Raw genomic sequence first — 72,089 nt, forward strand, 5'->3', positions numbered from 1 at the left:
ATATTCCCTCTACGAAATCTAAATAAACTTTTGCTTTTGTATTCAGGAAGTACATTCGTAGAATTTCAACTTCTGATATTGTTCAATAACCTTATTTTCGTTATTCTACTGAACGTAATGCAATTTCTCAGTATCCCATGGAAACCAATTATCTTCCATAATTCCCTTCCAGCGTTCAATTTGTATGGATATTGAACGCAAAAAGTGTAATCCAATATTATGCAGTCTTTGATATTCATTCTATCTCAGTGACTCTGGGAGTACTTTTCTTTCCGTGGTGAAAACAACGAGATGTTTTCCGGAAAAGAATTGCATGTCTTCAGGTGATAAAGAAATTCGCCCAGTAGCTTGCTTCATGATCTGCTAATGTTATTTTTGGCGTGATTATTACCCAAGGCAGAGAAAGAATTATATAACTTTTTCAGACCTTGTTCTACATGTATATTTAAAATAAGATTTCCTACAGAATAAGAGTTTTGCACGTTTTATGTTTAATTAGGGACTTAACACAAAAAACGAGTTATAAATCACGTTACTATCTTCCACACACTCATGTAGTACACCCTGGACTGTTTATTGCAGACTATTTAAGCTCTGGCGTTTTTACTCATTGAAAGTATAATGCTCTGTGGGGTTCGTGTTGTGTTGTTGCACATGTATATATTTGTGATTGTCCGTATTCGATATCATCTTATCACCACTCATCCTCATCTTCGGAATTAGTCAAATTAATTTCAAGTTAAATCGCAGACGTCTCCGTTGCCAAGAACGTCAGCGATCGACCGATCTCACCATGTAAGTTCCAAAGTTCGGTATGGCTGTTGTGTGTATATGTTGTTGCATCATTTTCATCTTCTCACCACTCATCCTCACTGTCGCGATTAGCCATAAGTGACAGAAAATGGTGTACAATATCGAAAATAAAACTGAAGTTCTAAAATACATTAAAGTACATTAAATCACACAGGTATTTGGACGGATTTTAATGAATGTTCAAGAATAGGTTTGGTTTGCGCCAATGTTTTTCAACATTTCGATTTCTACTGCCTTTTGGGACTAAAATCTAGACTTTCTTTTCTTAGAAAAGGACACTTTTTCCAAAGGACTATAATTCGAAGATTAAGCTAGATAGAGAGTAGCAAGGAATCTAATTCCTTGTTCGAAAATGTATTATTAACATTCTATGCAATTGTTCAATTTTCAAATTCTAACATTCTATTCAATTGTTCAATTTTCAAATTCTAACATTCTATTCAATTGTTCAATTTTCAAATTCTGAAAGCGGGCGAGTCCTACCTTCACACACCCACATGTCCCTTCACAACATGTTGCTCCACGGTTCGATATCCGGTGGAGACACAATGAGTATATATTTTTCTTGCAGCCCGGTGGTTAATAACTCAGCTGGTTTCTTATGTTTGCTTGAAGAAGCCATAATCTTATACGAAAAATAGAAAAGTATGTATTTAATCTGAGCTTATGGTAGATATAAACATCGTCGTCAACCTATCCCAAGTATAAATGGTTGTTCATTTTTGCAAAAGTAAACTTTTCAAATTACATGATAACTGTAGCACGTACATAAAAACCGATTTCAGATTAGATATTAGAGTTGAAAAATATTCAGAAACATTTAAAAAATCTAATGTAACAGAATACGAGAAAACAATTGTCTACAACATAATTCAAATGGAATACATTACTATGTAACGTAATATTTTTGTACACCAAGGTAAATAACGTACAGTAACGTCATATCTGATTTAAAACTAAATGCATACAATATTAAACCTTACGTTTTGGTTTATTTGAGCTGGATTATGTTTGTTATAGGCTTTATTTATTTTAAAATTATTGAATTAATTTCCACGTAAATGATCGTTTATTCCATACAATTACTGCTACCGTACCGTTCGTTTCTCGCCAACTTTGTAGATGTGTATACCTCATAAATTCATTAAGAATTATCCTTGAACACAACGCAGAGTGGCAGACTGCCCTTTACCTGACATGTATTGATTTTGATAATAGATTCGACTCATTGAAGAGAAAGTTTATGCGGAAATCACTAGAACAATATTGTATCCCAAGGAAGATTCTGACACTTAGCTTATCAAAGACACATATGATGGATTCAAATGTCGGGTTATACGTATATAAAAGCAAACTTACAGAGCATATAGACGTGTTGTATTCTCTCACCATCCATATTTTTATTGGTTTGGATAGAGTGATGAGAAGAGTGACAGAAGGAAGAAAAATAGGTATGCAATGGGGTATACCTGATAAGTTAGAGGACTTGGAATTTGCTGACGATGTGTTTGCCTCCTAGCACAAAAATTCAAAGACATGGATGCAAAACTAAAGCAACTTGAAGAGGAAGCAACAAGACCTGGATTACATTTCCATGCAAATGAAACAAAATACATGAAGGTAAATAACAAAAATTAGGAAAGGCTAGAACTCTAGAACATTGAGATAGAACAGGTCGATTAATTTGTATATCTGGCAAGTGTAGTCACTCTAAATGGTGGAGTAGATAAAGATGTGCAAAGTAGAATTAAAAAAAGCAAACGGAGCGTTTTTGCAACTATACCCAATATGGAAAAATAAGAATATCTCCAGAAATACAAGCAGTTGTTAAGTCGGTCCTGCTTTATTGTTGAGAGAAATGGAGAGTGAATCAGCAGATTATACATAGGCTGCAAACTTTTGTTAATAGCTGCCTACAGCGTATAATAAATATAAAATGGCATGGCATAATAACGATTGAAGATCTATGGGAAGTCACCAACTAACAACCAATTTATATCCAAATAAAAAAGGAAGTACAAATGGATTGGACACACTCTTCGGAAACCTGCTGAATCCATACAGAAATCTGCATTAAATTGGAATTCTTACGTAAACTGAAGACGTGGCCGACCTAGGAAGACGTGGAAAATATCAACTGAAGAAGAAGCCTTGGAAATGGGACAATCAATGAATAAAATTGAGAAGTAGTATGTCCACAAGACCAGATAGAGAAGTTTCACTGATGCCCTATGCTCCAAAAGGAGCAACAGGAATTATGTCAAGTAATAAATCATGTAGCTGAGCGTTCCGACGTCAGTAGGAAGGAGCATCAACTTGTTTCTGAAAAAATATATATTGTTCTGGTTCGCATCAGCCACTCTGTACTTGTTCTTCCTCGTTGATTAGAAGGCAACACTTGTTTTAGACTTCAATATTTAGATCTATAAAACCTTAGAAGCCCTACACTTTGTTTATTTTTAATTATACAGGCCATTAGTGTGCGAATGTATTTTGCCTACATCAAGTTCCTCATGCAAGCATCAGAATAGTTGTAACTCGGATTCCTTTCTGTTTCCACCCTCTCTATTTAGAGAGAGGGGGAGGGGGTGAGAGGTAAGGGAGAAATAAAAATAAATATGTTCAGAGAGAGTGAGAGCAGACGCGAGAATACATAGAGGGTGTGTGTGTGTGAGAGAGAGAGAGATAGAGAGAAAGAGAGAGAAGAAGAGCGAAGAGTGAGGGAGATAAAGGGAGAAAACAGTAAGAGAGAAGGACACTAGATGGAACAGGCAGGGAGAGAGGAAGAAGGGAAGAGAAATTGAGAGAATTATCAAAAGAGGGAAAATGAAGAGAGAGAGAGAGAGAGGGAAAATTTAAAGAGAGAGAGAGAGAGAAAGAAAAGGGAAAAATACTTTCTCCCCCCCCCTCTCTCTCTCTCTCTCTCTCTCTCTCTCTGTTCCCTTTTCTCGTGTGCTTGGTTTCTCTGTTAAATTTAATTTCTAGTCTGCCTAATATTTTTACAAACGTTCAAATTCATTAATGCAATACTAGGCTCGGTACACCATATGTACGGCAAGATTTCCTTCAGCAGGAAAATATGATTCCATTCTTAATAATTAAATGACATGCTCTACTTCCTGTTTCCTTGAGGTAACGATAGATTTTGGCGTGTTTGTCAAACTAACGTGGTGTCACCAGCTGTTGACATCTCCTCCCCCTCTCGTTACTAAAACATTACCTTAGAAACACATTAAATTTCAAAGCGACAGAGGTTTATTGCGCACACTCTGTATTTATGTATGTATTTTTGTATTACAAATCATAACATGACATGGACGGAAGAGGCACTGGACACGTTGATTTTCTTTCAAACTGTTGATTAGCAACCTACATTTCTCTGTGCTAAAAATGCAGGATACTTAATGTATTTTCAGCAAACAGGGGAAGTTTGTTTTGTGGCCTGCGACGGAAAGAGCACACCTCAGGGACGTGGCAACAATCTTTGGGATTATACGTCCCAAACCGAGAAGAGAAAAGGTTCCTTTCGGTGGCCTCTCATTTGGATTCATAACACGCAGCCGAGATATAGCCTCTGACCAGGAAAAAAGTTTACACTGTTGCAGAAAACCCATCCGCTCTGTGATATCCGGCAGCACCATATTGGGCTACAACAGGAGTGAAAATCACTAACAAGAACATTCCACTTGGCTTGGAACATTTTGGCTAGTTTACACTTGAAACCTCATTTCAAGAAATTGTAGTTTACTTTCTCTAGAAGTTGATTACGTCAGACAACTAATTCTTATATTTGTTGACTGAAATTATTTTCATAAATGTAATTTATACAGAAATCGTTCCACAGTGATGTTATTCTGATTTATATGCTGTGATATTTCCTAGTTGGACAAAATATAGTAGTTCTTGTTATTTTTCAAACTTTTTAAGCATATGGTTGGTAGTTTTTTCGAAACATTTTAGCCTATTTCTGATGATGTCAGATAATGCTAAAATACCTAAGTCTGCGTGCTTCAAAATGGATTGAACGATAAGAAACCGTTCTAGGAGGGATAAAACTTAATCAACAATTAAAGTTCTATGTAAATACTTTCAACCATATCCTCGAGTTTTGTTTGCAACGGTCGCAGTAGTTTCAAATTTCTCCACTAGGTGGCAGGGTGATAAGTTCCAAGATGGCTGCCTGTGGTGAAGAGAAAGCTTTTTGCGTCCTACAGTTTCACGTTTGTCGGTCTGTTGTCAGTGATCAGCGTGAGTTTCGTATGAAATTTCGTAAAGAACCACCATTCAAGAACTCTATACGTAACTGGTATGATAAATTCAAGACAACTGATGCATTTGCAAAGGAAAATCGTCTGGTAGATGGTCCACGTCTGAGGCAGATGTCGAGAGAGTTCGAGCTAGTTTTCAATACAGCCCCCAAAAAGTCTACAAGGAAAGTGAGTCAAGAGCTAACAATGCCTCGAGCAACTGTTTGGCGCGTAGTGCGTAGGCGTTTAAAGACGTACCCCTATCGAGTGCAGTTGTTACTACATTTAACACCTAATGATCACACGTCCCGCAAAAAAATTTGTGAGTCATTTCTAGAGTTATGCAGTAGTGATGATGATTTTATTGACAAACTTTGTTTCAGTTATGAGGCTACGTTCCATGTGACAGGAAGAGTGAACAAGCAAAATGTTCGCATCTGGGGGACTAAGAATCCTCGTCAAATCGTTGAAGTTGTGCGTGATTCACCGAAGACTCATGTGTTTTGCGTCATTTCATATACCAACGTGTACGGTCCTGTGACTGGACAAACATTCCAACACATGCTTACTACATGGCTTATGCCGCAGCTTGAACGTGACAGTGAAAACTTCATCTATCAACTGGATGGAACCCCATGCCGCTTTCATCGCCATGTTCGAAATTACCTTAATAACATACTGCCAGACCGCTGGATTAGGCGATCTACTAAAAATGATCAACAGTTACTACGTTGGCCACCAAGATCCTCGGATTTAACCCACTGTGATTTTTTTTTTAGTGGGAACATCTAAAAGACATTGTGTACAAACATCCTCTACCCGCAGATGTCAATGAACTGAAAGAGCGCATTACTGCTGCAGTACAAACTATTGATGCAGACATGTTGAAACGGGTCTGGGTGGAATTGGATTACCTAATTGGTGTATGCAGGGGAACAAAGTGGGCTCACATAGAACATTTGTTAGATACTGTGTTCAAAATTTTATAAAAAAAAACGTGGATTCTTTTAGGAATTAAATGTAAAATTTAAAGCAATTTGGACGAAAAATAAAAAAATTTAAAGATTTGAAATCGTTCACATCATTTTGGAGCAGCCTATACATCATGGGACTCAGGTTTCTTGATTACGATAGGTTATTGTTTTTAGTTGAAAGTATAAAATGATAACAAGTATGAAGTATGCCAGAACGTTGTAAAAGTTTGAGAACTTGAATTGTGAAACGTTATACTTTACCACAAAAATACTTGTTTCAAGTCTTAAATATTTTGATTGGTTTGATTTAGGAAAGAACTGAGAAAGATTTTCCTTACTTTTAATTACATCAAGTGCATGCTATCGAGTATCATGTTCATATTATCTTGCTTTTATAAAATTAGAGTTCATCTGTCTTTTGAAAAAAGAGAGCAAACGTATGTGTCTCCTGTAGACTCTTTTTCACCGTGACATTTCTTAAACTAATCATACAAAACACTTGTATTAATGCAATTAAATTCGAGACTATCTTACGTTTCCACAAAGATAATTGCAAATATCCTTTCATTAAGAGATGTAAGGGGTGACTTGTTCCTAAGCATCCAAGTTTGAACCTCACTTATACCTCCTTGCTTCCATGTATTACACCCTGGACTGCATTTAACAGACTAGCGAGTTTATGGCGTGTGCATAATCTTCTTTGGTGCTCCTGTTTTGTTTGTCAATATTGCTTCATCCATATCATCATCATTCATCCTCATTGTCGCGATTAGCCGAAAGTTGAAGAAGAGTGATATAAAATAGAAACTAAATCAATCCATAAATTGAATCACCTCCCTCTCAACTTCAATGCATATTCACGCATTGAATATTTATGATCTGGAGCTTGTGACGAACAAAGACGTGTAAACTAAAAAAATGGAATATCAGCTTAAAAGAAGTTCCAGCAAGAAAATAACCTTAAAAGTACAAAAAGTACTAAGATTTCAAGACCAAAATGAAACCTACATTCTTTTCGAACAAATAAATTCTGGATATGCTCTACAAGTAGGAATATTCATTACGCTGAAAGAAGGCAATCGGAGATTATCCACCAGTCCTAGACACACTATTGATCGATGAATGTGTCTGAATATTATGTCACAACTTTATTCATATCGAACAAATACGAAATTGCCTCATAATTCACAAATTGGAATAAGATAAAATTCACGAGTAAATTCGACAGAAGGAGCTGAGAGACCGTGTAGGCAATTGTTTGATCACAATATCTCTATGGAATCCTTTCCTACTGTATTCAAGTTAGATCATTGAAGCTGATGGAAGAGAAAAGCCGTATTTCTATATTCTGGATGCTCTAAATTCAGATCATTATTTTCCAGTTTCTGTGTAGAACATAGTCTGTCACAAGAGCCTGTGGAGCAATCTAACGAAAACAGGTCATCTGAACAAGAAGTAGGTACTACAAGAGGGCTCGACTAATGAACGTGTGAGAGGGGAGAAGTGCATGAAGGGCCAAACGTAGCTGCAGCTTCTAGTCATTTGCAGCAATGTATACTGCGTTGTTCCGCCCATTCTCTTTCTCCCCTTCTCTGCCGTTATTCGCAGCTTTGTTCCACGGACTACTAGAACAGACTATACTTATCTACTTTAGAATATTTAGAAGAGAAACTGACAGATACTTTACATGTCACTCAAAGTACGCTTAAATATTTTAACATTTGTAATGTGAATATTTTTGAATGTGCTAGCTATTGATTTGGGAACAAGTTGTATTGTGACCATTGTAACTAAGTTAATGCACATATTTTTAGGTGAAAAGTATCCTAGCAGCCACATGCATTAGATGACTGCATTTGAACGAAGTCCGTCGATCACTTTCAAGATGATGGGTAAAACATCGAACCTCTCCTATGCTGAGGCGCTGTATATACTGACACTCTGAAAGCCACGTAATGAATATACATTGACTTAGTACGTGAGAGATTATTAATTGAGGAGGAGGATAGAATTTTAAATTCCGTGGTAAAGGTTTGATTTATATTGATAATGAGGAAAATGTCAACAAACATTTGAAGTAACCGAACTAGGTTAAAAGTGGTATTAAAAGTGGGTTATTGACTTTCAGCTTCCCCTCAGGGAAGTAGCCCAGGCAGAGACCAAGAACTCCATGCCGTGGCACTCAGCTGATTTGCTTCTGAGATTTCGGGGAAAAAATCTGCTTCTTCCGAAACCCTCCACCCTCAAGGGCACTCATTAATTTATTACTTCCTTCCCTCTCAATGAACATAAGTAGGTGTCTGTAATTTCGTAATTCATTTTCATAGAACGGAATGTAATTGGAAGGGTTCGATGTCGAAAGAAAATCCTGAAATGAGGTTATCCTATTTGATATGAGTATCTTTCTTAGAGTCTCAAAGAAATGCATTCACTTCAAATGTTAATTCAGACTGAGTAGTTGTTCAATTCTAATTAATCTGCATTGTCTCAAGTCATAATTGATATGTTTGATATTTGTAACAATAGATGTCAGGGGAATTCAGTTTTGTTTTATGTTTACTCTCGAACAGAGAGAGAGAGAGTGACGCACAGTCGGTTCGCGAGACAATATGGCCGAGTGTGCGTGGTAATTTCATTCCGTCCATCGCGTTGCATTGCAGCAAGTTTGTATATACATGTAATCTTTGGTTTTAGTTAATATATCTTCGTTATTATCAGTGAGTGTCATTTGCAATCATCCGAGTCGAATCACCTTATGGATTTCAATATGGTCCTCCACTCCAGAGGTATGGGTTTGTGATAGCGACACGCAGTAAGTACTATCATTTTCTTTGGCGTGCATCGTACAAATTAGACAGACCCATCTCGGCCCAACAGGCAAGCACATTTTGGTTCATCAGTGGTCACACACAAAACATTCATTTTGGTCCAGTGACCGGACTCAATCATTTTGGTCCTCCGGGCCGGATGTTTCAGCTACGTGACATTCTGTTCAAGTTCAAGGTCAAGTGCTAGTGCAGTGCGGAAACAACAGTTTCTTACAGCAGCCATATTGCCAACAATGCAGCTCTATTGTCGTTCGCAGCAAAGGATTGTAAACAGCTCGACGATACTTTTCATGTATCATTTTCTTCACGACAACGGCGCAGGAGGTCGGTAAGTATATTTTACTTTGTCTGACTCATTTCCTTGCATTTAATCCCTTTAACCTTTCGTGTTCTTCATAAAAATGAGTGAGAGCGAAGTGCAGCAGCGTCTCGTTAGACAACGAGGGACATTAAAAGGAAAAATCACTCGAATGGAAACTTTCGTCAATCAATTCAGTGAAAGTGAAGGAAACATTCAAGAAGTGCGTACTCGTTTCAATGCATTGTCTCGCATTTGGGTGGACATTGAGCAAGTGCAAGATCAGTTAGAAGCTGAAACTGGTTCATCGCAGGATGACGTCAGAGACGAATTGGAAACGGCGTACTACAAGTTGAGTGCCCGGATGCAAGCTTTATTATCGCAGCATGATAAGGTTCAAGCGGAGCATGATGCTGTCAACACATCGCATGTCACAGCAACCCGGCTCAAACCTCCTACAATAGAATTGCCAACGTTTGAGGGTGATTATCGGCACTGGTTGTCCTATGAAGACACTTTCACGTCCTTAATACACAATAACAAAGACATCGCTTCCATTCAGAAGTTTCAGTATCTACGTTCGTCGCTCAAGGGCGAGGCGTACAAGCTCATTCAAAACTTACCCATCACGGAGGCAAACTACGCAGTTGCCTGGAAGTTGTTAGTGAGTAGATATTCAAACAAGATGCTAATCGCATCGTCGTGCATTCATGAAATATTGCACATCAAGGCAGTTAGCAAGGAAAGTGCTCAGGAATTGCGTTCCTTTGTGGGATGTGCGACAAGCAACTTGAATGCAGTAAATGCGTTTTACACAGATGTACCTTTGGCGGACATGTTACTCACTCAGCATTTTGTGTCTAAGCTAGATTCAGGAACTAGGAAAGCGTAGAACTGCAAAATAGCGAAACAGATTTTGTCAGCATGGAGGATTTCTTTTCGTTTTTGGAAAGACGATGTCAAGCGCTGGAAAGCATTCAGCCCGCACCAAGTGAAGTAAATAAGCAATCAATCAAACCTCAACATTACAATGTAAGATCAAACAAGGGTTTTTCGAAATCTTTCATTAGTACCACTAGTGCGAACTCTTGTTTCTTTTGTAAAGAGCAGCATGCTCTCTTTAGGTGTGCATCATTCATCGCCGCGACTAACAAACAGAAGTATGATTGTGTTAGAAGGAATAAACTCTGCACGAACTGCTTATCCAAATCATATACTGCGTCTATGCAAGGCAGGTTCGTGTAAAAAATGTTCAAGCAAACATAACACATTGTTGCATAATGATGGTATATCAAGAACGTCATTTTCCAGCACAGAATCTACGGAAGAAGGCAAGAATGAAAATTCTCAAGCAACGCAAAATGAGAATCAATATCAAACTCCACAAGCTTCTTATTGTGCACTCAAAGGGCATCATACATCACGCGTGTTACTTTCCACGGCAGTAGTAAAGGTCAAGAATCATGCAGGTCAATGGATATACTGTACAGCCTTGCTAGACAGTGGATCCCAGAGCCACTTTGCGTCTGGAGAGTTGGTTCAGCGTCTCAAACTGAAGAAACATCCTCAGCATTTACCGATTCAAAGCATAAACAATGCTGAGTCGCAAGCAAATTTCAAGGTTGATATTCAGTTGCAATCTAGAATAAGCACATGGCATTCCAACATTGAATGCTCAATATTGCCGCGGCTCACAAGCAACATACCTTCACATCGAGTCGACCGAGCATCAATCAAAATACCAAGACATGTAACATTGGCAGATCCGACATTTGATGTGCCAGCAAAGATAGATCTTTTAATAGGCACCCAGATCTTCTTCGAAATTCTCAAGCCTGATCGCATAACACGTTCAGTTGATTTGCCGATTCTACAAAACACTGTATTCGGATGGATAGTCGCAGGACGCATTTCACGACAATGCAGTGGAAACAATTCATCGATATCATGCTTCCTTCGAACGGAAGAAAGTCTCCACCTACAGCTTCAGCGATTTTGGGACCTTGAGGAGATATATACCAGGCATAGAACAAAGGAAGAAATCAGCTGTGAGCGTCACTATTGTGAAAACACGGTGATGGACGAAACAGGCAAATTCATCGTTCGACTTCCACTCAAAGAAAGCCGAGAAGCATTGGGCGATTCACTTCAACATGCCACCAAGAGATTTCTCCAATTAGAGAAAAGACTTGAGCATCAACCGGAACTAAGGATTCCTTACACAGAATTCATGAATGAATATGAAGAGCTAGGTCACACGGTACCTGTAGGACAATTACCGATGTCTCATGACCACAGGGTAGCCTACTATTTGCCACATCACGCAGTAATCAAACCAGAGAGTTCCACAACCAAGGTTCGTGTTGTTTTCGACGGATCGGCCAAAACCACAAGTGGCAAGAGCCTCAATGACATATTGATGGTCGGGCCCACCGTACAACAAGATTTATTCTCCATCATGACAAGATTTCGCACACATCCTATAGCATTCACAGGAGATGTAGAGAAAATGTATAGAATGATTAAGGTGCAAAAAGATGACAATCCATTACAGCGAATATTGTGGAGAAGCTCCAACAAGCATCCAATTGAAGTTTTTGAGCTACGAACGCTTACATATGGCACAGCTTCGGCATCATTCCTAGCTACTAGATGCTTACAGCAACTGGCAGACAGCGAAATCAGCAGGCATCCTCGCATTAGTAGTATCATCAAGGAAGACATGTTAGTTGATGACGTAGTGAGCGGAGCACAAGACGTAGCTGAAGCATTGCAGATTGAGGCAGAATTAATTAACATTAGGCAGCGTGGAGGATTTACTTTGCGTAAATGGTTTTCGAACAGCACGACAGTGCTAGAAGCAGTTCCACCAGCCATGCGTGAAATGAAGCTTCCAGTCGAATTTCACGATTCAGAAGTGAAGACTTTAGGCTTATCTTGGGATCCTATTGCAGATAAATTACTGATCAACAGCAAAGCTTCTGAAGTAGCGAATAACGTCGAAATATCAAGCACTAAACGACAGGTAGCATCAGTCGTTGCGTCAATATTTGACCCTTTAGGTCTCATCACTCCAATTGTTATTACATACAAATCATTTCTTCAACAATTGTGGACATGCATTGTTCAGTGGGATGAAGAACTTCCACAAGACTTGAATCAGAAATGGCAACAGTTGCGGAGACAACTCCCTGCAATTAAACACATCGAAGTCAATCGTTTTGTTCTAATTAATGGAAGAGTTAGAAATATCCAAATACATGGATTTGCGGATGCATCTCAATATGCTTACGGTGCATGTTTGTATGTGCATTCAACTAACCACAAAGGTGAAACAGCAGTAAATCTACTTTGTGCTAAATCACGAGTAGCGCCAGTCAAGAAGGTGACATTACCTCGACTTGAATTATGTGCAGAATTACTCCTAGCAAGATTAGTCCACAAGGTATCACCAGTTTTACGTCTGAAGGTAGACGAGATACATCTCTGGTCGGACTCACAAATTGTACTGGCATGGTTAGCAGCACCATCCAACAGATGGAAAACCTTTATAGCCAACCGGGTAGCAGAGATTCAAGACATTACGCAAATTAGCGATTGGAAACATGTTCCTTCAGCAGATAACCCGGCCGACATAATTTCAAGAGGTATTGAACCCACTTCAATACAACATAGCCATTTATGGTGGCATGGGCCACATTGGTTAACAGGTACAGAAGAGCATTGGCCACTTAAGCAGCAGCCAAGGAAAGTAGAAATTCCGGAGGGAACAAGCATAACGGCAGTATCAATTTGCCAGAATTCGCTTGAGCAAACAATCGAACGATTCTCCAAATTATCGAAATTAACTCGAGTGATAGCTTTCTGTCAGCGATTCATACATAACTGCAGTAAAAGGAAGTCTTTCAACAAATGAAATGCAATCAGCATTGCATTCATGCATCAAGACTGTTCAGCTATCAAGCTACAAGTCTGAAATTCAAGATCTTCAACGGCACCAACAAGTTTCAGCCAACAGCACATTGAAGAGCCTGCACCCATTTTTGGACAGCAACAACCTTCTTCGCGTTGGAGGAAGACTCAAGAATAGCAATTTGACTTATGAAACAAAACATCAAATTATTCTACTTTCGAAAGGTCACCTGACACAGCTTATCATAGAAGCGGAACATTTGAGACAGCTTCATGCAGGATCACAGTTATTGTTGTCATCCCTCAGGCAACAATACTGGATTGTACGAGCAAGGCGTACAATCAAGCAAGTAATTCACAATTGCCTCGCATGTTACAAGTTGAAGGCAACCACGGCCAAGCAACTCATGGGTCAACTTCCGTCACCTAGAGTCACACCGTCAAGACTATTTCTCAACTCTGGTGTAGACTATTGCGGACCTTTTCTGTTGAAATCGGATTCGCCACGCAGCAAGGTTCATCGCAAATCATACGTGGCTTTATTCATTTGTCTAGCCACCAAGACTATACATTTAGAGCTCGTCTCCGATCTCACCACAGACGCATTTATCGCAGCCCTGCGAAGATTTACATCTCGTAGAGGTAAATGTGCCAATCTGTACAGTGACAATGGCAAGAATTTCGTCGGGGCAAGAAACGAACTTAAAGAGCTACATAACTTATTTTCGTCACAGGAATTCGCACAAAATATTCATGAGTACGCGAGTTCTGAATCCTTCAAGTGGAATTTCACTGCACCTAACTCACCACATTTCGGAGGAATATGGGAGAGTGGAATACGCTGCATGAAGTATCATTTAGTTAGAGTAGTAGGAAAGTCAACATTGAATTTTGAGGAATTTGCAACTTTGCTCACCCAAATAGAAGCATGCCTAAATTCAAGGCTTCTGACTGTTTTATCCGACGATCCAGAAGATTTAAGTGCTCTCACTCCTGGACATTTTCTCATTGGTTCAGCCCTTACTTCCTTTCCCGAGCCAGACCTCACTGACCTCCCAGGAAATCGACTGTCCAGATGGCAGAGACTCCAAAGCTTTCATCAAAACATTTGGCAGCGATAGTCGAAGGAGTATTTAAACGGTCTTCAGCAACGTTCCAAGTGGACGAGCGTCCAAGAAAACTTCAAACAAGGTTTGATAGTTGTCATCAAAGACGACCACTTACCTCCCCTATCGTGGAAATTGGGAAGAGTCACAAGCGTCCAGTCAGGAAGAGACGGCTTAGTGCGAGTGGCCACAGTGCATACAGCTTCAGGGATCTTCAAGAGATCGATTCACAGACTAGTTCCACTCCCTCAGTGCAATAAGGACGGAGATAAGTGAATTTAGTTGGCCAAACGTTGTTTGACCAAGAGAGGGGAATATGTCTCAAGTCATAATTGATATGTTTGATATTTGTAACAATAGATGTCAGGGGAATTCAGTTTTGTTTTATGTTTACTCTCGAACAGAGAGAGAGAGAGTGACGCTCAGTCGGTTCGCGAGACAATATGGCCGAGTGTGCGTGGTAATTTCATTCCGTCCATCGCGTTGCATTGCAGCAAGTTTGTATATACATGTAATCTTTGGTTTTAGTCAATATATCTTCGTTATTATCAGTGAGTGTCATTTGCAATCATCCGAGTCGAATCACCTTATGGATTTCAATATGGTCCTCCACTCCAGAGGTATGGGTTTGTGATAGCGACACGCAGTAAGTACTATCATTTTCTTTGGCGTGCATCGTACAAATTAGACAGACCCATCTCGGCCCAACAGGCAAGCACATTTTGGTTCATCAGTGGTCACACACAAAACATTCATTTTGGTCCAGTGACCGGACTCAATCATTTTGTAGGTTAAAAGTGGTATTAAAAGTGGGTTATTGACTTTCAGCTTCCCCTCAGGGAAGTAGCCCAGGCAGAGACCAAGAACTCCATGCCGTGGCACTCAGCTGATTTGCTTCTGAGATTTCGGTTGAAAAATCTGCTTCTTCCGAAACCTATTTGATATGAGTATCTTTCTTAGAGTCTCAAAGCAATGCATTCACTTCAAATGTTAATTCAGACTGAGTAGTTGTTCAATTCTAATTAATCTGCATCTTGATGAATTGACCAATTAATATTAAGATTCTATACAAACACCTAATACTGGGAAAATACCTTATGATATCTTCATGATCTTGATATAATATCAACAAGAAATAAAGAGAGAGAGAGAGATAGAGAGAGAGGGAGAGAGAGAGAGAGAGAGAAGGATAAATAAAAAGCTTGAGGTGTTCCAATCAATAGTGCCTTATAATTCCAATTGTAAAACCCGGGTTCGATTCCCGGAGTGTGTGATTTCAAGTGGGAAGTTTTTTAGCAGTATATTGCATTAAGCGGCTGGCACCCAGCTTCTAATAAACAGCATACTTTGAGCAGCCCTGGGAGGTAAAGGTAGCCGGAGAGTGTTGCTAATCACATCACCTCCACGAATGTCGAGATTGTTACCACAGTTCTGCCGGTGTATCTCCCGGATCGTGGACCGCCTTTATGGCAGTCACCCGCTGCTAACAGCCAATTAGGCCTACAGCTGCCAATCCTTTCCCCCTGTCAGCAGGAAAAGAGGATTTTGTCAAAATAGTCGTTGTGCACTGTGAATGGAGGCCGACAGATACAGATTCATTACTGCATGTGGGATAGAACCTCCACATCCCTCACATACCTTCACACCACACACACCTACACTTCACGCCATGTTTAGCAGTAAAGTTTAGTCTACATGTGTGTATGTTGTGGATGGATATAGAGAAGTATGGCGTAGTTGAAGGAGACTAAAACCTGTATCGAGACCTTGGACCTGGATCTGCTCGTATAGTACCCCAAAATTGCCCTGAACGAGCGGCATGTCGCTTGGTTAGTGTCGTTATCTCTCAGTTGAATAATTTATGGGGTTAAAATATTTGGAGGAAGGGTGGTGTAGGAGGAATTCAATAATTCATGGAATAAAGCAACATATTATAGGCCTATTAAGGAGTTTCATTCGATCTTGTACCCTTCTTTAGCAGGCAGCAAAACTGACTCTCAATCGGAAAACTAATACCACACAACGGCCCTCCTTGATGGCGCAGTGGTAGCGTCGCCGCATTGTAAGCAAGGGGTCGCGAGTTCGATACCCCATGGAGGTTCCCACTTTAAGCTGTAGGTCTAGGCCCGATTAGCTTTACTGTGCATAAAGTGGACTTTAAACAACAACTCATCATCAACATTGTATGAAATTCCAATTCCAAAGACATAAGGTTGGCACCTGTGGAGAAGAATTTCAACAGGGAAAATGAACTATTTCATAATTAACAAGCTCGTTTCATATTTATACTACGTTGTTGATGAAGTTTTGAAAGTTACGTTTAATTAAGAGAAGCTAATTGGTTCATGTAATTTCTTGGATACTTATCTAATACGTATATTCACTTATCAAAATCTGCTTTATTCAGCAGTTGCTACTTGGGCGTATGGGACACGTAGAAAACTTTTCTCCGGAAATTTTAACCCTTTAATCCAAAATCTTAAGCCATGAAATTCTTAGCTTTTGTGATTCCCTTTATCTCAGCACATCATGTAACACAAATAGTTCAAGGATAAGTGAATAACGGTTTATCTTTTATAGTACATACATCGCATGAGTTTATGGAGAGAAAACTATGAGTTTAGGAGTGCTAGAGATTTAGTTAGCCATGGGCAAGAATTTAGCTTTGGCTACCAGAATGTCGTTCCAACCGAAACAAAAATTTAGACTTCGTAGTTACAAGATGAAATAAGTCATCACTACATATCGACAAGTGCAAAATTTACAGATATGTATTTATTACTTATTTGTCAAGTTTCAAAAGAGATTATGACGAGTTATGGATGACGTGTTCTAAACAGAGTAAACTAGAAACATTACCAATTGTTTCACTAACAATTTTTAAATAATATTTGATTTCCAAAGACATTCTGATTTTGTAATACTTCTCTGGAAGGATACGAAATCTGAGAACAGGATACTACTTCAATCAATTATTTTTAACTCAAAATATCGTTTAAATAAGTTGATGCGATTATATCATTTTGCAGAGATGCAATATATTTTACGACAAAAATAATATTATCTGAAGGACATAATAGAAAAGTAGAAATTATGTCGATGTAGAGTAACGTCTAAAATAAAAATTGTTGAATCACTAATAAATATTACAACAGGTACAAGAAGGAGCGCATACAGAGATAGGACGTTTCCTTCGGTTTGGAATTCCTTTACTTGGTTCATCATGCATGAACAGCCGGATCTGAATTGAGAAGCAATTGAATTTGTATGTGGAAGTAATAGAACCGATCTGAGAAAATCAGGATGAAAACTAAGGTTTGCTCTTCTTTACGTTTCGAAGGCAACTTTTCTAGTCTACAGTGAAGATGCAGGTCTGTAGCCGAATGATGTAAGTCTGGTCTATTGCCTAAACATATCAAATAACAACACCTTCCTGCTCCCTCATATTTATAATTCTTCCAATTTAGAAATATCATAATAATGAAGTGTATTTGTAAAGTAGTAAGAAACAATATATCATCTGATTTGTATCATTAGAATTTCTAAAAAAATCCTAGCCTTTCGAAAGCTTTTTCAGGAATTAGCTTCCACAATTTTTTTCCCGTTCAAAACATACCTGATAAATACGAAGAAAAAGCTCTCTTCCACTCGCATACTTTCGAAGGTTTGCGCTTATGCCCCACTGCATTAAATTTGGAACGTCAGTTCCGCGAATTTTGTGGTTCTTGTATATATATATTTGCTGGTTCACTTATATACCTTCGTTTTATATGGGCTTATATATTAGCTTAAGTACACATTATTCAGTCTGATACAATTTTTCATTTCAAACATGAGTAACAAGATTTTTATATGGCTTTCATAACAGGTCTGGTTTACAAGTTGGTAGTTTTCAATATATGACAGCATTTATAAGCTTCTCTACGTCCAATGAATGAATGAGAAAATTTAGCTTTTTGGGTGCCTGGGCGTTTTACACCCTTCCATGTATTCTCAAATGTAAAATGTTTGGTGAGAGTTGAAATGGATGTAAAAAGACCCCTGAGAAAGGTTACAAGTGCAGTTGTAAGGGGACTTGAAAAGGTTGTAAACAGTTTCTTAAAAAGGATAGACGAATAACTTTCTTGGAGACCTTGGAAGAAAACTGCTTTTCTGAAAATTCTAGCTTTAACAATGTATCTCTAGAAAATATTTTTCCAAGGATTTTTTTCAAATCCTACCTCACAAATCTAAACTTGCTATATTGTCTGCACAGTGAACTAAAAGAAAAATTAGAACAACTGTTTCGATTACATTTTGTGAAACAATTCGTTTCGAGCCTCCCCGATGGCGTACTGGTAACTTGCTAACTTCGTCGCCTGATAATCAAGGGTTCCCAGGTTCGACACCCGGTGGAGGTACATAGTGGTTTGGATTCCACTTTAAACTCTAATTCTAGTACCGATTAGCGTATTTGTGAATAAAGTAGACTTAAAACAAGAAGTCAATCAATGTATCATTTGGTTTGGACCAAGAACCTTTCTGGAGTAAGGAAGTTTTGAATGTTGAACCCCATTCACAAGCTTCAGCACATCCTCCAAAGGATCATCAAATTAGTGTCACATGTTGGATATCTCATGGTACTGTCTTTTTCCTCGCCCGAGGACAAAGGAGTCCTTAGTGCTATTGTATTGATCCCCGCCGGACATCCGGCATTTTATAACGGAGACAGATTGTGACGGAGCGCTGCTTGACACCTACAATATTTATAATCCGCCACTACAGGCAGCAGATTTCCGCATTGAAACATCTGCCGCAAAGACCGTCATTTCAGTGCAGCCTAAGTCAAGGTGGGATGAAATCTCTCTCAGATAGGAGCACTTGGGAAAATCGTTTGAGCACAGCCAATAGCACATGGTTTCTGAGTTTCTAATGCGTCTAAAAATCAGATTAATAACACTGTTCTATACATATTTTGTTACAGAAATTAAAGTACCCATTCCTTACTAATCTGAGCATGCAGAACACGGAAATGACATTAAAAATGTTCGATTGACTTTCGTTTTGGTATAACAGAGGAGGGAGAGGGGGCACCTTGAAGCGACTCAGCTCAACTCGAGTACATATGCCAACAATGCTGACGGTCTGGCACTTGTAATTTCAGCATATCACACCATCTTTTGCTGTTTCAGATCCCTTCAACACTGCCCAGTTTGTATTCAGTTGTGTAGTGTTTCCAGAGTAGCAAAGTGGCAACACTGGTGGATGTTTGGAAACGCAGCATTCAAACAACAGCACTCCATTCAGACATGTCATGTATTCCGGAAAGAATATCACCACCTTTGGCTGGTAGCGAATCCCACAAGAAAACTAACAAACTAACTCTCTAACCTTCTTAAACCCAAAGGTTTATGGCTGCAGCAACACAAGCATCCATCTCTCCTTATCCTGGGCAAGATCAATCCTATATTTTCCATCCTTTCCGATTTCCTTTAGGTCCATCGATCTTCGTCTTGGCCATCCTACAGGTCTCTCTTGTCATCAGGTTTCCCAACAAGAATCCCTTAATCCACAAGGTAAAACAGGCCGAATTAAATGACCTAATTAGGGACTTAAGCCGCGCGTCAGGCTAAGTTTGCAGCATGTTTTGTGTATCAATCCGCGCGAGAACTGATCTCAGAATCTTCCGTGCCAGTTTTTCCTCAACCGCCGAGCTGCTTACATCGCAGACACTGAGAAAATCCAGGGGCGTAAGGGGTGTTCCTTCCACATAGTGCACCCAATAGTCAACCTCACTTGCACGTAGTACACCCTTAACTGCAGACCAACGAGGCTCTGGCGACTGGCCCCATGGCCAGTATAATTTTGTTTGTGTTGTCCTGTGTTTTGTCCTTATTTGTGCTGAGTGTTCTTTGCAGCCTCGGCTTTTAACGAAAGTCAAAACATTTTAATATTTTATGAATTTTATTTAAGCAACGTTAGAGTTGTTATGTGTAATGGTAAGGGGCTGGACCCCATATAGTGTGACGGGTGCAAAATAGCCTTAGTGCTGATGCACCCAAAATTTTAAAATAAAAAAAAAACTGAGAAAATCCACAGTATTGCCAACCGCACAACACATCAAAACCCGCATGCATGTCAAGTGGAATGTATTTTTGCTTCTCTTTGTCTCCTGAAACATAAAATTTTAAAAGTACTTTCTGCGTATAGCCTATATGATTTAGTAAATGTGTCATTAATGTAAGAGCGAAATAACTTCTAAACATGAGAGCATGTGTGTATGTTTCGAGCACGCAAAACGAAAAATAAACGGAGATAAAAGTAAACAACAATAGGCCCCTCTTGAATTTAATGACAAATTATTGTTTTTGGTTTAGAAAGAAATACATTTATGTAAAACGTGGTTGCTTCGTCCGCAATACATCCGTCCCTGTAAGACACACGCAATTCAAGATATACCATCAAAAAAGCATGATTTGTTATTGGTGATATATACAATCAGGTGCATTGTCTGCTGCTATTACTCTGGTTTCAATGTATGAATCACTTCACTAAACCAGGATTCAAATCTTGGTCTGTCCATTTCTTGCTGATAATCACCCTTTCTTTGCGCGGAACAGTAAATATGCGCCTTCAACAAAGCTTTCATTGCCGCCAGTGGGTGAAACAATAAGCCTCCCCCTTCCCCTCATCGTCGGTTTCTTCAGCCCTGGCGGTGGTTTTGCATGGTGGTATTCTTCCATGTTTTATTCCCCCTTCCCCCACCCACCGAGTTGAAGGACGTCTCGTCCAAATAATAAACATGTTTCTTCTCACTGCAATATATTTTAATACCGCGGAGATTATTTTGTAGTCAAACAACAAACAATCGTTTCCTCTTACTAAACTCAAACCGCAAATCATTCAAGACCCGTGATACAATTCGTGTGCACATTCACCTCACGCCCTGTTTTACTTTGATCTTGTTGCCTCAAGAAGGATTATGCATTTAAAACAACTTGCTTGACTTTGAAGAGCATTTCCCTTCAGATGAAGCCCAAAATAACATTCGGGTAAAACCGCGCGCTGAACAGGAGATTCAGCCATTCTCGCCGCTCTACAATAAACATAGGGTTAAAATAGTGGGATGTGCAACACTGGTATCACCTATTCCACGCGCTCTGCAACGCATTCAGTCTCGCTCGACTCGCTCTAAAGTTTCAGTGTCTCTTCAACGCAATACACATTGCAGTTGGCGAATCTGCGGTTCTAAGTTCGTCTGCACAGTGATTGCAACCAATTAAGTCCATACCTGCTAATGGATGTATTTTTTTGTCTGTATATTACAAATTAAATAACTGTTTTCTTTAAGTATGCAGTTGTGTCGGAATAGAACCCGTCTCAGTGGAACTATATTCTTGCGCGCACGTTTGGATCTACATATGCGAAAACCTGCTGCAAGGTTGACTTGACGCTTGGCTTAGAACTTCCCAAGAATATAGCGGAATTGTTGACCTTATGGCTGCAGGAATGGAATCACATGGCGGATGATGTGAACGTACTACTCCCTACAGACAAATAATTTCTTCCATTTTTCGAAACGAAGGGGACCTGACTATGCCATGACAAAGTTTTTTTTGCATATATTTATATATCACATAAGACTGAAGACTGGAGACTTTTTTTATTGATTCCTCCAAGTTCTGTCTTAAAGCAGTCTTGCTGCACAAAGGTAATGCTCCAGCTTCAATTCCTGTTGTCCATGTAGTTGACATTAAGGAAACGTATGAAAACATGAAAGAAATTCTTTGGAGATGGTGGGTAAACTGCATGGATTGCATTTCGACAAGTGTGACATAGTTTTCTGCGGAAAAGGAGAGCAAAGAACTATGGACAACTCGTGGAGAATCTTTTGACGTCTTACGAGAAGACTGGATGGGAATTCAATATTCAAAGTATTACTTAACAACATTTTTTTGTTAGTGCTTTGCTGTTATTGGTTTTTACTCTTCAAGGGATATATTCCAGTAAAGAAGGGAAACTTTCTCCTGTACAACACAAAAAACATTCTTGTCGAGGATTAAGTAACCATTTAATTCAAGGCCGTCGCAGGATTTTTTGTTTGGAGGAAACATAGAGGTATGCTTTTCCCGAGTTAAGAGAACTATCATAAAGCATCACTATCACTAAGTTAATTTCAATAGATGCTTAATCTGTCTTTCACGGCAACTCTCATCTATATCTCCACGCAATAATTGAAACATTTCACCGAATAACCCTGTATGGCACTTTTGGGAATTTGCTGAGTTACCGGTGAAATCATGTTCCGGCCCTGCTTCTACAGGCTACAACCTGGCCAGTCATAGGGTCGGTTGTTGCCCAAAGATTGCTACTATGCTTGCATATTTCTTTATGTTGTTTCTACTGCAAAGATCCGCGGTGGCTCAGTCGGTAACGCGTCTGACTACCATGCTAAAGGTCCTGGGTTCGATCCCCGGCCGGTTCAAATCCGGGAACTTTTCTAACTGTGGAAGCGGCCCCGGCGCCCACCCAGCGTCGAATAATATGGGTACCTGGGGGAAACCCTGGGGGGTAAAGGCGGTCAGGGGCGTGATGCTGATCACATCACCCCCACTCACGACCGGATCATGAAAGTGTGGGCGTTACCCCCACACCCCCTATACGCCTTCATGGCGTTGTGCTATGCACAGGGGAACACTTTACTTTTTTTTTTTGTTTCTACTGCAATCCAGTAACATATAAAAGGTTTTATCCGTTGTTCTCGCATTCACTGAAATATGCCATACAGCGTTATTCGGTGGAATGCTTCAGTTCCAAAATTTAATTTGTATTAATTCTTCCCAGATATCGCGAAGAGGAGGGGGAGCAAGTACACCCTGGTCTCCATTTTCAGGAGTTCTTAATATATTTATCAAGTTATGCCCAAATCGCTTATGGTTAATTGTTATCTAACATGAATTATGCTTATGTTGAAAATAATAGCCAATGCATTGCTTATGGGTAAAATGAATTATGCCGTAACTTAAAATTAAGAGAAAATCTTAGAAAATAAAGTGCATATTCGTGTTCAGGAGCTCAGTTGCAGTAAGAAGCAGATATGTTTCCATCTGTAACAGAAAAAAAGTGAAAATTTGTAGAACGGTGTAATTTCTGAATTGATTCTAGTTTTATTTTTTATGGCATTTAGCTGCTGAGCTCCAGTAATTGACGTACAATTGTGGCATACAAACCTATATTACTACTACTACTACTACTACTACTACTATTACTACTACTACTATTAATAATAATAATTTTAATAATAATAATAATAATTACAATAATAATATAACAACATTAACAGTATGACGTAACAATAAACAATTATTGCTATTAGAGGTGTAGTAGTAAATATTACAAAACAGTAACTTGAAATGTTAATAGCTTGCTGTTTCTTTGTTATTCTACATCTTGCATGTCTAATCCGTGTAATTTTGTACCTTTTTTACGTGATTTAGTTCAGTAATAACTTTTACACTATGCTGAACACTTCAAACAAATTATTATTATTAAAAACAGTAAGCAATTATTGGTCTACTGAATTGCTATTTTTATGCATTGTTATTGCATTTTTTATAACGAATATTCGTAATTTTCTCATTTAGCTATAAAATTTACTGCTTTTATCCATCCAATATTTAAATTAAAATAATATTTACTCCAGGAAAGGGTTCATGAACTTTATTTTCTTGTTCTGGGTTTTAGTGTGAAAATGCTGAAGTCAGAACTCTTGCAAGCTTCTTGCACGAAATGTATTACTATCGCTATAACTTTAACTAACAATAAAAATTTGAAGGCCTTCATTGTCTACACAATTCATTTAGTTGTAAAGGGTTTAATATTCCGTATAGTGGCGAGTGTGTAATATAAAGGGGCATTGCTAAGTCTTCGTCGCTGTTTTACTTGTGAAATATTTCATGTACTGTTAATCGTTTAACGGTAAAGGCGTTGCATGTAGTAAAACGACCCAGCGAGATCGCGGCTACGGCCTGGAACAAATGATATTGCGTGTTTTTTGTTTAAGATGAATATGTTGATCCCAGTTTCATTACATCGTGTTTTATAAAACGGCCGTCGTAGTCAATAGTAGGTTATGCTGTACTGGAGATTTCAATAAATGATTAAAATAAATAGACAGTAAAAATAGTAAACTTGAAACGTAAATGGGAACACGATTTCTTTCTATTTTGGTGGCCGAATCACTTGCCAAGAAATGCATCGCTGAGTGCTCTACCAGGAAATTATCTGCAACAATTAAGTATGTGTTAAATTGTTATGCTGTTCCCTAAGATAGGACACAACAGCACGTTGGTATTACCTCAAGAACTTCGCAACTGAGATACGTGTAGACTTTCTTGAAGATTGTGTGGTCTTAGGTAACCATGTACATATCGAAAAATTTATGCAGGCACACAAAACTAAATCATAACCCTTCCTTTGACCAAAAGTACTTCTGCGTTGCGAAATTGTGTAACAAGGATCAGCTTTAAATTTTAGAGTAGAAGATTTTGGCTTTGCCAATAATATGATAAACGGAATTTTACACAACCGATTTATGGAATGTTCAAATTATTTATTTATTTATTTATTTATTTATTGCGTCATGTTTATCATGGCGAAGTTAAGGCTTTGTAGCCTTTTCTACCACTTAACCATGTTTACAACAACATTTAAACCATTACATAGAAAGATAAACATTAAAATATAAAAAGAGAAATATAAAATTACAAAGAAAAAATTACAGAAAAAATGGTAAGAAAAAGATACATACGGGAATAAAAACCTAACCTATACTCACGAGCATACAACAAAACACACACATACACACACACACACACACAATCAGATATTCATGACAGTAGTCAGGGATTTGAAATATTAAGGTGAATAAGGATTTTCAGTGTTGTTCTGTGCTTAACTGTATTCAATTTATCACTAAAATATAATGTGCTAACTATTTGTGCCCAATAAAAAATGTTTTAATTGCGTCTTAAAGACATATGCTGAAGATGAGTTTCGGATTTCGAGGGGCAGTGAGTTCCAAATACGAGAAGTAGAAACGGTGAAAGATATTGAATAAAACTTTGAGTTATGAAGGGGGATGAGTAGTTGAGTTCTCCCTCGCGATCTGGTGTCAAGGCTGTGTGATTCGGAAAGCATTGAGAATCTGCTCGAGAGATAAGCCGGTTCCTTTAAACTGATTGCCCTATAGAGAAGGGTAAGGTTGTTTACCTTTCGCCGATCAATTAATTTGATCCAATTTAGCTTTGTAAAGAAAGCGGATAAATGGTCCCTATATTTCAGATCGAAAATAAAGTGGACGCAGGTGTTTTGTACTCGTTGAAGACGTTGAGCGAGATCATCTGGTAATTCGGAATAGACAGAATCGTAGTAATCGAAGTGTGGAAAAACAAGTGCTTGCACCAGTTTGATTTTAATGCTAACGGGTAGAAAATGTTTAAGCCTAACAAGAGCATGTAATGCAGCGAAGGCTCTTTTACTAGTTAAATTTACGTGATCTGACCATGAGAGATGCTGATTAAACATTACGCCCAGATTTTTGGTTGTTTTACTTAATTTAATAGCTTTCCCTAAGACCATTATGGGCGGGAGGGAAGAAATTTCAAATGCGGAAAGCATTTTTTGTGAACCTATAATAATAGTTTGGGTTTTCGAAGGATTAATTAGTAGCCCATGATTAGCTGACCAAGTACTGATTTTGTTCAGATCATAATTTATATCGCGAATTGAATTTTCAATATTCTTTGGAGGAAAGGGCAAATACAGCTGAACATCATGTGCGTAGATGTGATATTTACAGTGTTCGAGTGCGTCAGGAATATGGTTAATGTACAGAGAGAAGATGAGTGGACCGAGGATGGTTCCCTGGGGGACACCGGCGCTGATTGATCGCCACGACGATTTCTCACCAGAGTTGAAGACGCATTATTGGCGTTCATTAATATACGAACGGAACCAAGCTACGGTTGGGTCAGAGAAGTTGTACAGGAAGGATAGCTTGGATAGCAGGATGTCGTGGTCAATAGTCTGAAAAGCTTTACTAGAGTCCAGAAGTACAAGAATAGTTACTTCTTTAATGTCACGTTGATGAGCGCCGTGCAGGTGCTATGGTTGCGCCGGAATCCCGATTGGATTGGATTCATTAGATTGTTTCGTGATAAGAAATTACGCGTTTGGTTACTGACAACGTGTTCGAGAGTTTTGGACAGAGCCGGAAGTATACATATCGGCCGGTGGTCGCCGAGGCTGAGAACTTCGTTTGTTTTAGGCAGAGGGCGAACCTTAGCCATTTTCCAAATCGACGGGAATATGCCGAAGGACAGGAAGAAATTGAAAATGCCTGTTATAGGAACGAGAACGTACGGGAGAATTTTTTTAATCATTAAAACAGATATTTCGTCTATTCCCACAGCGGTGGATTTTATTTTATTGAGAGTTGTCTGAACGTGTTCTGGCCGAATGGGCGAGAAGAAAAATTTTGGTGCGGTGCCGTGAACGGTGGTGGAAATCGTTCGTATTGTTTCTTCTCTTACATTATTGTCGAGTGTTTGAACTTCGCTGAAATATTCGTTCAACGTTTCTATGGAGAAGTTTAATTGATCGTTCCTTTTTTGTTTACCAACACCTAAAGTTTTCAGTTTTTTCCAAATAACATCCGACTTTTTCTCATAATTTAGAAGATCGTTCGCGAATCGACGCTTTGCTTTCCTGACCTCTTGGTTACAACGATTTCGTAATATTCTGAAACTTTCGAAACTGCCACTTGCCGACTGGCCGCGCTTTACGTCCCTCCGATGTTTGCCGTAGGCTCGATCCCTGGCTGCCATGAGCTGCCGCAGGTCGTCCGTCAACCACGGACAAGGGGGACGAGAGACGCGTTTCTTTTTCACCGGGGCGTGCTTGTCGTACAGCTGGAGAATAAAAGTGTTAAGGAGATTCACCTGTTGGTCGAGAGTAAGCAACGTGCTGATTACGTGCAATGGGAGAAGGGCGGCGTCGGCAGATAATTGCGCATCGTTTATGTTTTTAATGTCTCTGTAATATACAAGTTTGGCTTTGTACAGCTCCTAAGATAAAAATATCATGTCATGGTAAGAGATTCCGGGTACTGGGGTTTGTCCGTGACTTACTACGCGTGATGGGCTGGAAACGAGAATTAAGTCGATCCACGATTCAGAGGTTGGAGTGTGTTGAGTTGGGTCGAGAGGACAGATGGAAAGGTTCAGAGCAAACACCGTGTCCCGGAACAACGTGACTTCTTTCTTTGTGCAGCAGAGATCGATATTAAAGTCCCCCAAAATTATCGAATGTTCATAGTTGGGCAAGAAATTCCCGATTTCATTTTCGAAGTTGACGAGGGAAGTGCAAGGAGGTCGGTACACTACGGACAAAAGAACCTTTTGTTGTCTTACGGTGATTTCGAGTATGAGGAATTCGGAAGAATAGTTATATTCTCCTTGAGATTCTCCTATTACTTTTGCGTTAATGTCTTCCCTTCGATATATTGCTACTCCCCCGCCCCTTTTTCCGATCCTGTCTCTCCTAAAGAGTTTAAATCCCGCCACATGCACCAGAGGGACTCTTGCAGCCACGTTTCGGAGATTAAAAGAGCATCGATATGTTCGAGCGTGGAAAATGTATTTTGAATCTCGAGGAAATGTTTGAGGGCGCTCTGGGCATTTATGTGCGCTATATTGAGGTTGCCGGCGGCGAAAGTTGACCTGGGATTGGGAAAAAAGTTTACAATCGTCTGCCGGAAGGGGATGGGGAGGGGTCGGTCACACTTCCTGGTGAGAGGGACAAGTCTCCGAGTTCCGAAAATGGGCTGGATGGGGGCGTTGCCAAATTTACAGTGACCAAATTACCGGTTCCAGCCATCGCAGAAAGTTGAATTACAATTTATTGGATGATCCAAAAAGGCATGCTATGTAAAGAATTATAAGTCTACTTACCAAGGCGGCAGAAGAGATGATGTTTGCAGAACACTGAAAACCCTTTGCAGCACACTTAATCACACACACACGCACACGCAGATAAACATATACACTAACACGGAAACACAAAAAACAATAACAAATATATGTAGAAAAAAAACTTGCAAAATGTATGTACAACACAGTTTTAAAATGGACGCTGAGCTTTTTCATGTCAATGTCTCAGGGTGTCCTTTCCCCTCCACGTTCACTCGATTTTTTGCAAGTCCTCCATCGTCTTATGCCCGTTGCTACGAAGTATAATGATCCTTCCATCCTGGGTCCAGACCATGATACTAAGAGACATGGTAGGCTCATGCGCATCGCCGGGGGTTCCCCGGGACCGCTGTGACGTCAACTGGTGAGCAACTCGAGATTTCGCTCGCTACATCTGGCAGTGAATCTTTGTCTGTCGCTAACAAATAGACGCTTCTTTTTTTAGTGAGAGTTTTCTTCAAAATGGCTTGTGCTGTGTTCGGATGGAATAACTACAACCGTAAGACTAAAGGAGGAGCTGTTAGGTATTTTAGATTTCAGAGAGATGAAAATGTACGAAAACAGTGGATTTGGCTTCGTAGAAGTGTGTGTACTTCACACATATATGTATACCTAGGTAAAATGTGGAGCATGGCGAATACCATTTTAGACGCGAATATCGAGTTTCTACTGCAAAATTTGCCTAAATATTTTTTATTTATTTACTTATTATTTACTTTTTACAATTTATGACTATTTCAAAACAGGTTTCAAGACCAGATAACAATTCCAACATATAAAGTTCTGGAGCTTATCTGAGCTCATTTTGAATTTAATGGGATGGAAAATCAGAAGTTTGTAATATGAAAATTGCGAGCAAAGTTACATGTATTCATTTTAATGCAGGTTGCTATATAAAGGGGGTGAGGAGCATTCTTCCTCCTCTAACTTGATTCATCCCAAATCAGGAATAATCATTTCCCACCCACCGAATATGAAAATCATATTTTTAAATATATCGTACTTTTAGAACCCCATAGCTATATATAAAATATCATTAAACTAATTTATGACAGATATGTACCGTATGCAGTGCCCTTTAGAAGCCATGTTTTCGGTATTTTCTCAGACTTCTAGAAGGTGTTTTACAAGTACTTTTCTACCAAATACGAAAACTTTGAAGTATGTTAACAACACTTTTCGAACGCTTGTTGACAGCTATAGCGTTGTCTTGCCTTTTTTAAAAAAAATACTGAATGGAGATGGTTCCCGATCAACTCGCAACAGATCTAACTTTGAAGTATTTGTAAACATTTGACATAGTAATTATTTGTAATGTAATTAGCTGTACCTAATGTTGTTCTTCAAACGCTGAAAGTCCTATCATTGCATATGCTAAACCGAAATCCTTCTTATCTCAGAGCAAGCAAACTTAGAGGAAAACCATACGCTCGAAATAATTTTTTCAATTGTTAGTGGACAATATGAAGAGCCGGTTTAAAAAGCTAGGTTTATTTTCGGGTGTAGTCGTATTAAATGCAGATACATATGTGTGTTTTATGGTGACATGTTAATTCCTCCTTTATATCAAAAAGTGAACTTTAATGTAAGCGAAAGCATGTACGCGTCACCAGTCGAATATTTTTGCATCTACAAAGAACATTCAATATACAATCCCACCTCACTCAAAGACTTTGTGAATCCAATCCAAATTGTACCAATATCTACAGCTGAGTGTGAAAGCGGGGTCAGTGCCATGAACCTTAACTTTACTGATTAGAGAAATCATTTAGAAGTTATAAACCTGCTTTTTCTTTCAATACTTGTAGACTCCCAGTGCATTGTTTTAATGCAGAAAAATTCGCAACAAGATGGATCAAGTAGCAAGCATTACAGTGCCCTTGACAAGCCAACTGGCAAATCATCGAACCTGCAGTGTCTCATTAATTTCGTGCATTCAACTGAATAATGTAATTTTCTTACAGTTTGACTTTAGAATTTAACTTGAAATGGTGTTGTGTTTGTGTTGCATTCAATATCAAAATTAGATTTTAAGCAATTTATGTCCAATTCTAAGCATATCTAATTCATAGGTAATGTCTCCTTCTGATAAAATCACAAATCGCACTCTGTTTTAATGTCTAGGAAATATCGCTGATCCATTTCAACTAGGAATGATATCGAGATGAGACAAAAAATATCTTGATATATAGGTTTAAGTACAGTTTTCCGAACACCCTCTGACAAAGTTATAAAAATAATCGGTGAGGTATATTGTACCCCCGAAATTGGTCTGTCGTGTCGCGTCTCGAAAACAAGACGAGGCAGGAATTGTGGAAGTATTTCGTTTCGGAAAATTCCATTTGAAAAATTCAAAATGAAAGAAGGTCAGTCATATACTCTTCTGATGCAGATTTATATCTTCGAATCGACGCAATCACTTGTTTACAAAACATGTACTCCCCTTATACGAAGGGAATTCGTCTGCAGCGTGATTTTCTGAAAGTAAACTTTAGCTCATTCTATCGTTCCACACACATTTTAAATAATTTTCATCTCCTTAAAAAGATTTCCAAACACACAGATCAATGAACTAACTGTAGTAGCAAGAACAATGTAGTACATGTAGAATAAGTTTACAACGGTTTGAATTCCTGTGGTAAGGAAAATAATGCTTACAATTTACACTTTTTATATTGAGCAATTAGAAAAAACTAGGTTCTTTTAACAGTAGCATCTTGTATCTGAAGGGGTACAAGGGGTACAACTAGAATCTATTTAGGGGGTACAGTACCCCTTCAAAAATTTAGGGGGTACAATGTACTCCTGCAACCCCCCCCCCCTCCCCCCCAAGTTCCTGCGCCACTGTTCTTAAGGGTTTGGTTCTATGTTAAGAAGGATTACGTCAGCCCTTGTGCTTGTACGTATGGTACTGTAATGTTGTTTGTGTACTTTATAAAATGTGTGTTGAACTAAAAAAAAAAATAGCAGTACAAACTTACATTAGCTATAAATAATGTAACTAAACATTTGGCGTTTTGGAAATATCATTTACAAAAAAGAAAAAAAACACTATATAAAATTTTATATTTATATTCTTCATTCTTCCATTAAAAAAATATTCAATCTAGATTTTTGTTGTTTCTTTGATACTATTTCTACCCGACGAACTGTATCTTGGATGACTACCGTGACTACCTCCCTATGTACTATATTTAACCTATTTTTTACTACTTTTCACAAACACTGATATGGGTATATTAAACTAACTGAAATTATTACAATGACACTGAAGGATCTTAGAATGTGTTTAACACGTTACATTTTAGGAATTTAAATATGTAGGCTTCATTTTAAATTTACGTATCATCAGACAATATATCATTTAGTAAACGCAAGTAGTGTGTAGTGAGTTACAAAATTCGAATACCGGGTAAAGCATTTCTGTTACTTGCCTTTGCGAAATATAGAAGAAAAAAGCAACAGCCATGGTGAAAATGCGAAAATATTATCACATTGTCCAAACACTTACAAGGATCAATGCAACATGTGTTAACTTGAGATACAGACGAAACAGCGACTAAATTAGCTACAGGTTTTCTTCCGTATTCTCCTCCCCTACGCTCTATTCATTCCTACTTTTACTGACTTTGTGCACAAAGAAATACCAGTCCTTTTAAGCAGTAAATAAGGTTTTAAACCTCCCCGGAAAACTTCATTCAATGAAAAAGAACCCCTGCTATGTGTTTTCTACCCGCTGGCTGCGACATTTGCTCACCAGATGACGTAATGCGCTGGAAGGGACGAAAGTCGTCCGCCGGATGAGCCAACCTACTAGTCTTAGAACCATGGTCCAGACGTTCCTGGGGCCGTGTTGGTCCTTAGCCCTCTGCAGCACCTGATGTCGAGCGGCCGTCAGGGATTCTGTCAGAAGGAATCTTGATCCCTTCAGAGCTTTCTTTCTCTTCCATATAGAATCTCTCGTACGGTAACTGCAGAGGCGGTAGATGATGGGCCTCTTCCCGGACTTCACTGCGTCCGCCACTGTTCTCCTCTGGGGTCCGATGCGGTGGGAACGTTCAATGTGATCCATGCTGATGTCCTGCATATTCAGGTTCTTCCGGATCACTTGAAGAACGAGCTCGTCCGTGTTCTCGCCGGTCGTTTCGGGAATGCCGTGCAACAGGAGACAGTTCCTCCTGGAGTACATCTCCAGATCGTCGATCTTCCGGGCGTTCTCGTTCGAAGATCTCTTGAGAGCCTCGATGTCCAACTTTACGGATTTCAGCGTTTCTTCGGCCTCCTTTTTTGAAATCCAGGAAGGAGGCGCTCAGATCTTGCAACGCCGGCTGGACTCCGGTGTCGGCGCTACCAAGTGGTGTCTGCTGTCCGGCGGCGTCCCGCAGGCGGTTCTCAAACTCCCGAAGTCGCTCCTCCACGCTTTCCACACGGTTAGACACCACGTTCAACGAGGGCTTCGGCTTTGTCATGGTAAAAAGTATATTCATATGATGTTTACGTCACCACTAAGAGGCTTGTCGTGAACACTGACAATGCTGGTACTTGATTATATGGAAAATTGACTTTGATCGTTAAATGTACCAGCCTAGTGGAAGGAAAGATATGGGAGCTCTCGCTATCCTTGCATCGTGCTGTCCGCCATCTTGACTAATATGACAAATTATGTATTTTTTACAATGAAACAAATTCTTTAGATAATAATAATAAATTTCTTTATTACGCGGGTGAGGTTCAGCCTTTAGGATGCTCTGCTATCTAACCCACGTCAATGTAATGTTACATATTATAATAATCTGTATGTGGAGCAGTAAGCTACATGTAAAATAATACATATATACTTGTAAGAGATACACAAAATTAAAGAAATACAGAAATGAATAACTACAAATACAAATGACAAAATAATAAGTAATAATAAAAGAAAAAAGTGATACTTAATAATATAAATACAATTCCATGTAGTGACTTGATACCTTCAGCATGTACCGCGACACTGCCATTGTTCCATTAACAGCAGAACTGTTACTTTACCACTGTATCTTTCGGGGTTGTTTAAGCATGTGATGTTTGCAGGCAACGCATTCCAAGCTTTGGGGGCGGAAAAAGAGAAAGATTCATTGTAGGCCGTGGTAGAATGATGGGGTAAATCGAAATTGTTCCGCTTACGGGTAGCATATTTATGGGCATCACTAGGAGAATGATAATATACCGCAGACGAAACAGAGATAGAGATGATATAAGATTTTCTCAAAAAAAATTATGAGATTCTTTAATCCGAAACAATGGTGATTAACAATTATTTTCTTCTCTAGCACGAGACCATGTAGCACGATGTGATCATGACCAGTGACCCAGTTTTGCCCCTTCCTCATGTTTATAAAAGCTGGCCTTATGCTATATAGTTTACTTAATTCTAAAAGTAACGTGGAATTTAGGCTATTTCTTTGATTGCAAATCTGCAATCGAATGTATATATTCTTTTAATGTTGCTCTTTAACGTCTTTTATGCACTCACGTAACATATATATTGTAGGAAATAGTGCAGCTGGTTCTGATTGTCAAAGGTTTCTTTATGCATGCTATAAAGTTTGTCTACATAAATGTCCACGAGTTTTTTAAGAGGGAGCTGATGACCTGAGCGAATATATGTCCCTGCTTTCCCTCAGCTAACTCATTGCTTTAACATCCGAACATAGACCGTTTGAATAGCAAACACAGCTTCGTCTGTCTTTTTTATTGCAGGCCGAGGAAGATTATTACACTACACGAATCAAAGAAGAAACTTCTCAGTTCCACCCGTTGCCAAGTTATACGCTTTACAAATAAACCTTCTTCCAAAAAAGAAAATCGAATACAAAGCCACAATGTGAAATGCAACTTTTATTTTTAAAAATATTTGCAACATATAAGCTATTTTATCATTATGGATAGCCATTTCCTTTTTGAATTCACATTTTACACTTCCACGGAAATATGTAAACATTTCTTTTTAAATGGTGCATTTTAGTTAAGAAGCAAGAGATATTGACAATAACATCTGTAAATTTGCTTCATTTATAATGGCAATTTTATGAAATCTAAATAGTAAACATAGGAAAATATTGGGTGTCTCACGTAAAACTGGCCCGACCAGATAGGGTAAAGACCCCGAATATACCCTTTTGGTAGAATTAGATTTACTTGTTAATTAAAACATAAACGATTTATGTTTTTTTCAAAAATATATTGTGTAGGGAGTCTATTTCACGATACAAGGTATTGGAATATAAAAAAAAGTAACAATCATTAATTATAAACAAAAAAATGAACACAAGTGCTACTGAGCTATTTCTATAGGGGGTACCGAATAAGAGACCCCGACCTTGTTTGGGTTATATAAATCATTTGAATCTTTGAACTAAATTATTTTTGAACTAAATGAACTAAATTATTTTCTTACCCAACTATAAGTGAAACGAAATTATTTTTACACCATGTTTAAAAAGATTAGGCTATTCTAAAAACGAAACTGACTATTTTACCATGCTAAAAATACAAAACAAAATGTTCCTTCTATGCTATCCTAGTAGCTGTCCTGTTGTCACCAAAATTGGTTCACTTCAAATGAAACTGTGAAAAGACGTACATTGTGTTACACATGAAGTAGCTACCTGGTGAAACGAAGTTCATAATGCGTTTGCTTTTGATTTTTGCACATCGGACACACAAATGTGTCATCTGCACCACAATGAGCATGAGCCCACTTGTAACAACGTGTGCACTTTACCCACTCTTCACCACATTGATCTTTGGAATACGATGAACCACAAAATACACATTCTGTATCATCTTCATCTTCATCTAATTCTAAACTGTCAGACGATTCTGCTAATGAGGATTCTTCCGACTCATCTGTGGATTCTTCACATTTCTTTGATACGACCTTCCTCTTCTTACGTGAAGTAGAACGCGAGTTATCTGATTGCTGCTTTTTCTGGACCTCAGTAGGCTTCCTACTGTGAGTGCCTGTAACACCCCTACCAAACAAGTTCTTCTTCACTTCCTTCTTACATTTCTTCGAATTGTCTGCAAGTCTTTTTTTGTATGGTGTTATTATAACTACTGGTTGATTCACTACGCGAGATTTCCCGGAGTTGGTAAGAGATGGGTTGTCTAGTGTGGGCAGTGGCTCAATGTCTTCTGGCATTACAATGGTATCGTCATCAGGGGGTGGTACTGTTGAAGACTGCGTAGCCTGAATAGGACTGCTTTCAGGCTCCTGTTCCTGTTCAAGTTGGCCTAACCTGCTGCAGCTTGGTTGGTGATCCACGTAACTTTTGGGTAGTTCAACTGACTGACCTGTCACATTCCTCTTTTCTTTTTAGAGCTGACAGAGTGTATTGCAAAATCTTCATCACGAGAAATGTATCTATTACAAGGGAATAAACCAGTCTTTCGAAATGCATTAACGGGTGTTTCCATAGTAGCAGCTCTGTTGTATGCACCTGACAATATTCTGGCAATTTTAGTTATTTTTAGTGGTTTTCCTGGATTCTGACGTAACCATGTTTCAACTTCTTTCGCGAAAAAATGTTTTCAAGGGAAACATGAAACCTACGTCTAGAGGCTGCATTTTATGCGTCGAGTGTGGCGGTAAACAGATAATAGAAACATTGTCTTCTTTCGCTCTTTCAATCACTGCTATATTTTTTACGTGGGAGTAGTGACCGTCTAAAACCAGAAGCACAGGTTCTTGGTAACATAATTTCAACGTAACTCCCAAATTAGGAAAAGCAATGATGAAAATCAACGTAAAATATTAGATATATTTTGTGACTCCTACTATGAGACCCTTCATTATTATAGTAGTCCTATTATGAGACCGGTCTCATATATTGAACCTCTTCCAGGTCTCATAATAGGACCTTCGCAGGGTAAACAAATGAACAACGCTATCTCTCTTACAAGTGGACGAAAACTAGCAACTAATTACATGGTACAACACACACACTCACCACTACGAAACACAGTAAAAACGGGATCAGTAAGAAATTTACCTTATCCATTTTCAGCAGCTAATTTCCAAACTGCAGCAAAATTTCCACGAGCACGCATTCTTTTTCACATTCGCTGCGAAACCAACTCTACACACAAGGTGCTCACGTGACTTCCAGTGCTATGACGCGATTCCTCCTTGTGTTTCAGCTTCTTTCCAATAGGGTGCAGCTCTTTGTTTACGAGATACATGGGGGTCTCATTTTAGGTGCCTATCCTCATATTCGGGGTCTTTACCCTATAACTTTTCTCAACCGAATTTCCACACACACATATATCTTCTATAATATTGTTTGTAGGCCTATTGTTTTTTTGTAAAATTAATTACGATTTACGGTAGTTGCTTGTTCGTTTGTTTGAGTTCTGTTCACCATAGTAATATACATGACTACTAGTATTGTACAGAGCATTCCGTGACATTCGCTACGAGACTCGGCGGGAAGCGGCCCGGCTCTGACCGCCGGGCCGCTTGCCGCCGAGTCTCGTAGCGAATGTCACGGAATGCTCTGTACAAATACCAGAGAGACCATGCAGAATGTGAATTTCGTGGGACACCCAGTATAATATGTATTCCAAATAAGAACATGTTTTCTTATTAATTCTTGTACGTACTGCACTTTCATGTTGAATTAAAGACCGTTCAAATATATCTGCAAACGTTACGAACATACTATTGTTTTACATGTACACATGCATTGCCTTCTATAAACTCGATTCACTAACATCATAATTCCTATTGTCACTTGCAACTTATACCCAACACGCATATCCATCCGCTCCCTACGGTATGTCACTCACATCTGCTCCAAAGAATGGTTGACGCTTCAACTAGTTAACACTGCACATTGCCATATGGTGTGGAAGAGCCAACAATGTTTTCGGATTATAGACCATTAACAATATGAATCTGATAAAATTATTTCAAATATTCATTAAATGAGAAACAAGTGTCCAAAAGCACTTAAAATTCTCGATTAGATAAATATCTTATTTGTCAGGAATGTTCGGAACATGTTTTTGGATAATAGAAATTCATCAGATTATTTGAATGAAGCCTTGAAATAAGTGATTTTCGCGACTGGTCAGCTGTTATCCTTAGGGGTGAGGATATTTAAGAGTAAATGATATTTTTCCATCTGCAAAAAGAAACGAACTAATTATTTTTTCTAGCCTCCTCATCATAATAAAGTGTATAATGATTTCAAACATCTATTTGTGCTTATTGCACATCACTTCTAGCTAATCGCTTAGTTCAGGGTGAATGAAAATTAAATGTAATTAATGAAGCAACATTGACAAACGCACATGGACAGAACGAACAATACAAATCGCACAAAGGATTATACTTACTATTATAGAAGACGCCAGAGGCTCATAAGGTTGTACTACGTGTCGTCTTTCAGAAACATTTTGATTGATTGATTTATTAATATTAATTTTACTTCGCTTTTCTGCCTCTCTTGGTATGCCGAAGATGAGGATGATTGATGATAAGATGAGATGAATATATACGTAGACGACACAATACGAGCTCTACAGCCCCTATTATACGGGCTTTGAGAGACGCCATTGCTGGACTAGTTCGCAAAATGCCATTCAGCGTGAAATATCACATCTTATGTGAGTGTGCGTTTTTGCTTTAAGTCCACTATTTGTACAGATACGTAAATCGGGACTGGATTTACAGTTTAATGTGGGATCTGAACCACTATGTGACTCCACAGGGTATAAAACCGGGACACGTTGATTACACGTTACATCCATTATAATTAATATGGTAACACATTTTTTAATAGTAAAAATTTTACATATCTGCCTGGAATTCATCATTGTGCACTTTCATTCGTAACAGGTTCCCTTGATTAGAGAAAAGTAGCAAGCCAAAAGCAATAACTTCCTTCGTCGGCCGTTACTCTCTCAAGCATTCAAAGAATTCTAAGTCAGTATCAAATCTATCTTCCTGGTTGATTGAAAGTAAGTTGCTGATCAACGGGTATTAGGGAGGAATAACCAGGTGGTGGAAGAAAGAATAAGTTAGAGTGTAACGGGCGACTTGGGGTCTTTTGCTTTGGAACGAGGAACGAGAAAGATCGGGGAGCTTGAGCGAGTCTGCATAGAGCACTTCTAGGAGTTTTCTCCGAGGATTTCTTCATCATCGAATAGACAGGTAATATCCTTCTCTAACCATGTTGATCTAAACTGGAAGATATAAACCCAAATTCTTAGTGTTGTGCCATTTCAAGTGTGAAAGTAACCTCTCGCCTATTACCATCAAGTTATCTGCCAAAGGGAGAGTGCTCACCAGTGAGGATGAATGATTAAGCGAGCTACATCACCCCCCCCCCCCCCCAAGCATAATGGTTAGGATTCTGGTAAGATCCCAACGAGCAACAGTTCGTTACGTGGATGGAGGTGCTGGAATTTTCATTCATTTCAATTTGAAATAAATGAAATTAAGAATCTAGTACCAGGATTTCAGCCATATATATATTTTTTATTTATTTACGCTTGCTCAGTTACGCTTAATCAGGACAAGATTGGATGAAACTCATGATGAAAATGTTAAATCATTAACTGTTTATGTACTCATTTAAAATATAAGTTTTATATAAATATATTTATATAAATATATATATAAATACAAATATTTCATAAAAAATAATTTCATAAGGCGGCACGCGTTTTTTTTTTTTTTTGTTGTTTTTTTTTTTTTGTAATGTTAGAGGTCAGGGAAAATTATTTATATTGGAGAATGAATTAGCCACCCGCAAAATGTAAGAATGCGGAGGAAAAGAAGGTAGGATGTTGTCCTCGGTAGCCACGGGCGAGCAGGGAATAGCCCTGCGCCCTAGTTCCATCGCGGTTTTCGGCGTCGGGCTGGCGAAGTGGTTTCAGGTGCGTCCTTCATTCCGCGTGGCGGAAGGTTTGATGGCGGATTACAGGGAGGCCCATTCCATCAAAAATGTGGCCGGTCCCGGGACGTCCGTGGACGTTTTTTCATCAATTCTCTCATTTTAGCGCGGTGAATCGCTCGCGAACCCAGTACCCTGGCTATGAAAGATCAACCATCTGGGAAATTTTCACCTCTTCCAGGATTTAACTTAATTTTGAACAATGACATTAGAAATTAGACAGTGATTCTGTTTTACTTTTATGTATTTGATTAATTAAATTTTTAATTAAAAGATGGATAATAAGATTATTGCTAAAGAGGAAAATAATTTAGTCTTGACTCCGACTCATTTGCACTATGTATTTACTGAGTCCAGCAGCGAGTATGCTAAGTCAAAAGCTTTGTTGTTGTTGTTTATTAATTAAAGTTCTTAAAAGTTTTAATTTAAATTTTGTTTAAAACTGACCGTAACTTGTAAATGATGTAGAATGCATGAGCTATAACTGTTAAGATCATTGCAACGAGGATATTAAATTTTAATAAATATAGCTTTGGGAACGAACAATGTCCTGTGGTTGGCTCATTTACATTCAATATGACTGAAGTCTCCTAGCACCTTAAGAAGGGAGCTTAGATTAAGGAGATAGTCGAGGAATTCACGAGTCAGTCACATTGCCTTATGTTATCCTAATTTAGTAATAAATTATTTTTTATCAAATACATGTCAACATGTGAAGAGATGAAACGCCAATTATATTTCTAGGAAAGTGTAGCAAATATTTCCGCTACTGCGCTAAGCGTAATGTAGTAAGAGTGGCGCTACCAATCGTATAGAATATAAATTAATTAAAAGTTCTAGTTTAGGAATAATAGGTGTTTTAGTGGCATTCATGCAGGTGTAAACAATACGAAATTTTTATTTTGGGTGACGACCCAAAAATCGAAAAGTTAACATTTTGCTATTGGCAAAATGATGAAGTTTAAACCACTATTGGTTTTAGTTATAATTTTATATTTATGCTTAAAACACCTCAGTTAGGCAAAGCCAACTTAATAGGATAGCTAGAAAAATTAAGAGAGCAGTATACACGGCGCGGACGTTTCTCACATGTTAATAGAAATTATTTTTTTGTGGATTATTTATATTTTTTTCTCCTCAGCTATTGTATTCATAGCTTAATATCCCTGTTTAGTTTTTTTATAGCTTTAAATTTTAAATATTTAAACTTCATGTGTTACATTTTAAACCTTAAAATATAAACATCGCAATTATATTTCAAGTTGCGGCATTCACTAATATTAAACAGGTCCTACACGACTCAAGTGAGCATAAAAAAAGTTCTTTTTTAAAGGCAGTAGTTTATTAATTTATTTAAATGTTATAATATGCGATAATATTTTTTAAGTGGTATAATTTATACTAGTTTAGTCATCACATCACTAAAATTATAGTTGTATTAATAGAAGAAGGCAAATCTTCATACTAGCAAAGTTTTGTATCTAGCGCAAAGTTATTGAGAATATTTATTTTTATGTGAATATGTATACATAGATGATAAGATTTTTATTGCGCCCGAATAAGTATTTTCCTTTGGATATTGGATCCGGACCAATTCTTGGAAATTTATTTTGCTATCGCAGAATGTTCACGGTTAAACCACTAAAGGTTTTAGTTTTAAGCTTTGCTACAGTAATATGCTAAGTATATTTTAGAATGAGTAGAGACAATGATTACGTTCTCCAATTTTAGTAATGTTAGTATTCAAATGCATTTAAATATCGCATAAGTAATAATTATTATTTTAGTTTAGGTAGTCAAGAGTGAATTAGTCTTATTGTTCATCACCAGTTTGACTGATCTTTTAAGCAATTATAAATAAAGATAACATTTGAGATTAAATTAGATAATTTTGTAGTAATTTTAAAATATGATAAGTCCATAAATAGTGCTTATAAATAAGGGATAAATAAAGTATATTGGTTAAATAAACTCAGCAGATAAATAGTGCTTTGTAAGAATTTATTACTGAACCCCGATTGTATTTCCATGTAAAATTTATTGGCTTTTATTTTCGCTTGCATCTTTACGAGTTGTTGTTTTGTGCAAGCACGGGGAAGCATTCAAGACTTGCAACCGCTTGTTGTATGCCCTATAACCCCCTCTCACCTTTTTGCCACCTTTGCATTTCAAGGTTCTTGGCATTCAGTTTCGCCCAGCCTAGTTTACTAAATCTTGTCCGTAGTAAGTTATAGTAACGTCAACATTTACGCGTCATGCGACGCTTCAGCGAATCATAGCGTTCCATTTCCTTCTTCCTTTCCCTCCTCAAGTTGTATTTTCTCGCTGCCAGCTTCAAGCGGCAGAAAGTTTCTGCTCGTAATACGAAACGCAACCTTGCAAGAATTTCGAATACATGTAGTCAACACATTCCTTCTCTGCGCTGAAGCTCTCCCGAGTACTTTCAGCACGTTTAGAACTTAGCATGAGGAAAGTCAACGAAAACTTTAGACCATGCATATTTTTCTGAGCCAGTGGCGTTCATTCATTAAATTTTCAAGGGACAAGTTTTATTTAAGGATATAGCCATTAGATATTTTATTTAACGATAGAATTTATTGTTAACAACGTTAGGGATATTTTAGGCTAAATAGATAAAATTTTGCCATAAACGCATTTATGTACTTAGGTTAATTACAATAATGAGATTTATTTTAAGTATTCTTTTTTAAACAACTTGCAAAACAGATTAATTGATACGTATTATTACATGTATTTGGACCAGCAGTGATTCCCGTCACAAATAAGCACCGTGACTAATTGTTACGATGTTTTAAAGATCACAAATTAGCACCTTTAGGCATGTCACTAAATAAATTCAATTTTAAGGTATACTCATTTCTCTATTGACAACAAGATATTTCTCATAGCACAAGGGAAAACAATGTAATTGTTTCCATAAATTTAACAAATATTTCATTGGTCTCTTTGTGAATTCTCACATAAATGTGACAGAACTGATTTATTATAAGCTTACCCATATATTTTATTATTCTAATACTTATTAGTCCTTTTTTTAATTTGCATTTTCATAGTAATTTATAAATGTTCACACAAGGTATGGCACAGCATTGGAATTTTGTTATTTGTGTTAATAAGTCTAGATCAACACACTTTCCTCATTTCCCGTCTACGAAATTATACTTTATCCTTTACCGAAGTCTGTCTATTCATCACACCAGTTAAAGCTATCAACAGGACAAGGATTTTCCCAGCGTATCTATTGGGAATCAACATGCAGCAGTTTGGCCAATCACCAGCGAGGAGAACGGGATTCGAACCCGAATCCGCACGCATCCCGATGGTTTATCTCCCCAGGAAAACTGTATGCAACAGCCATGTGAGCAGGCACTTTAACTCCAGTTCGCATTCCCCAACTTCATCAACGGAAGATTCCCGCAATTCCTTCCCTTTTGTTCACGACGAAAGTCGCCGGAGTTACCAAGTTCCAGCAACAAAATTCTCCACAATTCTCCACACAAAGAAAATCCCCACAACGGACTAAGTTTTACAGTCCCTTTCCCCAATCACTGTTCCAGTATAAGACGAAAAGAAGAATAAAAAGAAAAGAAAAATAAGAAGAAACGAAGAAAGAACTAATAAGAAGAAAAGAAGAATAAGAAAATGAAAACAGAAGAAAGAAGAAAGCAGAAGAGTGTGTTCCAGAAAGTCCGTTGACCTGTCCCAATTAAGGTCACATTACGCCATCAAACAGTGCAATTTACACGTCTCAGATTACCTTACGTGTAATGCATTAAATATTTACAAGCCTATGTCCATAAGTGATTCAAAAGCCACAGAAGAGGAAACTAATCTGCAATGAACCTTAGTTCCACAAACTTCATACCCATTGTTCAAGAATTTCAATACATGACCCCTCCTAAAATGGTCATGTCCCAACGCTTCTAGAAGTGCATCGATGTGATATAGTCAATAAATCACATCCACTTACACACGTTTTCATGCAAGACAATTTTGAAAAGTAATTTTCCAGTATGTGAAACCTTCCTTCAACGATTAGTGCATAGGAGTGTACCAAGTGAGAAAACATCAGGAATTGTTCACTTCTCAACAATGTATATTAACAGTGCATTTGATCCAGTTTAAGTGAACGTGCAGCACGACAACATTTATATTTTGAAAGTGCTTACCAGTTTCATTGACCGTTTTCTCTTCTTCTTCATTAGTTTTTAGAAAGAAAATGTTTCAACGGAAATCAGTGCGTGCAAAATTTTCTAACATAGATTGTGTTTCACTGGAATTATCATCCACAAGAGTACGTGTGTGTTTCCTGGATACAAATAAATCATACTTTCTTCTGTAGTTCCAGTTAGTGTCTCAGCGATCCTAGGAACCTTTGTTATCAACGAACTATAGTGACACAACACTTTCTGCGAACACGTGTGTTTTATAAAACTACTGTGTGAGCTCCAGTGTGGATTGCATTCATAACATTGTGTCAATGTTATGAAATACAGTTCCTTCACAACAGGTAATTGTGTAAACAGGCCGCTCGCCTCCGGCGTGCCATCCCCAAACATATGCGACATCGAAATTCTTGGGGACAGTCACGTGACTAGTGGCCGGCCATCTTTGTGCACCTAGCCACGTCCTCGAATTATGTCCATCTTAGTGTTATCAAGTGATAGCAACGGCGGCCATTCCAACATAGACGTTGGGCTCTGCCCTCCAGTGATTATGACACCGACAGACTGATTACGTGCGGACAACATTGCTTACGTTAACCAAAACATTTTTTTTCTTCGAAAAACACGTGTGTTTGTTTTGCTTACCTTGCTTTTACGGCCAAGTACATAAACAGTTAAGACTTATCACATTACTTATGGCCTGTTACCGCATCTGCACTTGATATAATCATACAATTTTAATTTCGTTAATTTTTTAGTTTTGGCAGGGAAAATATGGTTTCTTTTATTTTGTTTTATTTCCTTCTCAACGTTTTAATAAAAAAATTCCAACTTCTAAGGATAGATCAAAATGGGTATTTCGAATATAAATTTCAATTTGGGAAATTTATTCCCAAGGGAGGTATCGTAACAGGTTCCCCTGATTAGAGAAAAGTAGCAAGCCAAAAGCAATAACCTCCTTCGTCGGCCGTTACTCTCTCAAGCATTCAAAGAATGCTAAGTCAGTATCAAATCTATCTTCCTGGTTGATTGAAAGTAAGTTGCTGATCAACGGGTATTAGGGAGGAATAACCAGGTGGTGGAAGAAAGAATAAGTTAGAGTGTAACGGGCGACTTGTTGTCTTTTGCTTTGGAACGAGGAACGAGAAAGATCGGGGAGCTTGAGCGAGTCTGCATAGAGCACTTCTAGGAGTTTTCTCCGAGGATTTCTTCATCATCGAATAGACAGGTAATATCCTTCTCTAACCATGTTGATCTAAACTGGAAGATATAAACCCAAATTCTTAGTGTTGTGCCATTTCAAGTGTGAAAGTAACCTCTCGCCTATTACCATCAAGTTATCTGCCAAAGGGCGAGTGCTCACCAGTGAGGATGAATGATTAAGCGAGCTACATCACCTCCCCCCCAGCATAATGGTTAGGATTCTGGTAAGATCCCAACAAGCAACAATTCGTTACGCATTTAACTTAACTTGCATTAGAATTTTTTGAAAAAAATATTAAGTATACGCATTTCATAATCATACCTTTACACTTTATAATTCTAAATATTTTATTGCACCCCGTTTCGTACTTGTGTAATCAATAGATGTAACTGTTTCTGGTATGAAGAGAAACGGGTGTACATTTCCTGCTTCATGAAATGTGTGTGTGTCGTGTGCTGAGATTTAGCCGCAGGAGCTTCATAAGGAACCGCAAACTTCTGTTGTTTCCACTGTTCTTAAGTGTCACCAAGCTTGGCCTGAATGCTCTACATACGCTACGAGGCAAGTAATTTCATCCTAGAATGCTGCTGCAGACACAACTTACCGTCAACATTTTCAGTCGGTTTTATGCTTTGATGTGTCATTATTTAGACACAGAACGCAGGATATATAAATTATATTTTCCGCAGTACAAGTCCCGAAATATGAGTCAAGAGGGTGATAGATTCTGCTTAGCTTGAAAGGGTAAACATTTCCTCATGTGCGGAAACTTGGGAGAAAAGCAAAACTTGGAATCATAATGCTAAAAATACAGACAACAACGTCCAAGGCGAGTACGACCATTTTATAATGGAAGTGTAACAGTTATAACAATAACAAGAACAGAAATCATAAAGAACACAAGATAGGACACGAGAGAATAATTAAGCTTTATTAAGAATCTGTTTCCAGGAAAGAAAATGGCAACATTTAGATGTGCGTTATTTTTAGTAAGGCTGTAGAAGAGAAAGCGTATTAAAATAGATGATTTACGTTAGGAGTTCGTCCAACGGGTATTCAAAATTTAAATTGATTAATTATAAGTTCATTTTTAAAATTTTCCATTGGTGAATGTATTGAAAAATATAATTTTTACTCGCAGGCTTACGCAGGGAAAGGGGGATGGGTGTTGCTTTTCTCAGAAATTTCTGATTAGAGGATTCATTAGCTTCTTAGATAAGTGTCCATTCGTATGGATTAGTGCTTGTGTGTGTGTGTGTGTGGGCACACAAGTGGCGAATTGCTTAGATATTTTCATTAATCTGTGTTAGCAATAGTTCTATGATATGCAGAAATAAGCTACTTAATTTAAATCCGTTGAATGCACAATAAATATAATCCTTCCTATCGGTGCTGTGATAAAGCCATAGAACTTTGGGATGGTATTTTTCTTGAAGGAACCTAATTATACAATAAATATAACTATGTAAATTTACTCAAGATGCTTCATATCCTCATTAGAAAATAGCGTTTCAAGAATTAGTTCGGTTGCATTCCAATTTGTTCGTGCCATCTGACTGGAAATCGAGTCGCTCGCACCATCTTCAGCTTCACGTAACCGAGCACCCCAGGCAAATATTGCTTTTTAACAAAGTTTCTTGTTCCCCGGAAACATATCGGCCTTAATTTGCTGCGTTTCCCGGTAATCCTGGAGAGTGCTTCCCCGCCAGCTCCCAGTCTGATAGGTTTGAAAAGTTGCAGATGTCAAGATGTGGGAAGGGAAGGGAAGGGAAGGGCCTACCTTTTGCAAGTTTCACCACAACTTCTGACGGCCAGAAGGGGAAAATAAGAAGAGAGGAAAATTTAATAAAAAGGGCGTCTCAAAAGTTGCGCACGTCAAGATGGAAAAAGAAAAGGAATGAAAGTAAAGAAGAAATCTCGGATGGAAAACAAACACCTTGTTACAAACAAAAGTGACTCGAAATTATGGATACCACACAACCAAAGGAAATTAAAGCGTTAAAATGCTATAAAGGTTCAACATACATATAAAAGTAGCCCAAATGAAAGTCTTAGTGTTGTATACGTGGGTTTTATGTGACGTCAGGAATCGCACCGCCACCATGTTCGTGGCCAGTTGTTTGTCATCTCCAAGGAAATGCCCATCACGTAGCGTTCGTTACACCTGCGCCAACTGAACTTTTGCGGTGTAGATCCATATGAAACGATAACGAAATGAAAAGGGGCTTAAATTTTTGGCCAACTTTAGTTCACGTGTGTTTATTTACTTGACCCAGCTACCTGGAATTAATTTTTTTCGTATTTATTAGTGGTTAAGATTCTGCTTGAAATATTTACATCCAGTACAGATTAACTGTAAATTCCAAGGCTCCGCCGTTGTCGTCTCTGTTTCCTTTTAAGGTTTGTTTAAGCGCTGTAATTTAGAATGTTGAGGCGCTCGAAAACAGCAATTTCACTCATTTCTTTAACAACTTGGGATATACCGGCCTCCATGGCAGATTGGTTAACACAGCGCGCTACGATGCCAGGATCCCGGGTTCGAATTCCAGCCTGAGCATGGGTGCTATTTGTAAATTTCACTTTTTCAGTTTCAACATATCATCACTCAGCCTCGTCATCACGATTAGCTAAAACTGGCAGAAGATCGAAGTAAAATAAACCAAATCAATCAATCATTTTGGGATACTTTGATAGTGTTTATTTTCTGACATTACGCAAAGGCTACTACCGACAAACTACTGAGGACTAGCCTACAGTTTAAAGTGGGATCCGAACCACTATCTGCCTCCACCGTATATCGAACCCGTAATCCCTTGAATTCAAACTACCACTGCGCCAAAGGGGAGGCAACTAGAAGCATAAACGATCTTTGTTTCTACATGAATATTTAACTATTTCGGATTTAAAACGCATTACTGATAATAAGAATATATTAAATGGAAGGACAAAATATAGTTTTCTTTTTAAATGATTGACATTTATTTACGGCTGATGTTGAACGCAATATTACTGAACAATACTCATTCCTGGACGAAAATTTTAACTTCTTGTTATTACAACTTTTATGTCCAGCAGCGATTCCAGTCGCGGACTTTCATATACATCATTTTTTGCAAAGCCTTGCTTGCGTGAATTTCAAAATTTACAGAAAGCTCTCTGTTCCATTTAATTACTGATAAAGCTTCCGAAATTGACCCGAGTTGAGAATCCTACTCTCATTCGGGTCACGCACGTGATGGGAATTAGTATTCAGCGCCTTATTTCGAAAACGACCACGCTAAACCCACTGGACGATTTTAATTTGGTTATGCAGAAGTATTGCGGAAGCATGAGTTTAGCACGCCCTAAATACTGCCACATCCTGTAGTCTCCGAAACCCGCCATTGGCACCCTCCTCCGTCTTTTGCCAATGGTATCCGGAAAATTCAAACTTCCGATAGTTCATCACGGCAGTGACCCTTAATCATTGTTAGATCTGTGAGTTGGCAGCGCGCTGGAATATCAATCTCATTGAATATTCGTGGTCGAATATTCTCATCCCACGGAAGAGAACAAATATGACCACTTGTCTAATCGCTACCCTTTTGTTCGTGTGTGTTGTTGCCTTCCACGAATTTTAGTGGATTTTCGTTCGTTCGTAGAATTGCTAACTTTTACAACTACTTATTTAGATTGCATAATATATATATATATATATATATATATATATATATATATATATATATATATATTAATTATATATTATTAATTAAACCCCCATACAGCGAATATCCTGAACATCTCCTATAACATGAATAACTACACCAGCACATAAAAATAATAAAGATTTAAATATAGCATGCGTCAATAAGTGAAAAAATGATAACTCCTTTAATCCCATAGATAATGTTAACATTATTAATCCAAGCTGTCTTAATATAGATAGAGCAATAATTTTCCTCAAGTCATATTCAAAATTAGCACCAACCCCAGCTATAAATATAGTTAATCCGGATAAAAATAAGAGTATCTTACCAAGAACAGTATATATTAATATATCCCCAAAACGAATTAATAAATAAACCCCAGCAGTAACTAAAGTAGAAGAATGAACCAATGCAGAAACTGGGGTTGGTGCAGCTATAGCTGCAGGCAGTCATGCAGAAAATGGAATTTGCGCACTCTTTGTTATCCCAGCAATAACAATAAATCTAGTAATTAATGCTATATCAAAATCAGAAACTAATCATAAATAATAAATATAATTCCAGCTACCATAATTTAATATTCAAGCAATAGATAGTAAAATAAATACATCACCAATTCGGTTAGACAAAGCAGTTAATATTCCAGCAGAATAGGAACGAACATTCTGATAATAAATTACTAGACAGTAAGAAACTAACCCTAAACCATCCCATCCCAAAATAATTCTAATAATATTAGGAGAAATAATTAAAAACATTATAGATCCAACAAATAATAAAACTAAAATAATAAACCGATTTATATTATAATCACCCTCTATATAAGAACCTCTATAATTAATAACCATAGAAGAAATATATATAACTAACCCCATAAAAATTAAAGATATTCAATCAAACAATATTGTTATAATAATACTAGAGCTATTCAAATTAATAATATTTCACTCAATAAAAATTGTGACATCCTTAATTAAAAATAACATCCCTAATAATAATAAAATTATTCTACTAATTAATAAAATAATTGATACTATGCTTGTAATAAAAAAATTAAAAACCATTGATTTAAGAACTTATTAGTTACAACTAAGTCCCCAACTTACTATTCTACTTAAACTACTTAAATAATTTAAATTCAATGAAACATTGGAGAACAAAAAATAATTAAAAAATTTAATGGAAATAAATGACAAAATAATAATAAATATTCACGAATATTACTTCTTCAACAAGAAAACACACCAGAATAATATATTCCATGCTGAGTATAAGAATATAAATATAAAGTGTATCCAGCACTTAAAAAAGAAAGTAATGAAACACCTACAAAACTAAAGTATGATCACCCAATAATTCTATTTAATAAACTAATCTCACCCAACAAATTAATAGAGGGTGGAGCGGCCATATTAGTAATTCTTAATATAAATCATCATAAGGATAATCTAGGAATATAATTAATTATTCCCTTATTAATTAATATACTACGACTACCTAATCGTTCATAAGTAATATTTACTAGACAAAATATTCCAGAAGAACAAAGACCATGTGCTACTATTAGGGTAAGTCCACCATTTATTCCCCACGCCCCTATAGTTATAATTCCTATTAAAACAAGACCTATGTGTGCTACAGATGAATATGCAACCAAGGCCTTTAAATCAATTTGACGTATACATACAAGGCTAATTATTCAAATACCAACAATTCTAATACCAAACCAAAAAATATTATATTTAACAGCTAATCTCTCAATACAAGAAATAATTCGCAAAATACCGTATCCACCAAGCCTTAATAAAATTCCAGCCAAAATCATAGACCCACTAACTGGAGCCTCCGCATGAGCCCTAGGTAGTCATAAATGAACCAAAAATATAGGTATTTTTACCAAAAAAGCAAATATTATTCTAACATATCAAATAAAATAGTTTATATTAATATTAATATATCTAAATATATATATATATATATATATATAGACCCCAACCCTATAATTTAATATAAAAATACCAACCAAAAGGGGTAAAGAAGCAAGTAATGTATAAAAAAGTAAATATACCCCTGCTTGTACTCGCTCTGGTTGATACCCCCACCCCAAAATTAGAAATAAGGTAGGTACCAATGATCCTTTAAAAAAAAAAAAAATATTCTTATAAAAGTTAATATTAACAGTAATAATAAAATAATTAACAAAAATATAAATCTACAAGGATAAAAATAAATAGATATAATACTATTTCTAGCTACTATTATTAAAAAAATAATTCAAATACTAAGTAAAATTAAAGAATAAGATATTACATCCAGGCCAATAAAATAACCAGCCCCTCATACCCCTATACCAACCCACACTATTAATAAAAACAAAAAACAACCAAAAATAATAGAAACTTGTACCACCATTCACAAAGAACTATTAAATCTCAAAAGGATTAAAAATATAAAATAAAAAATATATTTTAACATTTCAATAATACAAAAGAATTAAAATAATCATTACCATGAGTACGAGTAACTGATACTATAACAGACAAGCCAAGGGCCCCTTCACACACACAAAATGAAATAAATAATAAACAAAAATAAGATTTCTCCTGATTATTAATAAAGTAATAAGTTATATATAAATATAAGGATAATACAATAAATTCAAGTCTTAATAGAGTTACTAATAAATGCCTGCGTTGAGAAATAAAACATAAAAATCTAATAAATAAAATAATTAGTATAAATAATACTCTTAACATAAGTTTTTATAGTTTAATCAAAACAATGGTCTTGTAAATCATAAATGAATTAATAATTCTAAAAACATCAAGGAAGATATAATTATATCATCAGTAGCTCCTAAAGCCAATATTTTTATTAAACTACTCCTTGATATCAAAATACAATTAATATTAATTACTATTATGCTACTATTAGCACTAATAATAATACAAATAAAACATCCACTATCTATAGGAATTATACTAATTATACAAACTATTACCGCATGTCTAACAATATCAACATTCCTAAAATCTACATGACTTTCCTATGTACTATTCCTAGTATTTTTAGGGGGAATGCTGGTTCTATTTATTTATACAACAAGACTTACTCCAAATGAAATATTCAAAATAAGAACAAAAATAATAATTATGGGTATAACCCTAATACTATTATGTTTATTTATATTAATAATAATAGACCCATTATTAACTCCCTCAACACTACAAAATATAGATACATATACAACCTGAAGAAGTACACCCCCACTACCAGGAATAAAATTATATAATGAATCCATTATAATAATAACCACTATAACAGTAGTATACCTATTTATTACATTAGTTGCAATTGTAAAAATTACTAGACTCTCATATGGGCCTGTAAAAATAATTAAATTAATTACAAATGACAAAACCAACACGAATTTATCATCCCCTATTAAAATTAGCAAATAATGCATTAGTAGACTTGCCAGCCCCACTAAATATTTCCTACTGATGAAATTTTGGTTCACTCATAGGAATATGTCTTTCAATTCAAATCTTAACAGGTCTTTTTTTAGCAATACATTATATTTCAAGAACAGACTTAGCTTTTTCTAGAGTAATACACATCTGCCGAGATGTAAATTATGGATGAATACTACGAACTATTCATGCCAATGGAGAATCAATATTTTTTATTTGTATATATATACATGTTGGACGAGGAATATATTATGGATCCTACTTATATATTCACACATGATCTATTGGAGTTATAATTATATTAACAACAATAGCAACAGCATTTGTTGGATATGTATTACCATGAGGTCAAATGTCATTCTGAGGAGCTACAGTAATTACTAATTTGCTATCGGCAATTCCATACTTAGGGACTATACTAGTTCAGTGAATTTGGGGGGGATTCGCAGTAGATAGTGCTACACTAACCCGATTCTTCGCCTTTCATTTTTTATTACCATTTATTTTAAGAGCAATATCCATAATCCATTTACTCTTTTTACATCAAACCGGATCTAATAATCCACTAGCTATTAATAGTAACATGGATAAAATCCCGTTCCATCCATACTTCTCCATAAAAGACACACTAGGATTTATAATTATAATTTTAAGATTAATACAACTCTCATTAATATTTCCAACAACCCTAGGAGACCCGGAAAATTTTACCCCAGCAAACCCACTAGTAACTCCAGTACACATTCAACCAGAATGATACTTTCTATTTGCATATGCCATTCTACGATCAAATCCAAATAAGCTTGGGGGAGTGGTAGCACTAGTATTATCTATTATAATTTTATTTATTATACCAATACATCATAAAAGAAATTTTCGTGGACTACAATTCTACCCTTTAAATCAAATATTATTTTGATTAATATTTGCAACCTTTATTTTATTAACTTGAATTGGGGCCCGGCCAGTAGAAACTCCATACATCACTACTGGGCAAGTATTAACAATTATATATTTTATATATTTCCCCCGCAACACTATTATTATGAGATAAAATTTTAAAAAAATGACTTCTTGACTGAAACTTTAAGTGTATGTCTTGAAAACATAAAATAGAATGTAAATATTCTAGAAGTTTTCACATTCTAATTATTATGCAACTAAATATAAATTGATACAATTAACCCCCTAAAGCCAACAAAAAAAATTAAAGAAACCGGAAGAAAACTCCTTCAAGCTAAATATATAAGCCTATCATAACGAAATCGTGGTAGTGTACCTCGAACTCAAATATAAATAAATCCTAAAAAAATAACCCTCAAGTAAAAAAAATAAGAAAAATGGTATCCACCCAACAACAAAATTCTAAATAAAACACTTATAAATAAAATACTAGCATATTCAGACATAAAAATTAAAGCAAACCCACCAGCACTATACTCAACATTAAACCCAGAAACAAGTTCAGACTCTCCTTCAGCAAAATCAAAAGGAGTTCGATTAGTTTCAGCTAAACAAGAACTCAATCAGGTTAAAGCCAGCGGCAAGGCAATAAAAATAAATCATAAATAATCCTGAAAAATACTAAATAAAAGTAAATTATAACCACCAATTAAAAAAATAAAAGATAATAAAATTAACACCAATCTAACCTCATAGGAAATAGTTTGAGCAACTGCTCGAAGGCCCCCAAGCAATGCATAGTTAGAATTAGATGATCACCCGGCAGATATTACTCTATATACCCCCATTCTCATACAGCATAAAAAGAAAAATACCCCCAAATAAAAATTAAATAACAAAGTATGATATGGAAAAACAACCCAAACAAACAAAGATAAGAATAAACTAAAAACTGGAGATATATAGTATGGATAATAATTTCTCAAAGTAGGCAGTGTCTGCTCCTTAGTAAATAATTTAACTGCATCAGCAAAAGGCTGAAAAATACCACAAATCCCAACCCGATTAGGCCCCCTACGAATCTGAATATATCCTAAAACCCTACGCTCAAATAAAGTAAAAAAAGCAACTCTAATTAAAACACATACAACTAAAATAATAAAAGAAATAATTCCAATAAATAAGTCTAATATCATCTACTACAAAAAGAAATTTATCTTTATTTTTGAATTCTAAATTCAATGCACTTCTCTGCCATAATAGTAATTATTATTAATCAATATTATTATATATAAGTATTTGGTCCTTTCGTACTGAAACACTTTAAATATTAAGAGATAGAAACCAACCTGGCTCACGCCGGTTTGAACTCAGATCATGTAAGAAATTAAAGGTCGAACAGACCCTCAAATTTGAAATGCTACACCCAAATGATATCTTAATCCAACATCGAGGTCGCAACCCCTCCTGTCGATATGATCTCTCAAGAAAGATTACGCTGTTATCCCTAAGGTAACTTATTCTTTAAATCACTAAAAATGGATCCAAATAACAAAAATTATTGAATATTAAATAAAAAAGAGTTAATTATTATCTTCCCATCACCCCAACAAAATATCATTTAATAACATATATAATTATATTACTAATCAAAATATTATTAAAATAATATAAAGATCTATAGGGTCTTATCGTCCCCTTAAAAAAATAAATCCTTTTCACTTTAAAGTAAAATTATATACTAATTAATTAAAGACAGTCTATTCCTCGTCCAACCATTCATTCTAGTCCCCAATTAAAAGACTAATGATTATGCTACCTTCGCACGGTCAAAATACCGCGGCCATTAAACAATCGTCATTGGGCAGGTTATACTTCATATAAACTCATCAAAAGATGTTTTTGATGAACAGGCGAGAATAAATTTTGCCTAATTCCTCTAATTAATTAAATAATATACTAATAGAATCATAAATTCTAAATAAAAATAATTAAAACATATAATTAGGTAAACAAGTAAAACCAAACTAAATTTTTAATAAAATTCCAAATAAATTATAACAAAATTACAAAAATTAGCAATCTCCAAACCAACAAATATAATAGTTTGCTATAAAGTTATAACCAACATATTGACCAGAAGCACATCCCCCTGGTCGTAACTAAACATTAATATTATAATATATATTAATATAAGAAATATTAAAATGTAAAACTACATTAAATATAATTCCCCAATAACTAGATATAAGATAAGTCGAATAACATTTTATTACAAATAGCAATTTTAACAGAAAAATATAACACTTTTACCTTAAAATTAACCTACTAGCTCCTCACCTTTCGAGAAAACAGAATATTCAATTAAAATTTAATCCTCCCTGATACAAAAGGTACGATTATTAACATCTCCTATAATAAAAATTAATATTTCATATATTTAATAAATCCCAACACTGTACTAATAATCTATAACAAACTAATTTATATATACTAAATATACAACCAACCCCAATAAAATTACTTTTCATATATAATCAATTTATAAACAAAATTTAAATAGTAATAAAATTCTTATCAAAATATGTCGAATCGCACGACTAACTACTCAATGTAAATGAATATTCTAACTAACAGAAATATTTTGATACTAATCAAACCAGGCACACCTTCCGGTACACCTAGTATGTTACGACTTATCTCACCTATATAAATGAGAGCGACGGGCGATGTGTGCATACCCTAGAGCTAATAAATCAAAATGCTATTCCAAAACGAAATTACAATTAAATCCAATTTCAAATATATTTTCAATATATTATCCAAATCAACACAATGTAACCCATCTCCCCCTACTAATAAGCTGCACCTTGACCTGAAATATATTTCAATAGAAAAAAAGAATATATATATTTAAATATTCAAATTACGGCGGTATACAAACTGATATTTACAATAATAGGCCAAATAAAACGTGGAATATCGATTACGGGACAGGTTCCTCTAAATAGAATAAAGCACCGCCAAATTCTTTGAGTTTCAAGATCATAACTAATACTACTCAGACCAAATTTACAATGATAATAATAGGGTATCTAATCCTAGTTTAATACATCACCTTTATAGAATTAATAAAAATAAAGAACAAATTATATTAAAAATTTCACCTAATAAAAAAAATATAAACAACCAAAAAATCAATTATTACTACAATTAAGCCAACAATTTTCCACTTATGTCCCCACGTCTAACCGCGGCAGCTGGCACGAATTTAGCCGGACAAAATAAATATTAAAATTTAAAATCCTGTAATCTAATTTACATTAAAATTAAACAAACCCACACACTGCGAACTAAATTCAAATACACCATTTCAACCCATAAAAAATTGACGGAAATTCTACCTCTCTTTAACAAATACATATGTAAAATTTACTAAGGAAATTTAAGCTAGAATAAAACTTTAACCCTAAAATATAAAGAGAGGTTCTTTATTATTATATAATATGTATTAAATTAAATTAAATTATAATTAGGAATTATTTCACGAAAATTTCCCCCATATTTAATTTCTACTCACTTTCCCGTACTATATAGAACACAATTTTTTTTTCCCTCAAAATTGTGTTCTATATAGATATATTAACTTCTTTTTTCTCTAAACTCAATAAGTTTTAAAATGACATATTAATTAAGTCAATTACTTTAAGTTAGACTACAAAAACTTAAAAAATATTAGATAAAATTAAAAACAATTCTGAAGTATTTTATATTATTTAATAAATAGGTTCTACTTATTGATCATAAAAATAAAAGTCCAATAAATAATATTATTAACCCACTATTATAATTTTTTTATAAATAAGATGTCTGAAAAAGGATTACCATGATAGGGTAAAGTATACATGAAATTTAACATGTTCTTATTATCTTATTATGAAATTCATTTTTTATAATTGAAGGAATTAAACTTTCTCCAATGGTATCAAACCCCATAGTGCATCATACACCAAAATATAATAAAAAGGTAAGCTAATTAAGCTAGAGGGCTCATACCCCACATATGAAGGTTTATAATTAATCCTTCCCTTTTTAATGCTCACAACCCCCCAAAAAATAATATTCCTATTGACCCTCACAATAGGAACCCTCCTTTCTATTTCTTCCACCTCATGATATGGAGCCTGAATAGGCTTAGAAATTAATTTAATATATTTTATTCCATTAATTTCTACACCAAATAATCAACGAAATACACAAGCATCACTTAAGTACTTCCTAATTCAAGCATTAGCATCATCAATAATTTTAGCTGCAGCATTAGTTATAATTAATTCAGTAAATTTCAATATACAGACCCAACTTCTAACCATAGCTTTATTAATAAAAATAGGAGCTGGTCCATTTCATATTTGAATACCAGAAGTTATAGAAGGAATAACATGAATTAACTGTCTAGTAATAACAACTATTCAAAAAATTGCTCCATCAATATTACTTAGTTATGTAATCAACAATTTAAACATAATTCTAATTTTAACAATTAGAACATCAGCAATTATTGGAGCAATTGGAGGATTAAATCAAACCTCATTACGAAAGATTATAGCCTTTTCATCAATTAACCATATATCATGAATTATGCTAAGAATAACATCAGAAGATAACACCTGATTAACATATTTACTACTATACATCCTTATGACCACCTCTGCCATTATACTATTTTCAATAAACAAGACATACTACGTACATCAATTGTTCATATTAAAACTTTCTCCAATTAAAAAAATGTCCTTATTTATATCAATATTGTCTCTTGGTGGACTACCACCACTATTAGGGTTTTTACCAAAATGAATAGTTATTATTCAAACAACCAACCTTACGCAATTAATTATAATTACAATCCTAATTAGTATATCATTATTAACCCTATACTACTATTTACGAACCTCACTTACATCAATTTTAATAAATTATAAAACTAATATATGAAATATTATTAACAACAAACCATTAAATTTAAAAGAACAAGTATTATCGGTAGTTACAATTTTTCTCTCAGTTTGTGGAATACCTCTAATTCAACCAATTTATATATCTCTATAAAATTTTTACAAGGTTTTAAGTTAATTTTAAACTAATGACCTTCAAAGTCATAAATAAGAGGTATTCTTTTAGGCCTTAATACATACAAAGTATCACCCTGAAATTGCAGTTCAAAATTATTATTATTATTAACTATAAGGCCAAAATTAATGAGAGAGTTTAAAACTCATAAATAAATTTACAGTTTATCACCTATAACTTCAGTCATCTCATTCTTGCAACGATGATTATTTTCTACTAACCATAAAGATATTGGTACAATATATTTAATTTTTGGGGTCTGATCAGGAATAGTTGGAACATCATTAAGTATCTTAATCCGTATAGAATTAGTCAACCAGGAAGTTTGATTGGAGATGATAAAATCTACAATGTAATTGTAACTGCACACGCATTTATTATAATTTTTTTCATAGTAATACCTATTATAATTGGGGGGTTTGGGAATTGATTAGTACCTCTAATAATTGGAGCCCCAGACATGGCCTTCCCACATAAGATTTTGATTACTACCCCCATCATTAACTCTACTATTATCAGGAAGAATTGTAGAAAGTGGTGCAGGAACTGGTTGAACCGTATACCCTCCCCTATCTGCAGGAATTGCACATGCCGAGCCTCTGTAGATTCATCAATTTTTTCATTACACTTAGCAGGAGTCTCCTCTATTCTAGGGGCAGTAAATTTTATTACAACGGTAATTAATATACGAACTATAGGAATATCTATAGAACGAGTACCATTATTTGTATGATCAGTAGTAATCACCGCAGTTCTCCTATTATTATCACTACCAGTTCTAGCCGGAGCAATTACCATGTTATTAACAGATCGAAATTTAAATACCTCATTTTTTGATCAATCCGGTGGTGGGGACCCTATTTTATATCAACACCTATTCTGATTCTTTGGGCACCCAGAAGTATATATTCTAATTCTACCAGGATTTGGAATAATTTCACATATTGTAACTCAAGAAAGAGGTAAAAAAGAAACATTTGGAGTCCTTGGAATAATTTATGCAATAATAGCAATCGGATTTCTAGGATTTATTGTATGAGCACATCATATATTTACTGTAGGAATGGATGTTGATACACGAGCATACTTTACTGCAGCTACAATAATCATTGCCGTACCAACAGGAATTAAGGTATTTAGATGAATTGCCACACTCCATGGAACACAAATTAATTACTCCCCATCAATATTATGAGCATTAGGATTTATTTTCTTATTTACAATAGGAGGATTAACAGGAGTAGTACTAGCAAATTCATCACTAGACATTGTATTACATGATACATACTATGTTGTAGCACATTTTCATTATGTATTATCTATAGGAGCAGTATTTGCTATTATAGCAGGACTAGTACATTGATTTCCACTATTTACAGGAGTAATAATAAATCCAGATTGATTAAAAATTCAATTTATCTCAATATTTATTGGAGTTAATTTAACATTTTTTCCACAACATTTTCTGGGGTTAAGAGGAATACCACGACGATATTCGGACTGTCCAGATGCATATACAATATGAAATATTGTTTCAAGATTAGGATCAATCTTATCATTTACAGCAGTAATTATTATAATTTTTATTACCTGAGAAGGTATAACAAGTGCTCAACCAACATTATTTAATCTATAACAAGCGTCATCAATTGAATGATATCAAATATCACCTCCTTCCGAACATACATACTCAGAATTTCCAATACTTCTTATTAACAACTAATTTTTAAGGTGGCAGAGAAGTGCATTGAATTTAAGCTTCAAATATAAGGACTATATCCTTACTTAAAAGTGGCAACCTGAAATCAAATAGGACTACAAGATAGATCCTCCCCACTAATAGAACAAATAATATTCTTCCATGACCACACAATATTAATTTTAATTATAATTACAGTATTAGTAGGATACCTAATAGCATCATTATTTAACAATAAATTAACAAGCCGAATACTTTTAGAAGGACAGGTGTTAGAAACAATATGAACAATTATACCAGCAATTACCCTAGTTTTTATTGCACTACCCTCCCTACGTTTATTATATTTATTAGATGAAATTAATCAACCTTCACTAACCCTTAAAACTATTGGACATCAATGATACTGAAGTTATGAATACTCCGATTTTATAAAAGCAGAATTTGACTAATATATAACCCCAACAAATGAAATAACAATAGAATCATTTCGCTTATTAGATGTAGATAATCGAACAGTACTACCAATTAATATAGATATTCGAGTACTAACTACATCTGCAGACGTATTACATTCATGAGCTATACCATCTATAGGAATTAAAATAGATGCCACTCCAGGACGACTTAACCAAGCAGGAGTAAATATTAGTCGAATTGGTTTATTTTTTGGACAATGTTCAGAAATTTGTGGGTCTAATCATAGATTCATACCAATTATTATTGAAACTACAACTCACAAATCTTTTATTAATTGATTAATAAAAAATATACAAGAATCATTAGATGACTGAAAAGTAAGTAATGGTCTCTTTAACCACAAAATAGTAATATTACAACTACCTCTAATGAAAAAGTTAGTTAATATATAACATGGGAGTGTCAAACCTAAATTATCTATACAGATACTTTTTTATTCCACAAATATACCCATTAAACTGAATTATTCTGTTTACAATATTTATATTAATTTATTTTTTATTTATAATTGTTAACTACTATAATCATAATAAATTATTAAATAATAACAATTCTAAAATAGAAAATAAACCAAAAATTAAATATTGAAAATGATAACAAGATTATTTTCATCATTCGACCCAACATCATCAATTATAAATATATCACTAAATTGAATAAGAACATTCTTGGGATTATTAATAATCCCAGCCCCATTTTGATTAATAAAATCACGGACCTCTATGTTATATAACATAATAATAATAAAATTACACGAAGAATTTAAAACATTTCTAGGAATAATTAATCACCAAGGAAGAACTCTAATATTTATTAGTATATTTTCAATAATTCTATTTAATAATTCAATAGGACTACTCCACTATGTATTTACTAGATCAAGTCATTTAGTTTTTACCCTAACCCTAGCCCTACCAATATGATTATCATTTATACTATTTGGATGAATTAATAATACAAAACATATATTAGCACACTTAGTACCAGAAGGTGTGCCAGCACTACTAATACCAATCATAGTAGGTATTGAAATAATTAGAAATTTAATTCGTCCAATAACATTATCAGTGCGATTAGCAGCAAATATAATAGTTGGCCACCTAATAATATCAATAATTGGAAATACAGGAACAATGTTAGAAATTATTGGACTTTCAATATTAATTTTAGCACAAATTATATTAATTATTATAGAAACAGACGTAGCATTTATCCAATCTTATGTGTTTGCCTTATTAATTGCTATTTATTCAAGAGAATCAAAGTAACTAATGTCAACAAATCAAAACCACCCATATCACCTAGTAGATCAAAGCCCGTGACCAGCAACAGGGGCCATTAGAGCAATAATATTAACAACAGGCATAATTAGATGATTCCACCAACAAAATATAATATTATTAATAATAGGAATAACAACTATACTCCTTACAATAATTCAATGATGACGAGACATTTCACGAGAAGGGACATATCAAGGATTACATACAAATCAAGTTATAATAGGGCTACGATGAGGTATAATTCTATTTATTATTTCAGAAGTACTATTTTTTGTATCGTTCTTTTGAGCATTTTTTCATAGAAGTTTATCCCCAACAATTGAACTAGGGATATTATGACCCCCAAGGGGAATTACTCCATTTAATCCAATACAAGTACCTTTATTAAATACAGCAATTCTACTAGCCTCAGGAGTAACAGTAACATGAGCCCATCACAGATTATTAGAAAAAAATCACTCGCACACAACGCAAGCACTTATATTAACATTAATATTAGGAATATATTTTACTATTCTTCAAGCATATGAATATTATGAATCCCCATTTACTATTGCTGATGCAGTATATGGATCCACATTCTTTATAGCAACAGGATTTCATGGACTACATGTCATTATTGGATCAACATTTCTAGGAGTATGCTTAGCTCGACACATCTTATGCCATTTTTCACCAACACATCACTTTGGATTTGAAGCAGCAGCATGATATTGACACTTCGTAGACGTAGTATGATTATTCCTTTATATTTCAATTTATTGATGAGGTAGATAATATTTACTTACTATATTTAAAGTACACTTAACTTCCAATTAAAAAGATTATAATAAAATAAAGTAAATAATTAATATAATCATAAGTACCTCATTACTAATTATAAGGATCACCTCAATTGTAATAATATTATCCACACTACTATCAAAAAAAATAATTACAGACCGAGAAAAAAGATCACCATTTGAGTGTGGATTTGACCCAAAATCCTCAGCACGAATTCCATTCTCTATAAAATTCTTCTTAATTGCAGTAATTTTTCTCATTTTTGATGTAGAAATTGTGTTACTACTACCAATAACAGTTATTATTACTAATTCAAAACTAATATATTGATTATGTGTTAGATTCTTATTTCTATTAATCTTACTTTTAGGCTTATATCACGAATGAACCCAAGGATCACTAGAATGAGCATGCTAGAGTAATAGTTAATAATAACATTTGAGTTGCATTCAAAAGGTATTGAATAATTCAATTTACTTTACTGAGCAAGAAGCAAAAGCAATCAGCTTCGACCTGAATAAATTGGTATATATTACCCTTGCTTAATTAACTGAAGCCAAAGGAAGGCGGCATATTAATGTTAATAATAAAATTAGGATTATTTCCTCAGTTAAGGGGTATAATATTAAGTAGGGGCTGCTAACTTCCATCTTTAGTGGTGAAATTCCATTAATACTCTTCATATTATTTCTTTAGTATAAAATTACATTATCTTTTCATGATAAAGCTGAATTCTAAACAAGTTCAAGAAGTGTTTACAAAATTATTCTATTCTTCCTAATAACTTCAATATTGGGTCAATCCATATGAAATCATACCAGCTGGTTGCTTGACCATTTTTAAAAAAGTTTATTTTTTGAGTGGTGTGAGCCTCATATATTGACAGTTCAGAACCACTCTTATTTTATTTTTACTATCACCGATTTGAAGATGGCGGGCATTTTTTTATCATGGCGCGCGTCATTTTCTCCATTCGTAAGCATCAGCGGCAACTTTTTTTTCTCAGCTCTGGTAAGTCCTACGACAATGAGACAAAATCTGTGATGTTAAGCACATTATAGGCTACAATTATATTTCTGTGTAATTTTCTAAATATTATTCCTTCAAAACAAATTTTAAGGTTAAAATTGTGTATTTTAATCGCTCAAAATGACATTTTCGGACATTTTTTGGGGGGGGAGGCAGTTTGTTTGATACTTGAATTTTTTTGTGCAAGTACCTGTGTACCAATAGAGTACGTCAAAATTATTTGAAGCTTGAGACTTTAATATTTTTTTTTCTACAGGGTCATAAACATGTACTTTTTGTTAAAAAATTCCAAGTTCAGGGTTAAATATCTCTGGTGGGCAGTTGTTTAAAAATCTGAAATTTGTACACAATACAGTACTTCAGGATAAGTAACTTCAGTAAAAATTTTGAGTTTGAGATTTAATTGGTTTAGGAGATACAAAACTCGTGAAAAATTCAACATTTTGCATTAAATATGGCATGCCTAATTTCATTTCTTATTAACATTTTGTGTTGAAATTCTGCAAACTGTAATTTGGAATGTCAATGAACAACATTACAATCCTGAAATGGATCTACAATAAAGTATATATGCGAGGGCGTGCTGAAAAGTAAAACTTCCTATGTTTTTATTTTCTTTGTTACCTTGTAAACGCATTTTGGATTTTGAGCAACCATACATTGCACTTATAAGACTTTCCCGCTTCTCAATTGAAGGTTTCAAACTTCTATCGCCAGGGGGTGTTGAACTATTGCGAGGAAAATGGCAGCATGTAACCATGCAATGTTGGTGAAGAGCCTGAAGTAGCGTTCCGTGATCGAGTTTATAACCGCAGAAAATGTGCTACAAATTGACATTCATCTGAGACTGAGGGAATATTATGGGGATGAATGTGTTAGACATCACTACTGCGCGATCTTGAGTTTATCATGCTCTTAAAGAAAACCCCAGCTGAACACGATTCCGATGACCTCCATCAGTTGCAGTTCGCGGCCTTTCATTCCATTCTCTCACATAGCTGAGATTTCTTCAGCTGGGGTTTTCTTTAAGAGCATGATAAATTCAAGATCCCACAGTACTGATGTCTAACACATTCATCCCCATAATATTCCCTCAGTCTCAGATGAATGTCAATTTGTAGCACATTTTCTGCGGTTATAAACTCGATCACGGAACGCTACTTCAGGCTCTTCACCAACATTGCATGGTTACATGCTGCCATTTTCCTCGCAATAGTTCAGCACCCCCTGGCGATAGAAGTTTGAAACCTTCAATTGAGAAGCGGGAAAGTCTTATAAGTGCAATGTATGGTTGCTCAAAATCCAAAATGCGTTTACAAGGTAACAAAGAAAATAAAAACATAGGAAGTTTTACTTTTCAGCACGCCCTCGCATATATACTTTATTGTAGATCCATTTCAGGATTGTAATGTTGTTCATTGACATTCCAAATTACAGTTTGCAGAATTTCAACACAAAATGTTAATAAGAAATGAAATTAGGCATGCCATATTTAATGCAAAATGTTGAATTTTTCACGAGTTTTGTATCTCCTAAACCAATTAAATCTCAAACTCAAAATTTTTACTGAAGTTACTTATCTTGAAGTACTGTATTGTGTACAAATTTCAGATTTTTAAACAACTGCCCACCAGAGATATTTAACCCTGAACTTGGAATTTTTTAACAAAAAGTACATGTTTATGACCCTGTAGAAAAAAAAATATTAAAGTCTCAAGCTTCAAATAATTTTGACGTACTCTATTGGTACACAGGTACTTGCACAAAAAAATCCAAGTATCAAACAAACTGCCTTCCCCCCAAAAAAAATGTCCGAAAATGTCATTTTGAGCGATTAAAATACACAATTTTAACCTTAAAATTTATTATGAAGGAATAATATTTAGAAAATTACACAAAAATATAATTGTAGCCTATAATGTGCTTAACATCACAGATTTTGTCTCATTGTCGTAGGACTTACCAGAGCTGAGAAAAAAAAGTTGCCGCTGATGCTTACGAATGGAGAAAATGACGCGCGCCATGATAAAAAAATGCCCGCCATCTTCAAATCGGTGATAGTAAAAATAAAATAAGAGTGGTTCTGAACTGTCAATATATGAGGCTCACACCACTCAAAAAATAAACTTTTTTAAAAATGGTCAAGCAACCAGCTGGTATGATTTCATATGGATTGACCCTATTATGCTTTATTATAAGCTATATAAACACACATAAATTATTAATAAAATTACTATTAAAAATGAAAATATAAAATAAATATTAAAATAGTTAGAATGTATTAGTTGAATATTTAAAGAACCACTCCTTATATATTTATACATATATATATATATATATATATATATATATATATATATATATATATATATATATATATATATATATATATATATAACAGTTGGGCTGAAAAGTTCGTAGACTAACATAGTAAAAAATATTTTTTTGACAAAATTCGATTTTATTATTCAATATAGTTGCCTTCGAGGGCGATAGAACGATTATAACGGTCATACAATTTTTCGATGCCATTTTTATAGTACGATTTCTCTTTAGCCTCAAAATAGGCCTCAGTTTCGGCGATTACCTCTTCATCAGTGCTAAATTTCTTCCCAGCGAGCATTCTTTAAGGTCTGCAAACAGGAAAAAGTCACTGGGGGCCCGATCTGGAGAATATGGTGGATGGGGAAGCAATTCGTAGTTTCATATAATTTTGCCATCGTTTTCATTGATTTGTGACACGGTGCATTGTCTTGATGAAACAGCACTTTTTTCTTCTTCAAATAGGGCCGTTTTTTCGAGATTTCATCCTTTAAACGCTCCAACAACGCTATGTAATAATCGCTGTTGATGGTCTGGCCCTTTGTGAGGTAATCGATGAATATAATACCATGCGCATCCCAGAATACTGATGCCATAACCTTGCCAGCCGACTGTTGTGTCTTTCCAAGCTTTGGATTCGGTTCATCACGTGCAGTCCACTCGGCTGACTGTCGATTGGACTCTGGAGTGTAGTGATGGAGCCATGTTTCATCCATTGTAATATATTGACGGAAAAATTCGTGTTTATTACGGTTGAATACCGCTAAACATTGCTCCGAATCATCAAAACGTTGTTGCTTTTGATCGATTGTGAGCACGAGCGGCACCCATTTTGCACACAGCTTTCACATGTTCAAATATTCATGCACAATATGTCCAACACGTTCCTTTGATATTTTTAAAGTCTCAGCTATCTCGATCAACTTCACTTTACGATCATTTAAAATTATTTTGTGGACTTTTTTTATGTTTTCGTCGGTAACAGCCTCTTTGGGGCGTCCACTGCGTGCATCGTCTTCGATGCTCATTTCGCTTCGTTTAAATTTAGCAAACCACTTCTCAACGGTTGATTTTCCTGGTGCAGAGTCCGAATAATGTTTATCAAGCCAAGCCTTGGCTTCAACAGTATTTTTTTTCGCCAAAAAGCAATGCTTTATTAACACACGAAATTCTTTTTTATCCATTTTTTCACAATAACAAAAGCTGCTTCACTCACAATGCTATATCTCACGAACTAATTATCCGGCAGCTGTGAAATTTATACACGTATCTTTTGAAGGTTAGTACTAAGTAAAAATCACATGGATTTAATTCTAGTAACGCCATCTATGAGTCAGCCTACCAACTTTTCAGCCCAATTGATATTCTATCTTGAGGGTGGTTTATTATGCGCAGATCCAAACCACTGTGTGGCTCCACGAAATATTGAAACCAGTATATCATTATTACAAGATGACGACGTTACTATTAAGCCATTTGCGATGCCCCAAAATATATACTTGCAAAATGTTTCACGTAAATTCTGAAATACATCTAAAAATATATGGATTTTTTTTCATTTCCTTTTATCTGTGTTTTGAGCTCGGTTTTTGTAGGTTTTCCACTTACCATGGTACCCTATCACAGGCTATTTCCAAACCTATGAAACATAGAAATTGTAGCTTTCCTGGCTACGTGATTCGAACAAGTGTTCTCGGGTTACCAGCAAGGTTTAATCGCTCCTCCGTATAAACAAAGCTGCAGCCAATACAGGCGCGGTTGGCCCTATAGCGCACAGGATCAGTGAACCCCTAGTAATATACGATAATCACTTCGAGAATGAACAATAAACAATGTCTTTACATTTTCACATTATTTCGCTAGAAATTCTACACAATAAGTCATGTATTTGTGCCCGTAACACGGCGAACTCTCTTGCTGAGAAGAAGAAACCGCGAATCGGCCGCTCTGATGCAGACCCTCAGTTGAACCCCCACAGGACAGCTCGTGCCATTGTGAAAGCTTCGTGCGGGAGCAGAAGCGCGAGGAGGGTATAGGACAAAATACATGGAAGATGAGATTGCAGAACCTATGTCTCCACCCAACGGTCATGCGCAGTTCGTTCTCTCGCAGAAGCCGCAGAACAAGGCTCCGTTCTCGCTGCTTCCTCCCTTCCAGTGTTGCTGTGTGCGGTTCAAGTTTGAAGCGCACACATTACATATTCAATCTTCTCTTGTATCATGTTTGCACCGAACTTCTTCGAATAAATACAAGATTGTGTCAGAGATGGATGAGTGGAAACAAATAGAAGCTGGAATTAGATGCGATGAATTAAAATAAAGGAGATACATTACCAAAATACCTTGTGCATGCATTCAGAGGTTTTTCCTTAAAGGTGGAAACACTTCGGGTTCGCGAAAGAGAAAGAATGGCGCGAAGAAGTGACTCGCTGTCGCTCGGTGTCAAAGTCTCAAGTTTTTTAGTTTTTGAAGTGCTTGGATACTTGTTGGAAAGTATTAAGTGATGCTGCGAGTGAAACGAGGGATGGACTTTACCTAGGTTATGTCATTTGATGCAGTGTAGGCGTTGCTGTCCGCGCAGGTAAGAAATGACCGATAGAAATGCACATAATGAACGTAAACAAACTTCCTTGTCCACTGAAAAAAAGCGTGTGCTGGTCGACCAGCCCCAAATTTGAACAAACCTGTCGCGTATAAATGAAAGGGTCTCAGGTTCGATTTCTAGTATGCACATGCCATTAGTTTCAATTTCCCTTTAATACATGTAAATGTAGGACCAGTTCTGATTAGTCAGCATGGAAGTTCGGAAGGGGAAAAAGGGGCCGCCCTCATGGAAATTGAATGTCAACCAAAAATTATATATTACACGCATATAATTTGATTTCAGTCACAGTAATTTTTGGTAATTATTATAAAAGCGTTGCAGTAACTTCAGACTGAAGGAGTGTTTTTTGCTCCTCCTGGGGAAAAAAGTATATTGCCCCTACTTGAGGACGTCCATGATATTCCAACAAAACTCAACTTTTTTCATAAAGGCACAATTTATTGTAGTTTCAGCCCTAAATTTATTCGCACACCCCTACTACAAAACCTTATACTCCCAGATAAAAAGAATTCTTGACAAAGCTTTTAAACCCTCCCCCATCCTTTTGTTAGGCGAAGGAAGTATATTTTGCGGAAAGTGAATATATGTCACATCACTTCAGTGAACCCCCGGGTAAATAATGCAAGAGCCGCGCCTGAGCCAATAAGAACAACAGGATCCAGAAAGAGCCAATACGTAGACGAATCCAAACTCCGCACAATAACAGTCACATATTTAACACTACACTGGTCTTCATTTCCATTTTTATATTCCCTGAAGATGAGATCAATGTATGCACTATAAACGTTGGAAGCCAACATAGTCTTGACTTTGCTGGTAACCCGAGAACACTTGTTCGAACTAGAAACATAGGTACACTTCTTCATCATTATTTCTCTTTATAATTTGTCTTAATGCAAATCACTTCTTCCTGGTCTAAATCCACTCTGCAGTTTTTCTAAATATTCTTGTATTTCTTGTCTTAATATACTTTTATAATTATAAGTACTTTACTAGGAACAATAAGTAACGAGATATCTCCATTATTTTAGGTTCCCTATTATCAAATTTATCACATGTGGGTGTTAGTATTTATACTTCCCAATCCTATACTGTTTCCTCTTTCACGTTATTAATATACCGAGCAGCAGGTCTGCTTTACCTGTTTGCTTTTCTTTACCGTCTACTTTAACATTTCTGATGCAACACCACTATGTCCTGCAGCTTTTCCTAATTTCATTCTATCTAAAACCTTATTTACTTCTTCCATTTCTAATATTAGCCCCATCTACTTCGCTGCGCTTCTTTACACTAGGTGTAGGGCAGGCGTATCCCGGTGTCAGGCTGGTGGAAGGAAACGACGTTCAACCACGTAGACCAATAGAGATGTTCGAGTTCAGAAGATTCAAGAATTGCTTGTTTACTGCTTTAAATGTTTATTTGATTGGTTAACACGCACAAAGAACGTGACCATACACCACAACACCATTCCAGAACGTAGTGCAAACGGTGCAGACACCAAATACGCTACTTCACACCAAATCAACGAAGTAGACGAGTGGATGTTGCACCGCATAACCAACTAGAGTGCAGAGAGAGTCAAAAAGTACAGCGAACTAGACACCTGTTTGACACCTCCTTTCGAAACTATAAAACATCTGTAAATGTAATGTTATTCTGAATATGTACAACTACAAGGAATACATAAACCGATACATTTAATGATTGAACCTTGTAAATATCATAAAAAAATATGTGACCTATTGTGTGCGCGCGTGTTTTTGTATGCAGTGAAAAAATAAGGGATAATACATGATAACATTAACGAAAAAGATGTGATAGTGTAGGGTAAACAAAGTTTACTTCGTAGTTCAGTCACAGTGCCGAAGATCAATTTTATAAGGATTATTGGTGTTTGAATAATTGTATTTATGACAGTATGAGGGTTAGAAATTTCATGGGATAATGGGATGTGGGAAGTGCATACCACATGCATGTTTAATCCATGATTTTACCTGCTAATTTCGAAAAGCACCTTATATTTTTCCTTAAATAAATAAATAATAAATAACATGGCGCGACAGGCCTCGAAGGCCTTGGCCTATCTCCCGACTGCCTGTTTCTCTCCCACAATCCATAGAGGTGTGGAGAACTTCAACCGCTATTGGGGTGAAATGGGGTCAGCACGTTGAACCCCCTGCTGTTGTAGAAGATTTCCGAGACCGGGTTACGCTACTCACTCGTAGCTCCCCAATTTCCTCACGATGGTGGGTTGCCACCGGCCGTATACACAGGTCGAGAACCCAGCTATTGAACCCAGGTGGGTTCGAACCCATGCCATGCCGTCCCTCAGTCGGATTCTTATATACAGCTACAGATTTTACAACACAATTATAGTGTTAAGATCTGGACTAATTCTGTCGACCCATATAACATAATATGTTCTTAGCTATTTTCGTTTTAAAAATTGAAATTATATTCTTAACTCCACCAATACATACATAGATATTATAAAAAGATGGAATTTTTGACGTGGCTGCTAAGAATTTTCACATTAACGTTCTACTGCTTCTTGATCTTGCGTGATTTGCAAAGCAAGAACTGTATGAATTGTTCACATGCATTTCCACATTTTGTAAGAAGTTTAATATCGAGTAGTTACTCTCAAACCCATTACATTTTTTTTAAAAAAAATAACAGTCGTGCCGATATGTGTGTAATACATTCAATCCTATAGTGTAAATCACGAACCTTGAGACCTTCTGTAAACAGACCATCTAACCGATTCGATGTAACACTGAACACGGACACCTTCCCGCAAGCATAGAACTCGCCATGTTGAAAGTGGCAGTACTTCCTTGCAGTTCACATGATTATTTTTAGAAAATAACCAATCTTATAAAATATTATTATGTACACAAATCTCTAAGCTCATTGAAAGTTGCAATGCATATGCCTACAAAATGTTAGTAGAATTGAAAATACTTGCCGATATTTTTCATCGATTTTCTGTCATTTTTAATTATGATTAATGTGTTTTTATGTTAATTAATCAAGAGGAGCGTGTAGGGTGAAGGGGAGGTAGATGAGTCATGGATGACTCATACACACGTGAGATCTTGGTTTTAATGGTTTTCCATTAGTGTACAAAATATACTATTATGTATCACGTTTTTACCCAAACCTAACCATATTGTTGTACTTTATATATATGTTACACCCGCATATGAGTCATGAATGCCTCATGCACACGTGGGAGTTTGGAATTAATGCTTTTCCATTAGTGTACAAAATGTGTACTATTATGGAGGCCGTTTTCGGCCTATTCTAACCCAATTTTTGTACTCTATATACGCGTCACCGACGGATATGAGTCGCGGATGATATATACAGACGTGGAGTTTGGTTTTAATCGTTTTCCATTAGTTCATAATATATACTAGTAAGCTACGCAGTTTCGGCCTACTCTAAGCCAGTTTATGCTTTTCTTATACGCGAGGATGAGTCAAGGCTGATTGGCTTGTGAGGACTTCAAGGTTCCGGCATCCATGGACATAGGCATCTCACTGTTCGCACCTTCCATCTTCATTGTAGCATCCATCATCTCGGGGGTGGATGTCCCCGGATCTGCCTCCGGCGTGCCGTCGGACGAATCGACAGACGTGTCTGCATGCTGCTCGAATTCCATGTTCACTGGTTCCAGTATTGGGGTGTCTTCTTTACTCTGGTGCTTGTCTGTCGACTCCTCCGTTATCACCTCCATTTTACTTGAGTCGACGTCCGTACTCAGGGGCTCAACTGGTAGTTGTTCTGTCTGTTGTTGTGGGTAGTTCGAGGTCGAAGCGTGATCCAAGTTATTAGTGTCGATCTCGGTGGGCTGCGCAGAGAGGTTCGTAAAGATTGCAGTCATCCCTGGTTCTGGTGGCATGGATCTGATTGTGCCCAAATCTGGCGACATTGGAATACAGGGTGGGATTTTTCATAGGCCCAACAGAACGTCTTTGGGGACACTTCCCAGCCACGTGCCCCCCCCCAAATCGCAGATAGCGCAGGTGCGTTCCTGACCGAGATACGTCACGCAAAACTGTTGTCCACATATTGTAACATATGAGGGTATCGGGTGACGTAAGGACATTTTCAGAATTTTCCTCCCCGTTCGAACATTATAAATATGTTCTCCCGTGTACACTT

General features: G+C 36.2%; 2 protein-coding genes and 1 pseudogene across 2 annotated transcripts; 2 read left to right on the plus strand and 1 right to left on the minus strand.

The window, feature by feature from the left end:
• Positions 1-10,322: 10,322 nt before the first annotated feature.
• On the plus strand, positions 10,323-13,076 carry LOC145980155 (uncharacterized). The gene has a single exon (XM_083113196.1). The coding sequence runs from the start codon at positions 10,323-10,325 to the stop codon at positions 13,074-13,076; it is 2,754 nt and encodes a 917-aa protein (XP_082969322.1).
• A 1-nt stretch (position 13,077) lies between these two features.
• Positions 13,078-14,193, plus strand: LOC145980156 (uncharacterized). The gene has a single exon (XM_083113197.1). The coding sequence runs from the start codon at positions 13,078-13,080 to the stop codon at positions 14,191-14,193; it is 1,116 nt and encodes a 371-aa protein (XP_082969323.1).
• A 34,079-nt stretch (positions 14,194-48,272) lies between these two features.
• On the minus strand, positions 48,273-49,274 carry LOC145980157 (NADH-ubiquinone oxidoreductase chain 5 pseudogene; annotated as a pseudogene).
• Between the last annotated feature and the right edge of the window lie 22,815 nt (positions 49,275-72,089).

The sequence above is a fragment of the Lepisma saccharinum genome, chromosome 27, assembly GCF_977018435.1.
Source record: "Lepisma saccharinum chromosome 27, izLepSacc3.1, whole genome shotgun sequence".
Classification (NCBI taxonomy): Eukaryota; Metazoa; Arthropoda; class Insecta; order Zygentoma; family Lepismatidae; genus Lepisma; species Lepisma saccharinum.

What these genes read in the sequence shown, in the direction of transcription:
- LOC145980155 (XM_083113196.1), top strand. Translation starts at nt 10,323, where the DNA reads ATGATTGTGTTAGAAGGAATAAACTCTGCACGAACTGCTTATCCAAAT.
- LOC145980156 (XM_083113197.1), top strand. Translation starts at nt 13,078, where the DNA reads ATGCAATCAGCATTGCATTCATGCATCAAGACTGTTCAGCTATCAAGC.